The 72,089-nt window shown below is 36.1% G+C and overlaps 3 protein-coding genes across 3 annotated transcripts; 1 reads left to right on the top strand and 2 right to left on the bottom strand.

Moving 5' to 3' along the window:
* Positions 1 to 29,752: 29,752 nt before the first annotated feature.
* LOC146133670 (cdc42 homolog) lies at positions 29,753 to 33,498 on the bottom strand. The gene is made up of 4 exons (XM_083396486.1): positions 33,294 to 33,498; positions 31,457 to 31,656; positions 31,041 to 31,256; positions 29,753 to 30,098 (listed from the first exon to the last, which is right to left on the bottom strand). Exons 1-4 carry the CDS (start codon positions 33,312 to 33,314, stop codon positions 29,927 to 29,929), a joined length of 609 nt encoding a protein of 202 aa, XP_083252612.1. The 5' UTR covers positions 33,315 to 33,498; the 3' UTR covers positions 29,753 to 29,926.
* Positions 33,499 to 44,602: 11,104 nt separating this feature from the next.
* Positions 44,603 to 46,865, bottom strand: LOC146133669 (sulfotransferase 1C2-like). The gene is made up of 4 exons (XM_083397546.1): positions 46,647 to 46,865; positions 45,860 to 45,972; positions 45,160 to 45,334; positions 44,603 to 44,798 (listed from the first exon to the last, which is right to left on the bottom strand). Exons 2-4 carry the CDS (start codon positions 45,863 to 45,865, stop codon positions 44,689 to 44,691), a joined length of 291 nt encoding a protein of 96 aa, XP_083253672.1. The 5' UTR covers positions 45,866 to 45,972; positions 46,647 to 46,865; the 3' UTR covers positions 44,603 to 44,688.
* A 1,899-nt stretch (positions 46,866 to 48,764) lies between these two features.
* Positions 48,765 to 68,883, top strand: LOC146133668 (puromycin-sensitive aminopeptidase-like). Its single transcript, XM_083397564.1, has 21 exons — positions 48,765 to 48,916; positions 49,244 to 49,406; positions 49,647 to 49,716; positions 50,413 to 50,560; positions 51,241 to 51,343; positions 52,146 to 52,225; positions 52,805 to 52,953; positions 56,095 to 56,209; positions 56,733 to 56,854; positions 57,897 to 58,044; positions 58,568 to 58,678; positions 59,474 to 59,606; positions 60,363 to 60,492; positions 61,079 to 61,223; positions 62,502 to 62,724; positions 64,121 to 64,221; positions 64,676 to 64,774; positions 65,404 to 65,511; positions 66,105 to 66,260; positions 66,699 to 66,746; positions 68,259 to 68,883. The coding sequence occupies exons 1-21, from the start codon at positions 48,791 to 48,793 to the stop codon at positions 68,394 to 68,396; spliced, it is 2,616 nt and encodes an 871-aa protein (XP_083253690.1). The 5' UTR covers positions 48,765 to 48,790; the 3' UTR covers positions 68,397 to 68,883.
* The last annotated feature ends 3,206 nt before the right edge of the window (positions 68,884 to 72,089 follow it).

The following is a 72,089-nucleotide window of genomic DNA, read 5'->3' as shown; positions in this document are numbered from 1 at the left end:
GCCATTGCGCCTCTCGTAGGCCGAAAAGCTGATCAACGGAATGTCCGGGGATCTTAGAACGTGCTCCTTCTCCAAAGTCAATTCAACGTCTTCCAATTCTTCATCTTCATCGTCGTCGTCGTCCGCGATTGGAAGCATAACGCCCACGTTTGGATCAAGGCGAAACTGAGAGATGGCGTAGACGACGTCGTTGCATGCAAATGAGCTGTTGTCCAGCCTAGTGTAGTTCACCGGATAGTCCTGGGTCACGAAGCTGCCTGTTCAGAGTCAGATTCAATTTATTTTGTGGATCTTCGAAAACATTGAAAAACATATTTATTCTGAAATAAAAATAATTAACTTCAAGTGAAAATATCATCAAAATGGGCTACTTGTATTTTTAAAAAAATCGTAAAATCCTTTTGTTACAACAATTATATAGCCAAACATCAAATCAAGCTACAGACATATAAACAGCCAAAAAACGTTAAACACAGCACACAAGAAAACTGAACTCCGGGTCTAAACTTTACAACAAAATCTCACCACACATAAACCGTAACACAAGGACATAACACATGCCTGTTGTTTTGTTGCAGGGCTCGACGACAGCTAAAATTTCAAAGTCTCGCCGCCATTTTTCGTGGTACGATTCGTTTTTCGAAGTTCCTCGAAACGCAACCTCCTTGATTTCACTTTCCAGCCAATCAAAAGCCTCCGACACTATTTCCGGCCTTGCCACCAAGCTCACCCCTGTTGGCGGAAAGTCCGACTTCTCGGCGGCTAAAACCTGGTTGAGTCTGTTTATGATGGTCCTTTCCCGCCCAAAATCTACAAAACAAAACAATTACCTGTTTTTTGGAGCATAATGGTTGGAGGTTGTAGTAAGACGTAATGAGAATATCAAAGCCCATACTGACGTAGGTAGCATTTTGAACGGTTCGAATAACTCTTTATTCATTTTCAACATATTTTACCTGTTTTTTTTGTGCACCTAAAGCCATCGCATGTACTGTTTAGCCTTCCAAAGCTGATTTTTGACCAACGATTACGGCGTAAGTATTATTAGTACACCGAAAGCCATAGCAGACTTGTCGATTAATGATGCGAGCAAGGCAGGATAAACAACTAGCATCCAGTGAGGTTCGAACTCACGACCTTCGGTCATACCGGGATCGTCGCTCTACCAACTGAGCTACACAAGCTCAGGGGGGCGAGTGGAGAAATAACCATAACAGCAATACTTGCCACATTCTCATATAAAATTGGGTGCAAAAATCGCTAAAAAATTTATTGCAATGACCAACCTGCTTTATCAAATCGCGGTTTTCAAGAAATGTCACTACAAAAAGATTCGTTTTTTAGCTAGAGCAATATACTGTAAAGTAAGTTATTTTAATTATCCGTAGCAGCACAGTAAGTCACCTCTGTTCTCTGCAGGAATAGGAAAAGACAAATTTTCATTAGAAATTGTAGCATTTTGAACCGCTACACTTGGAACTGGATTGGTTTCAACTGTTGCATTGTAAATTGGATTGGTTCCTATCGGTGCAGTAGAAATTGTATTGGTTCCGATCTGTGCAGTAGAAATTGGATCGGTTTTGATCTGTGCAGTAGAAATTAGATTGGTTCCAATCTGTGCAGTAGAAATTGGATTGGTTCCGATCTGTGCAGTAGAAATTGGATTGGTTACAATCTGTGCAGTGGAAATTGGATTGGTGCTGATCTGTGCAGTAGAAATTGGATTGGTGCTGATCTGTGCAGTAGAAATTGGATTGGTTCCAATCTGTGCAGGGGAAATTGGATTGGTTCTGATCTGTGCAGTTGAAATTCGACTGGTTTCAACAGTTGCCGTTGAAATTGGATCTATTCCAATCGATGTTGTATAAACTGAATCAGTTGCAACAGACGCAGAGGAAACTGGATAAGTTCCAACTGATGAACTCAAAACTGATGAAGTTCCAACCTCTAGCAAAGAAACAGAAAGTCAAAATTCTTGAAGATCATCAAACGGCATATAATAATTTAGCAATATATACCAGTATATGCAGTTTTAAATCTATTTAATCCGAAACACCACAAATGTTAAAACTTCATGGAAAGTAATGACTATTCGAGATGAATAAGTATACAATGTAAATTTGTCCCGATTTAACCTACTTTCTATGGTAAAAAATTAGGAAAAATTTACCTGTGGTTTCTTGAACAGTGGTCGTTTCAATAGCTGTTGTTAAAACTGGCAATGTTGGTCCTGGAAACATAAAATTTGTCAAAAAGGTGTGAAGCTCGATTAGATCTTGTATACAAACAATCCATTGCGTTATAGGTGTTAAAGTTAACTAATATTTACTTAGGTCTTAGGGTAATGCGAATTTTGGTCTGGTTAAACAAAATGTGAGAAACTATCAAGTTTGGGCTCAAATCATTGGGTTCGCTTAACTTCTGTTTTTCTTCTTCAACGAAGAGAACGATAGAGGGAACTCACTAAACTTGGATATTAGATCTTGCATACAAACAACTTTGGGTTGGGTTTTATGAAGAGCAGGGTGCTGACCACCCCTGGCCTATAAATACACTGCAACGTGAACAAACAGACTAAAATACGATTTTAAAAAACTAACCTGAAGTTGCATTCAAAATTGGTGCACAAGGATTAAGGGGGTTCACTTCAATTTCCTTGCAACCCGGAGCTGAAAAGCAATGTGTGTTAAGATTGAATGCAAACAAATAAAGTACGGTAATTGAGTTATAGGGTTAGCTGATAACTGCTGATAATTAAAACAGGGTGATACAATATTGCTTGGATACTACTATTTCGGTTTTGTTAGCCAGCTACATACGATAGGGCAAAAACTCTTAGATTAGGCAGTGTTCAGTGGGCCACAAAAATGATGCCCTAGGCCGCAATTGAATTGCGTGCTAGGCTTTGGACCACTTCGATTTGTGATGAATACATTGCTACTTCCAGGCATCGTATTAATATAAATTCCTTGCCCGACAAATGTTTATATTGCATTACATTTTTTTTTTTTTTGACCTATTCAGGTATCTTGGTTAGGGCAATGAACTTGCAAAAATTTAACAGTCACTGGTGATACACGATCATGTTTACACAATGAACATTATTACGCACGACACTTTTCTGGCCCTGCCATCAGTTTTTGGCCCATAGCGGCCATGAAATATCAGCTTTCTTATCGTGTTGTCATGCTATCGGACTTTATCTTATTTTTTCGCCTCGTTTTGTCGCCGTGTTCAACTGCTTTTGGTTGTTGCATTTCTGCATATATATATATATATATATATTTTCGCTAGGTTGCAAGTTTATGCTCTGATGAAGATTACTTTATTAGGTAGTACGTTGGCACATTTTATAAAAAACTTTGTCGGACGAACAATTTGTATTCCTTCGCAAGGTTAGGGGCGTAATTGCTGGAGGTTGTAATTAGACGTAGGCCTATAGTAAGAATGTCAAAGCCCATACAGAAGAAGGTAGCATTTTGAACGTTTTAAATGATACCTACCTCTGTAAGGGATTTGATATTCTTCCCATGACTTAGCAAGTTGTTGTTTGCTAATTATTCTAGCCTATAACTTACTTAGAATTGTGCATATTTCCGGCGGCGACGGTTCTGTCTGGCAACAAGCACCCATTTTGCAGTCTGTTGGTAAATTAAAGACCAGTGTTAAAAGTAAAGCGGGAGGGAGTTTCGCTAAAAAATATGCTGCCGAAACGGCTATCCGGTCAAATATTACGCTGAACCTTTAAAAAGAACTGTTTCGAGTCGCCAATTTGTGCAGTATATCGAGCGATAACCTCGGGTTTTCCCAAGGTTACTTGTTTTAGACGTACTGTTATGACGTAAAATTGTGACTTTATTAATGACAATTTTAACGCGTTTCGGAAAGAATTTTGTTCATTGTTCCGGGAAAAAAATTCATCTATTCTCACTCCGTTAAGACCCCTATCAATGCTAAGCAATCTACTTACCAACCCGAAACCATGTTAGCTAAACTTTTAACCACTTACCCTTAGCCATGCCTAGCATCCAGCTTTTGACGTTAAGGCGCGACTTGCAATCTGAAAATAGTTGTCAGTCATATTTTTTTTAGACGATCGTTTCACAAACTGTTTGTTGCGGCCTGTACTTTTTTCGGTAAATTTTGTAAAAAAATACTCCATCAGCATCACAGGTTTTGTCATAGGCCTAAATGCAATATGCGACGATAGGATTCGCACCATAATATAATTAACGAAACTATTTTGGCATTTACCTAACGTCTTCGTATAATAAGGGTTATATTGTAGGAAGAGGCTATTCACCCGAACAGCAAAGTAGTTCAAATCAACATATAATCACTAACGGGTGCAAGCGTAAAACATCGATCCGGTCAAATAGCCAGAGGCACTTCCCGGTATATTTACCCGGCTAACAAAGTAATTTTTAATCGATTTCCGAAAAAAATTATTTAATACCCGGAAAATTAAATATAATACTACCACCATCGAAACCCAAATTAATTTATAATTACGTTGTGGTGCGAGCGTATAATAACCACTTCCTATATTGTATTGGATCGTTACGCAGTGAGATGTATTTAAAAAAAAATTCGCGATTTTTTTTAATTAACAATTCGCGTTTTTAAACGAAAGGAAAAGAAAGTTAGAACCATCAAATAGAACTTTGTCAGACACCAGTACTACAAACTGACAGCAAATTTACTTTAATAAAAATACTGTTCACTTGTTTTTACCAGCAATAAAGGATTAGTCTTATACCTGTCGAGTTAAAATCCAACGGTAGACAGACTCCCGCTATTTCAGTCCATACGCAGTTTCCGTAGAAACATTCTGTAAAAGCATTAGGTAAAATAAAATCTAAAGCATAATGGCCTGAGGTTTTAGTTGGGTGGAGACAAAGCCAACACAGAAGTAGGTATAGCCTATTTTAAATGTTAAAAAAATATCAATGTTACATTCTACCTATACTTCTGTGTGGATTTTGCTATTTGTTTTACGTCTAGAATAACATATTGACGTTATACATAATTATTAACTTTACGAGTAAAGAAAAAATCTAGCCAGACGAATTATAAAAGAAACTGCAAACTGGCAACATTTGTTTTGAAGTTTCCTAGACAAGGCATCGGTAAATTATGTTTTTGTAGAACGTAGGCGTAACTGAAGCTGATATCTTTTTAGATAGACACGTTTTATAAATGAAAAATAATATGCAGGAACGAACACTACCCTTTTTAGTTCATCACTTACACAAATGTTCAGCTAGAGACCTTATGGCAACTCTGTTCGGCTGCGAATATTCTACACAATTGTACGCGCCTGTCTGAAAACCTCGAAATAATATCAATGGTTTCGAACATTCCTTAAAAACAACTTACTTTTTTTTGAAGAGCATGTCTCCAAAATAGCCAGCATACCAATCAAACGCAAAAACACTTTCATGTTTTGATCAAATTGCAACATCTTACAAGTCGTAAGTAACGTGAATTGCAGCGAACGCTTTTCGTTTCAACGCAAACATACCTAATGCTTTAATTGGCGGATTAACTCGTAAACGAACGAAGCGCCATTGGTTGTAATGGAATCGTGAACGGAGTTTGACCCAAGTTTTGTGAAAGCCAGAGTTGTCTAATTGATTTCTCTTCACCGCTAATGGCCGCCAGTTTGTTAATGTTGTCGTTTTATATACGTTAAAGGTCACGTACACATTTATGTTGCCATAAAAAGACTGCGTCGCCAAATGATGTCAGGTCTGCGAAAGAATATTATATCCCTAATCTACAGTTTGTAAACATGTCACCTATGAAATAACTTGTGAATTAACCAAAGTCCAAGCCAACTAAGTCGATCATTTTATTTTGTGGAGTTTTACAAACCAAAAAAGTTGCCCAACTAGTTAAAGGCACATAAAACCCCAAAACGACGTCAACACGTTACTAAAAACCAGGTAACTTCATTAAAAAGGACAAGGTACGTTTTAAACTTTTTTAAAACAGTCACATTAGTTTGGCATCTAAGCAAAGGCAATACCAACTTATAGTACCGCCTCCACTAAACAGCATTATCTCATTCCTCGGAAAACGCAACGCGGCTCAAACAGTCCACCGGTCAAACAGTCCGCTGGTCAAACAGTCAACTGGTTAGTTAAACAGTCCACTGGTTTAAAAGTCCTCCAGTCAAAAAGTACGCTTGTCAAAGAGTCAACTGGTGAAACAGTCCACTGGTCAAAGAGTCCACTGGCCAGGCAGTTCACTGGTTAAACAGTCCACTGGTCAAACAGTCAACTTGTCAAACAGTCAACTGGTTAAACAGTCCATTGGGCAAACAGTCCACTGGTCAAAGAGTCCACTGGCCAGGCATTTCACTGGTTAAACAGTCCACTGGTCAAACAGTCAACTTGTCAAACAGTCAACTGGTTAAACAGTCCATTGGGCAAACAGTCCACTGGTCAAAGAGTCAACTGGCCTGGCAGTTCACTGGTTAAACAGTCCACTGGTCAAACAGTCCACTTGTCAAACAGTCCACTGGTAAAACAGTTCACTGGTTGAATAGTCCAACGGTCAAAAATTCCGCTTGTCAAAGAGTCCACTGGTTAAACAGTCCACTGGTCAAAGAGTCCACTGCTCAAAGAGTCTACTGCTCAAAGAGTCCACTGGTCAAAGAGTCCGCTGGCCAAACCGTCCGGTTGTCAAACAGTCCACTGATCAAGCAGTCCATTGGTCAAACAGTCCACTGATTGAGAAGAACCGCTATCTGGCCGTCTTGAAACACGCAAACGAGGTCGCTTCTTCGGTCGTCGTTCATGTGGTGGACCCGGAGTGAAGCGGTGTTGGTGGAGCAGAAGTCGCCGGTGGATAAATCGTACCAACTCGCTGCGAAAGTTGAGCCTTGATGCCATGTGACGCGAGCCACCCTGTCGCGATAAGAAACAAGTTAGATTTATAAAAACCTTGTTACCAGGCATAGCGTTAATCAAAACACACAGCTCCTCTGGCATTTACATTTCTTTCCTAACGTTTCGGAAATCGTCAAAGGTAGCCTTCTTAATGGCGAATTATAGTTACTATGATCGTTCGACGTCATTCAACCTAAAGATGGCGGCTTGAATAAGTCGCCGAAACGTCGGAAAAGAAATATAATTACCAGCGTATTTTGATTAAGTTAGGTCGATTTTGGGGGTATTTTACGAAGTGCAATAAACCCTCTTATACTTAGTAAGAATATCAAAGCCCAGAGCTTTGGAGCATAATGGTTGGAGGTTGTTGTAAGACGTACTGTACAGTAGTAGGAATATCGTCCACATAGAAGTAGGTATCATTTTGAACGTTTCGAATATATCTTTATTCATTTTCCACACCAAAACGTTTTACCACAACCTCCAACCATTATGCCCCAAAACTCTTATTCTGTATCGGGTTTAGTCCTAATGACCAGCTAAACATAAATGTAAGATGGATAAACAAAGCACTTAAAATGAATAGGAGAGTTGTTTGTAAAACAACTTAATTTGTTTGTAGAAAAACGGTATTTGTTTGCACACCTGAACACCTTGGTGCTTATTAACTCGCAAAATTTCTGATTTAAATGATTAACCATTATTTATCGTTTAGTTTTGTAACTTGAGTTAGTTTTAGGAGTAAAAAAACAACAATCTAAAAGTACTTCTTATTTTTACTTGTTTATTATTTTACTTGTTTATTCTGTCAAAGCAGAAGATATCTTGCGACTGATCTCCGTTGAAATCTCCCAGCAATAAAGTGCCACTGCCGAACTGACAGAAGTCAAAGTTTTCTTCGCTCCCGGCCGTGAAACCACCATCGTTGTTGTTTATCAACGTTACACTAAAACGTACACGCTGAAGCTTGTTTCTTTTTTGTCGTTAGTTGAAGATTTACAGCTTAGTTAAAGTAACAGTTTAAGAAACAGCATTAGTACAGGGTTGTCACATTTTTTCCGAAACAAATAGGCATTTTTTTGTAAGGAACGCTTCACGATTTTGCGTGTCAACGAAACAAATACACATTTTGATCGCTTTATAAAGGAAACACATAACTTAAGCTACATATAAAATAACGGAGCCAAGCATTTTGCTGCAGTCAGAGCCGGAGTCATTTTTTCAAACTGTGGGAGCTGGAGCTGTTTTAAAAATACTTGTAGAGCTAAAGCTATAAACGTTTTACCGGCATCTAAATTAATTAAATGAAAACTAATAAACAATTTAGTGTGGCAAATGTGACTTTAAATGGCTTGTGCTGCAGAAACTTAAAATAGCACGAAGGGCGTAATCTGAAGCAAGAGCCATTGTACATGTGTTTCATGGCTCCACAGCTGAAACCAATGCTTTTTACTGTGGCTCCCCAGCCCTACTTATGACCAACAGTGTGCGAGAAACAAGGCAGAAACACTCACAGCGTGTGGTGGTCCACGATGCAGATAATATCGTCGGCTCCGTCGCTGTTTACATCCAGCACACCTTGCCAACCTTGATCACACGATGGACGCGGAGGGAGATTCCAACGTTCAACAGCATCTGGCAAAATGTTTAGCATGGATCATTAGAGTATGGCTAGGGCAGGTGTTGTTAAACTTTTTGTCAACGCGAAACCCCTCAAAATTTGGTTGCTTCGCGTGGACCAGGATATGCAAAACATTTTCAAAAATGACGTCACAACCTCATAAAGTGACGTCACAACCAAGAAATATGCCAATTTTTTCTTAAACGTACGTCACAATACAAATAGACTTTCAGAAATATGCTTGAGATTTAAGTAAAATGGAGGCTAAACACATCCAGTGCTCAAACGTTTTATTTTTTTTAAACTTTTTTCTTTGGAAAATTGAAAACTTCCTGAATATACACTAATATTTCAAATGACAATCACAGACCCTCTAAAATTAGTTCACGGTTTAAGAACCCCTGGGCTAGGGAGATTGTATTTTGACTTCGCAAAAGAAATAAAAGTTTTTTGAACTTTTGCCCCCAAAAAATAAAATTTGTCAAAATCGTATACAAAATTAACAAACACTGTAGTGGGTATACGTAATAAAATTATCTGAGTACGAATTATGAAATTATGTCACGTCATACCCGTCACTATTCTATGACGTCATTAATGTCAGACGGAAAACGGGGAATTCCCTAATTTGACAATTCGTAACCCCCCTTTTTGGATTTCTGGATACGCCCCTGCACAGACCTACAAGTCACAAATTGTAAAAATGTAGATCAAGATTGTAGAAATATCGGTCATTCCTCATCAAGGTTACAAAAGACTATACGCAAAGTCACCTGGCAGAGCAAGTCTCCCCCTTTCTTGTCTTCCTTCTTTGTGGATGATTTGCCCACCGTCGGCCCAAAACTCCTCGACCGACATTTCGTATTCCGTTCCATTGTAGGTGTATGTCACAGGTGCATTGTATTCGATTTCGTCGTCAGTCCCATGGGAGTCGCAACCCTGACATATGTATAAGTGGTTATATAAGTGGTTGCAAGTAAATAATGACTATGAGTCAATGACTTAAGGTACCTTTTTCAAATGATTTGAGCATTTTCCATTATAAAATTAGGTTATTTATCTTAAGTTGGGCACATAAAACTATTTGCTTGCTAAATGTTGCGTTTTGGCATATTTTTACTTGAGTTATAGCTCATAATCGGACAAATTTACCAAGTTTAATAATTTAACAATCATTTTTGGACAAGGACTTGACTTGACTTAAGTCATTTTGACAAATGGTTTGACTGGATTTAAGTCTTTCAGACAAATGACTTGACATGACTTAAGTCTTTTCACAATTGACTTGACATAAGTATTTTGGGACAAATGACTTGGGTTGAAATGAAGTATTTTCATTAAGCATTTATTTTTATAAAATTGAGTTATTTATCTTAAGTTATACACATTAAGCGTTTAGAGTGCTTGTTCAATGTAACCATGTAGTTCGGCTTAATGATTCTTCAGTGACAAATTACCTGTCGATAACCTTCGCCTAATCGTTATTGTGTCAGTCAAGTTATTGGGGAAGCGGCTAGTGTGTAATGCTAGGTGGAAAGATCGGAAAATGCACAGAATCGGATTTGTAATTCAATTTTTAATTTATAAAATACATGTTAGCAAACTGTTTTGCAATTAATTGGTGCTTTTCCACCAAGCGGTGTCTTTTAATAAATGCCCCTACAAAACAGCAAAATACTAATACTAGGATTCCATATTCTAGATTATTCTATAATATCTTGGTATTCTACTTTGTACATCTTTAGATACGCGTGACCAATTATTTGAATTGGCCACTTAGTGAACTGACCGTAAAATTAATTTTTTTCGTTTAACATTTATTTATAATGCTGTTTTGTTGTTATTGTTTAGTTGATAATGATCGGCCGAATTTACCAATTTTAATCGTTTATTTGATATCAATGGTTTGACTTTGAGTTGACTTGCTCTAATCATGGCTTGACTGGCACCTGATTTTGACAGGTGATGGATTAAACTGGGACTTGGGTGTCAATTTTTTAAAAAGACTTGACTTGGACTTGGGCGATTTTTTTTTGGTGTACCGGTATTTCTTTTCAATTTTTTGCAAGTTTTTTTTACATAAAAAAATGTTAAAAAATGGATATCCAATATTTTGCGCGACGCACTTGGCAGCCATCCACGGCGCAACGGTAAAGAATCGCTGATCTAATTAAAAGACAGCACCAAACGTAAACAAACCGGACGTATAAGAACCATTCGAAAACTTCTTCGCAATTACGTAATAGTCACAAAAGTATTTAAAATAGACTCGTGTCTAATTTGTCAAAGAGGCGGTGGGCCGGATAAATTACATCGGTGGGCCGTAGGTTGCCGACCCCTGCACCAAAGACTACCAAAACGTTTGGGATATGAACGTTTCAGTGAGCCGATATTTGACGTCCAATCTCATGTTTTTTTTATAATAACCAGTGGTTCTCAACCGGGCTGCCGCGGCGCCCTGGTGTGCCATTTCTAATGCTCACGTGTGCCGATTTGTAAGCTTATTGATACAACTATTTGTGTACGATTAGAGACCATTATATCAAATTGCGTTTTCCTACATGTTTTAAGTTGTTGTTTGTTTGTTTGATTCCAGTTACATTATAGTGACATTTCAGTTAACTAACAAAAATTCCAGTCGGGTTGCCGAAAATCTATTTATTATTTTTAAGGGGTGCCGTATGCAATAAAAGGTTGAGAATCACTATATTAAAGCAAAAATATCGTCTGGCAAAGGTCCTTACCTCTCGTTTACAAGGACCGCTTATTGCAACCACTGCAGGTACGCATCTAAGTTTAACGGCCTTTCCCATCACCCCGTTAATGAACTCTCTGCAAAGGCGGGATCTTCCTCGCAAGGCGCAAGTACATTCTAGGGGGTTCCACGTCGACCATGGGCCGTGAGCGTAGGTAACAACTCCTTGAAGGTTAAAAGCGTTCGGCTTCAGACGGTTATAAGAGGACATTTCAATCGGAATCGGGCAACTAGATAATTCTACTACGAATATCAACGACGAACAGAAGTAGGTATCATTTTGAACGTTTCTAATAACTCTTTATTCAATTTCAACATCATGAGATATTTGAAACTTTCAAAATTATACCTATCAGGGTTGGGCTTAAGCACTCGCCCGCTCGCCAATGCGAGTACAAATCACTCCCGGCGAGTGCTGATTGAATCGCCCGACTGGCGAGTGGCTTCGGCGAGAAATGTTTAACTTGTGTTAAGCAACACTACTAAGCGAAATGTTACTTAGCGCCAGTTATTTCCTTAAACACTAAGGCGCAAATACATTCAACACTACACAAATAATAAGGTTTTAATCGAAGTCACGTTCGAAACTCGTAATAAAGACTCTTTGCCCCGTTTTAAAACAATCGGCAAACAATCAAAGACTTCATTGCTGCAGTGGTAAATAGTTGTGAGGTTGATTGTTTAACTTAAACGTTGTTAATTTTGAAATGTTTAACCCGGTCGTTGACGCCTTTGAAAAAGTTACAAACCTGCGATGTACCCAGCGATAAGAATTTTACTTTTCTGTATTTATTAAATTGTTTGTATAAGAAAATTATAAGCAATTACTGCAGTTTTTGGTAACAATAAGTTCGAATGCAAATGTCTTATATTATTTGTAAGCAGTGTTTTTTAAGATGTTTTAAGAGGCTGAAACGGCCCACTGAACACTACGGTATTTTGAAAACTTCAGATGACAATTAACAATTAGTATACGTAAGTATGTTGTTGCGATCTCCAAAGTTTATAGCGCAGCGCAGAAGCTATATGTTAGTTAACTGTGCGAATGGTTTAGTTGTAAATTTACAATTATTTTGTGATTATTTGCTGTTCAACCAGCAAAAGTACTTCGGCTAAAAAATATTGTTTCAAGCGTAAACTGCTTTATGAATCTTTAATTTGGTCATTCATGCAAGGAAATAAACGACCAGACTTTTATAAAAACCAATGTTTACGTAAAGAAACCATAAGACAGGTTAACGATAACCCAAAAAATAACCGCGCTAGGACAGAAATTTGCAGACGGCGTGCCAACAAATTTGGCGAGTGTTATTTCGGCTGGGCGAGTGCTGATTGATAGCCGCTAGTAATTTTTTTCTTAGGAACAACCCTGCCTGTACTTTGTATGGGCTTTTAATATTCTTACCAAGTGTTACTACAACTTCCAGCCAATATGCTTGTTGTAAGGCCATACTGAAGTACTTCATTTTGGTTGTTTAAAATGAAACTGAATAAAGAGTTATTTGAACCGTTCAAATTGCTACTACAACCTCCGAACATTATGCTCCAAGATAATTCTAATTCATTGCAATGTGGTACAATTTTTTAGGGACTTTTATCGGTTTTGGAAATTTTAGACAATCTGCTAAACCGCCAAATCAGGCATGTAGGAAGTATTTTTTTTTTAAATGCAACTAAACTTCCAAAACCAGCTTCTTTAAATTGGTCTGTGGCCCATCTCCAAATGTTTCCTAATCAACGAACAATAAATGGCCTATAGTACAAACTTGGTTGACACTGTGGTTTGCTGCATGACTTGGTTTCACTCGCCTCGCCAGGACACAATGTAGTCGCCACGTCTGTCGCTGACTGCTTGCATTTGCGATACCTGAGATAAAGAGCAGAAAAGTGATTTGATTACGGATGTACAGTGGCAGTAGGGTTGTTGAAATTTTAAAGATTCTAAAAGTGAAGGTTTACATAGCTATTTTTATTATATGGACAAATAAACGACGTGTGTTCAAAAAAAAAATGAAAAATGTATAATAGCACACGTTTTAGCATTTACAGAAGTAAAACTACTCATTTTAAGACTCAAAACAACTTGAATAGGCCTAAAATGTAAATTGGCAGAACTCTCATTTAAATCAAAGAGCCTTGAACCTCTGATTTGAAATCAGAGAGCCTTGAACCACGCAGCAACATATTGCAATTATAAAATTAGCTTTGGAACACTAAACACGGATCTGTTGATTATCTTCAGTAGAAAGAGAGTGGCCCAAATAATAGATAAAAGATTCATTCTTTTATTAGCAAACGTTTCGGCAAAAAAAAAAAAAAAAAAAAAATTAGCTTTACTCAGTGACGAAAATGCCTGTAAAACCTCATAAATAAGTCGGCAGAAATTAAGCAACTTCGAGGCAGCCAAGCCCTTTGAGCCAGTCGTTTAGTAAACTGTGTGCCGCGAAATTTTTTCGTATTTTTTTAACAAAACGTAAAATGGACAGGTGTACTTTTACCTCGTCACTGTTCCACTTCCGCATGTGACACTGCAGACTTCCCACGGGTCCCACGAAGTCCACAGCGCGCATCCAATCAGAAAGCACGGATTTTCTTCCCTATCGTGACCAGGGCAACCCGTCACAGGTTTTTCCCCTTTCACGCATTTCCGAATTCTAAAAAAACACGTTTTTATATCTCTTAAATTTCTTTCGATTAACAGAATCTACCTGAATCCGAATGGCGAAAAACAAACGATCCTGGTTGCACATCAATGATAAAGATTAAACTAAGTACGGAACTTAGTAAACCGAAAATCATTTTACTAAGTTATCTACTTAAGAATCACGTTTTTGAGCTTTTTTATTTAGCGAGCATGCAATAAGGCAGGGGTTCTTGAATTTATTTTTCTGTTTTTGTACCATGGTAGGTAAAAATTTTTTAAAATGACGTCACAATCAACTAGACTCAAGAAATATGCTTTTTTTCATAAATTTACGTCAAAATGCAAATAGACTGAAACAAATATGCTGTTGATTTAAGGAAAATGGAGTCTAGAAGTCTATAAATACACTCAGTGCGGGGGGGGGGCGTAAGATTTTGAAAAACTAAAAATGGGGTCACAAGAACAAATAGGTTGGGAACCACTGACCCAATAGTACCACAGTACTAAGACCAATCAGCCGTCAGAATACAACCAAACCAAAACTATATCGACTAAACTAAAGAATATCAAAAGCAGTAGTGATATACTCGCTAATGGAAACCTGAAATGTGTTTCCATATTTCATTTCTTGCTTCGCGAGGTGTTCAAAAAGTCAAATTTGGAACGTTTACTTTGCTGTGTTATAACAAGGCTTTCGTGACATAAGAAGTGATAGACAGACAAGTGTATATCAAACAACTCTTTAAAAAACACTTTTTTTAAAGAAAAAAAGCTTTTTACCTACGACAGTTTGGAAATTCTTATTATTTTCTGATAGTTTAGAAAGCATAAAATATCGCGGTACACTGCTAACAAAACGGTTTGAGGCTATTTCCTAAACTGGGATATTCTGAAAAGGTGTTAAAAATTAAAAATTCTCGCAAAAACGTTTTAGAACAACTGGCATTTAGGATCCTATGCAATATTTTTGACATTCCTAGTCTCAGATATAACTGCAAGTACCTACCTTTTAATTGTTCCACTTCCGCATGTGACGGGGCAGTTGCCCCAAGGTCCCCAAATTGACCAAAGGGCGCATTTTTTTAGGTCGCAAGGCCTTCGTTCGATTGGGTCGCCAGGGCAACCCGTAGCAGCAACTTCTCCTTGCATACATTTGCGCACTCTGTAAAGTTAAAACGGTTAACTGTTTTATTCTGAACTGCCCCCACACGAATCCTATTAAATTAACAACAGTCTATTAATCTACAATTCAATATAATTGATGGAACAATCAAGCATTATTATTTTTTTCATATTTTTCACACAAAACATTTCAAAACAATCCTTCTATGTTTTAATCACCATTAAATAGTTTTGAACGACCTATAAGGCTATATCACTAATAAATCTTAAGCAATACTTTTTTAGCGATATTTCTAGGAACGACTCAATAGTATTCACACTAAAAATTCTATTTTCTGACATCTTGGGTCAGAAATAAAAACAAGAAGCTACCTTTTAATTGAGTCGGTTCCGCATATGAGTGGACAATTCTCCCAAGGGCCCCAAGTAGTCCAAAGTGTGCAGTCTAATAAACCACATTCCTTTCGATCAATCGCCTCGCCAGGACAGCCAGTGGTCTCCACCTGTCCTTGTATGCATTTCCGTACTCTAAGAAATAAACGGATTCCAGCCATCAGACCGAAATTAAAACCACATTAACGCCGGAATAAAACACAGTTCGGAATAAGACCAATATGGGGCTGATACCTCTTAATAGCGTATAAATGGAATAAGTCCTAAATCCGTCGGAATAAGACCTAAATGGCCAGAATTAAGTAGACAACATTTTACCTAACCCCAATGCAACTCCTAAGTACAATACTAGCTCCCTAATAATTCTCAACCCTAAACTGTCTAACCTGGCTCTAACCACGACTAACGCCAAACAGGACCCAACAATTCGGTGCCAAAACAACGGCGCCCAACCGTCAACACAAAAAGCCGATGCCAGACCGACGGCCCCCGATCGTCCCAAACCCTCTCCCTACAGTTTCGGGCGTTATTCTGACCATTTAGGCCTTTTTCTGTCGAATTTAGGACTCGGCAGGTTTGTGTTTTATTCAGACGATCAAGTTCTTATTCTGTCGTGGTTATTACTGCGTATTTGGATTTATTATTTCGTTGGTTCTAACACTATAATATTTTAGATTTTTCTGCTTTAGGTATTGTTGCTTTGTAGATATTATTGTGTCTTCCCGAAACAACAGCTTTTCTTACTTTGTAGACCAAAACACTTAAATGTACAAGTGTAAAATTTACGAATATAACAGCTAAAATGTGCTTTCTGGTTAGATTTATATTCAATAACTTTTAGTTTAAAGGATGCGCCGCAAAAAATGGCTTCATTAAAAGGTAATGTAGCTTAAAACAGTTCAACAAGACCCGATCTAGTCGTACCTCTGTTTCAAATCTCTGCCGCAGGTCATACGGCAACCAACATAGTAACTCCACTGGCTCCATTCGGTCATCGCCAGCTGAGAGATTTCAACAGGTGGACTGCATTTCTGTCGAAGTACGGAAGACGGTTATCAATATAATAAGGTCGAGTTTAGGCGGCGGGTAAGTCGGGACAAAGTTAACGAAGGTTTTATGGATCAGGGGTATAACTAGATCAGGGGACCCTTTTGCAATCAAGGACCGGCGAACTACAATTTCTAAAGACCGCTCGTCGAGTGTATTTTTTTTCTTTGACGTAATTTTTGGAAAAAAATTGAAACAAAAAAAATCAACAATATACAGATTAAGCTTCAGTAAACTGCCGTTCAGTTTATAATTTGACTAAAGAGTTCGAAACTTCACAGCAGGCTATTACCAATAAGTTGCCTGCCGACTTTCTTCCCTTTGGGCCTATGCAGCTTATAGTTGGTAGAGCGATGGTCTCTAAGAATTTAAATTGGTGGGAACGACATGCGGGTGATTTTTACAGTCTGTGAAAGGCTAAAGCTATGCTAGAACATATAAAATATTCAAAGAATAGTACAAACTAAATTAATCGTAAATAAATAAATATAATTCTAGTGTAAATTCAAGTTGAAATTCAGGTTTTTCAAAATACAGTAATTTTTATTCTAGCCCAATTTGGAAAATCTGAAATGCTCCAATTTAAAAAAAAAAAAATCTAGTTGCGTGGTTATATAAAGCATTTCCGAAGGCATCTGGTTTATTGGATTTATATTTCTACATTACCTCGACCGAACAAATCCGAGTTTCCTGGTCGATTTGCGAGTTACTTTGCTTGCCGGTGCATCCGTGCACAACGTTGTAATTGGTCGCAAAGCAGCTTCGCGTTCGTGTCGTTTCGTCGCACGGGTTCTTACAAATCGCCCAGGGCGACCAAAATTCCCAACTCGGGACTATGGAGAAATACATTAAGATGTTGTAGGAGCCGATCCGAAATTGTCGGACATACCTAGTTGTTCAACGTTTTCAGCACATAAGGAATTGAACGTCAAACCAGTAAAGGCGGGCAGCTGACAAAGTTTTTTTTTAGTTTGCATGGACCACGGTCGGCATGAAATATTCAGAGATGAAGTCTTACAAAAGCTCACATATACAACTGAAAATGAAGTATAAATAGTATACATTCATTCGTACTTTGAAAGGCGCAAAAGTTTTTTTTGTAATTAATCCATTTGCTTTCAAAAATGCATTCCATTTTTAAACTCTACACCAAGATGTCAATTAGGCCTTCATGGAGCCTAGATGGCCAATAAAGAGATTCTCAATTGTGCCGCAAAACTTTTTAATTTTCTTAAATAACATTATTAGTTTAAAAATTAACATGCTGGGAAGCATGTGGCACTAAAATGCACAATGAATAAAGGGATAAAATGACAATTAAACTATTCAATAAATAAGTGAATGACAACAATTTGGTATTTATAGATATTCACTACGAAAGAAACTTTTTTAACGCAAATTTCTTTTAAAGAAAGTGCGTGCTTAAAGAAAGTGCGTGCTTAAAGTGTTTTCCTTAGTTCACCGCACGCCGAAAAAATGTTTAAAAATCACTAAATTTAGCAATGAAAACTACTGAAATAATCGATATTAATTAAAAAATACGCGTAGTTCGCCGGCTCACCGTTTTTTTTCGTGTGAGGCGGGCATTGGTCGAGCTTGCAAGCTTCCATCTTTGAATTCAGTCCCACGCATTTCCCACCTTCGGGACGACAATATCGGTATCTGTCGAGAAACCGGGTTTGCAGTAAGTAAGACAGAGTGCTGCCAAATAACAATTGTGTATAACGTATCAGGTGGTTAATCAATTTCTCCAAAACCTAGTGTCGAATCATTTTAAGGCCCTCCATACTCGTAGATATGCGTTCTATTTTTCCGAATTGGTTTGAAGTAGTGATACAGGTGTTTGGGTGTATTTGCCACGCCAACAATTTCGAGTGCAAAGATGCATTTATCCGCGCAGCTCAGTGATTCGCAGTTGCAGTTAATATTTACATTTTCGAAACATGTGGTTGTAAAAGTACCATATCTTAATGCGGGGTTGCGACGCAATCTTACGACAAAAAATCAAAGACATTTAAAGAATTTTCAAAAGAAAATTTCAAAAAAAAGGAATTTATAGCCTTTTAAAGACCTTAGGTCGGGCCCCTTGACGTTTTATGAATATATATAGTTTGAAAACAAAACAGTTAAAAGACGCCATGCTTCACACGATAAAAATAGTTAAAAAATGTTTTTAATGGCACATAACACATAACTTTCATAAAATAATTTCAAAGACTATTCTTAGACTTAAAAACATGAGGTTGCTCAAAGAACTTTTAATGTGTAAATCAATACAAAGGCTTTTCAAAAAAAATTTACAGCATTTTAAAGACCTTAATTTAGACCCCTTGAAGTTTTTTGAATAAATAGTTTGAAAACAAAACAGTAAAACTGCAATGGTCATCAAGAAAAAATAGTTAAAAAATGTTTTTAATGGCACTCATTTATAAACTTATAACTTAAATCTAAACATAAGATAAATTCAAAGACTATTTCTAAAACTTAAAAACATGGGGTTGTTGAAAGAATTTAAAATATAGGAATTCATTCGAAGAAGTTCAAAGACTGTTAAGGATTCAAAAACTTTGTGGCAGCCCTGTAAGAATAATCTCGGAACACATCTCTAGATACGCCATGTCAGTTGTTTCAATTTTGTTTGCTTTTTATTAATGGTAACGATTACAATACAATTGCAATTTATCCTTTTGCACAAGTAGATTCAAAATTAGGCTTAAATCGTAAAATAACATAGTTTCGACCAATGTAAAGAAATACTTTAAAAGTTTGGTTGAAATAAGAATAGTGGTGTAAATTGTATAGCGAAAAAGATAAACTTTAAATTTAAGTGTATTATATATGCGTTTAGTTAGGCATACTTGTATTTAACTGAATTTCCACAGGTTGATGTGCATTCTGTCCAATTCCCAAATGGAGTCCAAGTTGGAGGTGGCACTGAAAAAAAATTATCCACAAAAATCAACACACAATATCATCACTATAACGAATAATACAGGGCTTTATGGCAAAATCATGACCATTATAAGCACTTCTTAGTTCAGTGCGACTGTTCAAAAATGTTTGTATTATGTTAACGTAAAAGTTTTTTTTTTTTTTCAAATATATCTGTTTTTTCAGTAAACGGATAAACTTCAAAATTAAAAAAAGCAAAAACTAGATGCAGAAAATATTCCTAAGTAATAAAAACGAAAAAATAATGAATAGAAAAAACTTAAAAGGCTGTTCTAATTAAAAATATGTAAGACTCCGGAAGTGGGAAAACGTTCCTTCATGCGTAAGCCTGTCTACGCCTCGGTGTTTGCAAACTTTGGATGTTTAAACTAAAAGTTTTGCCAATCAACTATGTCATTACATCTCGCCAAACCTGCTAAATCATTCGGAAAAATGTTTTTTAGGGTCGCATTCTAAGTTTTATATCATCATTATAACGTCTATACAGAGCGATATATTTGAATATCGCCAAATTAGAAATAAATAACTACAAACTGCCCAAAACGCCAACTTGGCCGGAGATACTGCCACTTTCTTATCGTTTAGAATAGATCACGCAACAAGAACACATTAAAAACACATTTATTTAAAATCGCGAAATCAAATCGCAAAAATGGTATTACAAGATGGGCCGCATTAGAAGATTGTGTGGGCTGCATGAGAAGACCAAAAATTTAAGCAAATTTATTGCTCACTTAAAATATTGAATCGTTTCGAATCTTTAGATCATGCAACACACCGAAGACACATTTATTTTAAGTCGAGGAATTAAATCAAAAAAATAGTATTAGAAGGTTATGCGGGCCGCATGCGAGAAAAATTTAAGCAAAAAACTTTTATTGCACATTTAAAAGTTTTTGTATGGTTTACACATCGGAAGAACCCGAAAAAAAAATATGTCAATCAACTGACTTGAGCTGTTGCACTTGTTGGTCTGACAGCGTTCGATGTCCACGCTGCTGGGAAGTTGCCAGGGACAGTTGCGCACCTCGAACACTTTCCAGAACTTGCTGTTGCAATGGCGCGAGCGTCTTCGCCAGCCTGAGCCGCAGCTTCGCGAGCATGAGCCCCACTCCTTCCACGCAAGCCAAAAGCCGCCGCCTTTTTTTAACAGTCTAACGCTGGTTATCAGACAACTTTTAACCAACGGGCAGTGTTGTAAACAAGTCATTTTGAAATGACCTGCTTTTAACGGTAAGTCGTTAACTGAGTCTAGTTGCACCATCTTTTAAAAAAGAAGAATCCTTTTCAAAAGGGCTGCGGGTTGTTTTTTTACACATGAAAAACATATAGTTTAAAGTGCTAAACTTGACATAAATTTTAATTAAAAACACTTAATTTAATCCCAAGTTATTTGACAAAAAGACTTTAGTCAAGTCAAGTCATTTGTCCAAAAGACTCGAGTGAAGTCATTTTGGTCATACGACTTAAGTCAAGTCATTTTGGTCAAACGACTTAAGTCGAATCATAAGTGCACTTAAGTCAAGTCAATAACTTAACTCATTACAACACTGCCAAAGGGAAGCAAAGGGTTTTAATTTTGTTACAGGTTTTTTTTTAAAAAATTTTTTTTTTATTTTTTTTTAAAAAAATAAACTTTCTTTATTTTTATTTTTATTTTTTTGTTCATTAATTTCCGGACAAGTAAAGGGAAAAAGAGCCAATCTACTTAAAATGACCTACTGTTTTATTTCGATGAAATACTAATATAAGACAGATTTAGCACATCTCGTGCTGTTGTTTTTAAATATACCAAACTGTTTAGATTTACCTTTTTCACATAATGCTATATGAAAGTAGTTTTATAACAGTTTTGGAAGTTTAGTATTTATATTCGTTACCTTTTGCATGCGCACATATTCTTCATAATTTATCTTTGACGTTATAATTTGTTTTACCCGTGACGATATAAATTTTTAAATAAAAAGTGTCCACAATCTTCATAAAAAGTGTAATTTTTAACTGGGAACATTCGATACCAGAGATGACTTTGATTACTAGCTCCCTCTGTTGGTAATCAGTGATAAGATAAACAGTTACGCCTCTTTTTCAACTCACTTATATCATCCGGGCAATCTTCTTCGGTGCACTTTTCAGTTTCGTATTCAACGTCAGGCAGACAGCAACTTGTTCTGATAAAAACATTTAAAGACCCTTTAAAACCAAGCTAATTACTGCCTTAAACCAGTTCCTGTAAATATCAGGAGCCTTTCCAATAAACTTGAGAGGCGTCTTTGAAAAACCCTACTCTAATGGAGTAATTTAACTCGCGTCAAGTCAAAATTTTTACTGTTTCAAGATAAAAGTTTTTAGAAATACACTTGTAACCTTATGTTTGAAAACACACAATTTAGCCTCTTATAAATTTATATACAAAGTACATTTTCCATTCTGCAATTTACAAGGTTGTCACTGATTAAAATATATTGATCAAACAAAATACCTCAGAACCATTCAAATTCTCAACTACACTCAAAAGCCACACATATCTGAAACTTTAACCCTTAATTTGGGTTGTACTATAAGTGGTAGGTTTCAATCAGATACCAAAGTAATAAAGGAATTTCACCCTTGATTTGCAATCAAATGTAGAAGTTTATACCTTAAAAGATAAACTTATTAAAAACAGTAGGTTTAAAACTGTAACTTCCCAACTCTTGGGCAAATTATGCCTAATAACCTAAAAATAATTATTATTGAACGTTTGAAATTCAACTTTTATGCTTGCTTAGAACAGTAATGACGTCGTTCGTTATCGGATCCCAATATTTGTTTTCCAAAACATTGGCTATCGGTATTGAAATAAAATTTGTAGTATCAGACCCCCTACCACTAATTAACACAAATCCAAACCATTCACCTGTGCCGAATACCGCTGTTGCAGGTTACAGTACAAGGAGACCACTTGCCCCACGTGCCCGGTTTGCAAGCGACGTCGCTCGAACACTTCTCGGTCTCGTACTTTTCCCCGGGACAGCGCGACTTGTAAACGATCGTGTTCTCCTTGTCCAAGCATTCGCGGAAACGAGATCGCTGCCCGTCGCCACATGAGGCTGAGCAGAGCTGCCAGTCGCCCCAAGGACCCCAGTGGTCTTCTTCTTGGTTCTCTGCAAACGAATTGATGGAAAGTTCAATAAAATGCGTATTTTAATAACACGCTTTGGAAAACCCTACATTGTTGGTATTCGTCGGGCCTAAGCGGGCAATTTGATACAATATTTATAATAAGGTAATACAATAATTTTCAATTTATAACAACACGGTAAATTAAAGAAAAAAAAACAGTGGTCTTCTGATTGGTTCTCTACAAATGAATTGATTAAAAGTTTGATAAAATGCATCCTTTAACAACACGACTCAAAAAAAACCTGAGGCCTAAATATTTCGTTTTCGTCGGGGCCCACTGTGGGAAATGCAAGAAGATAAAGTATAAAAAATAAGTTAATAAAAAATGTTCATTTACAACAATATGGTAAAGAAAAAGAAAAAAACAATGGTCTTGTATTTGGTTCTCTGCAAATGAAATGATGAAAAGATAGAATGCATATTTTAACAACACGGCCAAGAAAGCCCTAAATAGTTGGTATTCGTCAGGCTCCAGCGGGCAATTTATTAAAATAAAATAATAAAAAAAATTGTATTTTGTAACAACACGATAAAGAAAAAACAGTGGTCTTCTTCCTGGTTTTCTGCAAATGAATTGATGAAAAGTTCGACATAATGCGTATTTTAACAACATCTCAAAAAACGCTAAATAATTGGTCTTTGTCAGGCCTCCCGCGGGTAATTTAATACGATAAGGTAATAAACAATGTTCATTTTAAAACAACACTGTAAAGAAGAAGAAAAATAGTGGTCTTCTGAATGTTTTTCTGCAATTGAATTGGTGAAAATATTCGACGAAATTTTCTTTTGAATAACAGAATCTGCCTGAATCCGAATGGTGAAAAACAAACGATTCTGGTTGCACATCAATGATAAAGATTAAACTAAGTACAGTACTCAGTTTAATCTTTATAAACTCATAATTACCATGAAATCCCGGGCTCAACAAGCAAATATATAAGTTGTTAATGTTGTCGATGTCTGGTTGCGTGAGCTCAAGTCTTTGTGCCCTTAAAGTCGTTCCCGCTTTGTCGACAATGGTCGGATATTGGTCCTTAGAGAATGTGAGGCCGCCAAAGTGGGTGATGGAGTTTATATCGTAAGTCGAATTGATATCTCGCACAGCGCCACTGCCCAGAGGCTTAAAGTTATATCTGTTGCCTATAAATATCAATTGTGAAAATGTGTAAATAGACTTTGGAGCATAATGGTTGGAGGTTGTAGTAAGACGTAAGAATCTCATAGCCCTTACAGATGACGAACATTTTGAACGTTTCAAGCAACTCTTTATTCATTTTTAAGATAGTCACTATGTTTGATACCTACATCTGTTGGGCTTTGATATTCTTATTACGTGTGTAAATAGAAATATAGGTAAACTAGATGCAATGGCCTAAAAAATACTAAAAATATTTGGGAAACAAATATAAAAAAGTAACAGTTGTTTAAATTAGTAACCACAAATATTCTTTATGCTTTTAGCCAGGAAAAAACACTTATTTTTCTATTTTTTTAAATATTTCAGTACCAAACAGAAAAGTAGATGCCCAATGCACAATAAAAACAATACTTGAAAATAATGTTTAATACCAAGCCACTAAACATTACCAATAAGGATTCTTAAGTAAACGGTTAATTTACCAGGAGAAACATTGTCCATGTTGACAGTGACATAGTCGTCTCTTTCAGGCCTTGAATTTTCATGCCAAAATCCCAACGTGTGCAACATAAGGTGGACGATGTTGCCCAGGTGGAAGCAGTCCTTACTCAGGTTAATCCATTGGCGGCCACTAATTCGACCAACATACGACCTACATTGAAACGTTGTGGTAAACAAATTTAGCTTTTAAAGACTTTCGAACTGCTGGTTTTATATAATTATGAACAGAATGTTTCCAACGGAGCCGTACAGTGTTGTGTAAACGAGTCATTTTGAAAAAATGAATAAATAATTATAAAATAATTATAATTATTCCAAACACATTTAAAATGATACCTATTTCTGTATGGGCTTTAATATAATTACTAATGTTAACTCAAGTTTTGAGGTTTTTTTTTTTTTTGAATAGCTCTTGTAAACACGAATACCAACAAATGTTAAAGTGTATCTGTCTGTACCTGCATCCGTTTAGCTCGGCGATAAACTCTATAAAGTCTCTTTCTTCTGTATACGGCACAAAATCAACACAGGTCAACTTGGAAAATAAAGCAATCGCTTCATTTATTGCATCTAAAGTTTTTTGTCTGCCATCTGCAAAAAATATGGATTTGTAAATAGATATATATACTGTTGCTGCCAGGTGTTGTATCCATTGCCAGAAGAACAATTTTACAGGTAATACAATGCTGAGAGCAACAGTATATCCATTGAATAGGAAGGACTGTATGGTAATGACAGTTGTCTCTATTATACAAAACTATATTCATCTTGCCAGAAAAACAATTTTATCATTGTAAAAAAAAATTCAATTAAACTTTTTTCCAGATATTTAAACACTGTTTTTTCTGTAAATATTTTAATACTTAAATAAACTAGCATGTTGTGTTGGTACAAGTTAAACCCTGTTGCTTCAAATATTGGCCTGAAAACAACTAACTTACTGAGAGAGGGAGCTATGCTGTAAGGAATCCTGACTCTTTCATTCACCACATTCCAGTCCCAGATGGTTTGGTAAATAGAAACTGCACTACTTCTAAATGAGCTGTCTTCTTCTGTTATGTAAGACTGAAAAAACAATTGTGTTACAATTGGCAAACTTGCACTGGATAAATATCCACCTGAACTTGCACACAGAATTTTTGACCTAAAATCATTGTTGCACATAATTGAAATATTGAATAAATACTCTATTTCCACAAATTTGTATTTTGTCACATTTAGTAGGGGTGTTTTTTTTTCAACTATTATGTCATAGTAGGGTTCACCCAACTTTTTTCCATAAAGGGACGGATAACTGTAAGGCCTGACCATTGCAGCCCAAATAACTGTTAAGAATTTCTGATCGCGGGCCAGATATAAAAATTGTGTCCAGTTTTACATACAAAAGAAATATAAAAAACTATGCAATACCAACTGTAATGGGCCCTAAAAATTGTTGTATATATAGTTTGAAAATTCATCAAAATTTAGTTTTAAATTGTTGTCAACAACATTTTAACTGTACTTCATGTAAGGAAATATAGTTTTTTTAATTGACCTTGAGGCCCAGAATTAATTGACGCATTGCGCCGGATCTGGTCTGCAACCAGAGTTTGGTGACCATAGCAATAACTTAAATGTACTTAAACAGGTAATTGTTATTAACCACTCACAGCCATCATTGCTTTAAGATTGACCTTTGAAAATTGAACATCCGATTCTAATAATCCCTCGGCGGCACATTCACATGATGTGAAGCAGCCAAAAGGATCTTGTTTGTACGAAAGTAGGCAACTGTCGGGGCATTCGGACACGTCAAATTCGCAATAAACCTTTGCAGTTTGTCCTGTCATACTAAACTTTATTGTCAAAAAGGTTCTGGCAGCTGAACCAAACTTGCAACTACTTTTAAAACACAATAAAGAATTATTTATGCCTGGTTTGTTTGTCGTAATGTTACATGTACATTTAAATTTTGCAATTGAGTATGTAATAATAAATCCGAGTGGTGTACAACAATTAAAAAATGAAAAAAAAATGAATATATTTTTATGTTCTTCTAACTTACTTTCGCAGTTTAGAATTTCATATTCAGTTGGGACTCCCTCGATCGAACAAAAATCAAATTCAAATGGAAGTACTAAACAATAAAAATAATTTTTTTACCCTTACCTGGTTTTCAGTTCTTTAGGGCTTAGGCACAAGCGCATCATTTGGAAACAATTTAAACATTTTGTTTAACCTAGTTAACTAATCTTAAATGATCTACTTCAATATGTTTCCATGCACAATAATAATATACCCTATTTGTAGAGAAAAACAAGTTTGTTATATACTTACGGAACCAAAGCAAAAGACCAGTAGTCAATCCCAACAGCAATAAAAGTAACAGCAGAAGAAATATCCATCTAACTTTCTTATTCTTCTTTATATCAGTGGGTATTTGTGCTGAAAAGTAGAAATGTTTGTCATCTACACATGACATGTCTTGGTTTAATTCAATTCGGCAAATCGCTTAAATTAAAATGTGGTGTTCTATTTAGAAACAATTTTTGATAAAATTGGGCTATTTCCTGTATTTTTTGTGTTAAACTGTTTGCTTGTTATTAGCAATTACTTGACTTAGACTTGAGGTATATATTTTGTAAATGATTAGACTGAAGTCATTTAAAAATGACTTTATAGCAACTTAAAAACATTGATTTCTCAAGACAATTTACAATAGGATTTTTGTTGTATTTTACTCTATTAAATGGTAGAAACACAACAATCATTGCCAAGCAAATATCAATATATTTTTTGCATCAAGAAAGCTACATTTGTAATATCCTACCTACACCAGTCCTTGCACTTTTAAACCCTCCCTTTTTCGGCGGCAGTTTTTTCTTTGTCGGTAGTGATGGTTTTTCATCATTTGGTGTCATTACATTTCAAAACCTAACTATTTGGTGAAAAGTTTGTAGAAACTAAACTTGTGTATAATATGTCGTCCAACATTTAACCTGGATTTAATAGTACCTTAGAAGAAAGAAATACAACACAAACTTAATTCCATTATAAAATTTTCTGTCTGAAACATATAAAGATAAATTACCAATTAACAATAAATATCCAGTGGACTTGTCACATATCCCAAATTGGACTCATAACTACACGCTTGATAAAGTTAATAAACAATTTATTTCACAACAAAAAACAGTAATAAACACAAACTTCAAAATCAACGCACATTATTTGGGTTAGGGTGCAGGTTAGCTTTTAGGTTAGGGTGGATCAAGTATTATTAAATAATAAATATAATATTACTTGACCCACCCACACCCAAACTTGCACCCTAACCGAAATATGTACGTTGATTTTGAATTGTGGTAGGATTCTAGACCAGCGCCAAAACTTTTATTATAGTAATTTCAACAAGCAAGATGACTATTAAAACAAAATAAAATATTTTTGATCTCATTATTTTGTTGTCAACTAGTTTAAATAGGTTATAGCAACAGTAAAGGTCTTGTGCTGTGCGTAGAGTGAAACTCTTTTTCGGTCCAGAACTGCTTAATAAACGGTTTACATAAAGTTTGTTTTGTCAATCAAGGCACACGCCAATTAGGCGCCAATCATATAGTTCCGGTATAAACGCACTAATAAATGGAAGTATTTATCATTATCTTTCGGTACAAACACGATAACAACGCAAAGAACATATTTTCTGCTAGCGCAACCATAATAATACGATAACATGACATTATTTCAAAAAAATTCACAAAAATCAGAGAAACATTTTTGGATTGTTCGTTGATTTAGTCAATTTTTTTTACACAAGCAGACAACAATCATAAAGTACTAAGATCATAAGTATTCCATGCACGATATGTTTCTTTCCTTAATTGCTGTATTTAGTCGAGTTAAAGAAAGAAGCACGTCTGAGTTACTTAGTTAAAATAGTTTAACTAAACAGGCCGTACGGATTAAAACGATGTCAAAAAGTTTGCCGAAACAATTCGTCACCAGTAGGAATTCGATCTGACATAAAAATGACCTTATTAAAAAACATTGTGTAAGATATCTATGAATGTTTGCGCCTAGAATTATCGGTTGACTGAACAAGCAGTTTGTGTTTCATCATTGAATACTAAATAATTAGTATTCTATGGTTTCATAGATGCCGTTCTAGATTATTTTAATCTAGATTTAGATGTTTTGATTTGATTCTAGATGTAGGTAAGGATTATACAATCTAGATTCTAGATGTTAGATGTTTTTTTTTGATTATTGTAAAAAAAATATTATATAATCTAAATTAGTGACAGATTCGCTATCCAGGATAAATATTTCAGTAATTTAAAAAGTTAAAATCTTTGCGAACTAAAAAATAAAAAATGAGGTATGAAATCGAAATATCAGTAACTGGTCATGTTCAGTAAAATGTTTTATAAAATAGAAAATCTTAGATCTACAGCTTCAAGCAAGACCCTTTATGCAATTTTATGCAGCATTAAGCTTTAAATGTTGATTTTTTGTCCAAATGTGTTGAATCTTTTCAAAAATCCTTTTAGATTATTTTTTAGGTTTCTTTATAAAAAATCTAGTTGTTTCTAGATTAAATTTATTGTAATTCTAGATGTTTATCGTAAGAAAAAATGGCAACTATGTTTAGTTTTTCACATTGTTTTGAGCAATTAAAAGTCGGATTTTCTGATAATATGCTCGGATTATGGCAAAGTATAGAGAACAGCGGGGATTGGTACGTTAATAACCTCTGTCAGCTATGCTTGTTGCGCTATTAAATACTGTTCATGTTTGCAATGGACTCATGAACAGAAATACGACTTTACCTGAAGCTAGAGTTAGCTAATTGGTGATCGTAAGTTACTAAATATTGCCGTTTTATATGTAGTTATGGAGTATTTTATAGGTAGTGCACGTTCAGGCAGAGCTATTGTAACCAATCTTGAGCTATATTTAAAAAACATCCGACAATTTGAGTGTATACCGTAAATGTAATGATGTGTTTTCTATAGTGTTTCATTGTCGAGCGCAGGAACATTTAGTTAAGGGAAAATAAAACGTTACGTCACAACGTTACGTTAAAACATGATGTCAAAAAAGTAACTTCAGAAACACTATTTAGTGCGGTTTTTTATAAAAGTTTTAGCTTCCGATCTAAGTATTACTTAGATTACACTACACAATTGCCTTACCTGGATTCATTTGGCCAAAATTGCTTTTTGAGAGGTCTTGGCGTTGGCCCATGTTCACAGAGAAAATTGAGGAAAAAGACTTTCGGAAGGGCGATGCATTTTAATGTTTATCGAGTTTAAAATGGCAAAAACTGTGGTATTATATTGTTTGTTATAAAGTTGTTGTTATAAAGTTATAGATTCGACAATGAACGTCGTTTTTATTATTAACATTAAGAAAAACATTTGCGAGCAGGACAAAAAATCACCTTCATATTGTTTTACTTTCCAACACTTTTATCCTGTTATCTTAGGAGTGCGATAAATTGCACGGCTTCCTGGCAAAAAATATTTCCTGAAAATGAGCTAAGGTGTTATAATGAAATCGGAAATTTCGCATAATTTCAAAAAACGTGCTAGATGAGAAAATTGGTCCACTGTCCGAAAACATAACCCAGCGCTCAACTGTACGTGTCTATTGATATAATCTATATTAGTAAAAATCAAAATTGATAAATGCAACTAAACAACGTTTGTCACAATATTTGGCAGTTTTTCTTTTTTGTCTTCTTTTTCGCCCTGAGATGTTCCAAGGCGATTTTTCCTATTTGTTCGAAGGCTTCTTGTACGCCCTCTCCCGTTAGTGACGAGCATTCCACGTATTTCGCCGCACCGATCTCTTCCGCCATCTGCCGGCCTTCTTCAGAACTAAAAAATAAATATTTGGTTAGACTGTCACAAAACGAATATAATATCTTACAAGCTATACGTACAATTAAATACATGTTGTACCATGTGTTGTACACTCCAGTCAGTCTGGTAATAAAGCTGTTTATTTATTACGATAGCTAATCGTAGGTTTATTATAATGCTGTCCTGTATCTTGTTCACCCGAGTACACCCCATCAATGTGGTACGCCCTTTAACAATTCTGGTACACCCTGGGGTGTACAATACACCCGGTTGAAAAGCACTGAATTAGACCGTTAATCCTAATCCCATAAAACGACAGAAAATTTAGGAAAGGGATTTCTTTCTATTTACTTCCACCATTATATAAGAAATCGCAGTATGTCACAAACAAACAAAAGATTTAGGTAAAATCGTGCTAATCCAAATGCAATAAAATTCGTTAAACCGGATAATTATTAAGAGTGGAGCGAAAATGATTACCACTTATACCATGGTTGTAAGACACAATGGCCGAATATTTGCGCACAACAATGTTTCAATTTTACGCTTTAAAGTTCTCCAACATTCTTTGTTTTTTATTGATATAAAATTTGGGGTGGCAGTTTATATTGGTTAAGACTTGTTGAATGCTGGTTAATTTGTCTTAAGTTATACAGGGGCTTAACTTACCTCATTCAAATAGAGAACATTAACTTCTCGTTTATTACTCGTTACACACAATTTTACGTTTACTGAAGAACTTGTACACCTCAGTCCACGCAATGCGCTAAACTTATAGAAGCATACACCTTGTTGTACTGCAAAAAGCTAATTACCGTTTTTTATTGATATAAAATTTGGGGTAGGCCTTGTTGGATGTCGGTTAATTTGTCTTGAGTTTTACAGGGGCCTTTACCTCATTTAAATAAAGAACATTAACTGGTCGTTTATTACACAATATATTTGGAACTAGCTCACGTGATAGGTTTTATGCCCTTCTTTTCCAACTCATCGATTGTGGCTTGGTCGGTTCTTAGGTCGATTTTGTTGGCGACCAGCACGATGGGCACTAGTGGGCAGTGGTGCTCTAGTTCGGGTTTCCAGTAAGTCTTAACGTTGCTGAAGAGGTCGCGGTTTTCGACGGAGAAGCACAGAATAAAAGCGTCGGTTTGCGGATACGAAAGCGGCCTCAATCTATAGTGTGTTGAAGAAGATAACCTTTTTCGATTTTGAAAACAACAACAAAATGTACGTCCAAGTCAAGTCATTAGAAAAACATAGTTTGTTATAACAGTGACCTAAGTGCATTCAAGCAAGTGATTAACTGGTAAATTGGGGTGGACAAGGGAATGCTTATTTTAAAAGGCGGTTATGGGTTCGAAAAATAAACCTACCTGTGATAGTCCTCACCGCCACCAGTATCGAATAGACCGTGTTTCAGTACGTACTCGTCCTTTTCAACTCCGTAGTCGTAATTGTCGAAAACAGTGGGCACATACTCGTGTGGATATTTCCCGGTCGTGTACCGAATAAGGAGACATGTCTTGCCCACAGCGCCATCACCAACCGTAACCAGTTTAATGCTGTACACAGGCTAAAAATAAACGGTTCATTTTACCGGGTATCGGCCAAACACAGAATGCAATATTTCAGGAAGTTATAGGCCCAGTTGGTGTGGCTTAGAATTTTTATATTGTCTCAGCGTGGTTCCGGCCCGCATGCCAAATGCGGTCCTGGAAGTGCCTGTCAAACTATATTTAAACGAAAGATTTTTTGCGCTTGGCGCGTATATTCTTCGTTTTATAGTATGTTATGGCACGGCAGTGTTTTCCCATTTTCTTTGTGTTAACAGCCTAGCGTTGTGTGAACTTAGACTCCCTGCAAAATCCATTTCTACCAAAATATGTCTAAATTTTCTATTCACATTTGTAATATGGCTATTGTATCATGAGTAACATTTATCAAAATTTCAAAACAAGCACCGTGTGCCATCACCAACCGTTACCAATGTGCTGTACACAGGCTAAAAATAAACGGTTTATTTTACCGGGTAGGCTATAGACCCGACACAGAATGCAATAGTTCAGGAAGTTATGTCCTTATTTAGATTACGTTTTACACAATCTTTGTATTTGCATACACTATTAAGCACTCAAACATTTTTTAACAGGGAAAACTTTATAAGCGTAGAACAGGGTTTCTTATACCTTTCAAGCCGCGGCAATCCGGTGCCAAAACAGCGGCGCACTATAACCGCCATGCAGACTATAGGGCCAACCTAAAACGGCCGATGCCTGACCTACGGTCCCGATCGTCCCATACCCTTTACCTACCGTTTTAATCGTTATTTAGGCCTTATTCCGATGATTTTAGGTGGTATTCCGACAGGTTATAGCCTTATAGGTCTTATTCAGGTGATTTAGATCTTATTCTGTCGTGGGCATTATTTAGTATTTTCCTTTGTTATGTTTGTCTTAATACTATGGCATTATAGATTATTTTGCTTTAGATATTGGTGCTTTGTAGGTCTTATTGTGTGTTCCTGTTACAATGTACTGTAAAACTTTTAAGGTTTACTAACAACCAAATTGTTTTTTACACTGCTACTTTCTGTCCTTCTCAGTGCATATACTTCTGGTTTTGTTTAATAGCAGGCGGCATCTTTAATACTTATTTGTGGTTGGCCTTGTATAGTACACCACCAATTCTGTATCTTAAGTTCGCACATAAACTAGACTGGCGAAAAGTAATCAAAAGCTTGGTTTGAAAGCCAACTCTTTCACTTACTGATGTTTTCATGTGACTAGCACATATTCGCTTTCTGTGCAGGCTACAGCTTAACATCGCTTTATTTAAGCAGGATTTCTATCCTTTTTGTTTGCAAAATCGGTATAGGACTTCGATTCTTTCTATTTAGAGCTTCCATAATATATGATCTTACAGAGTTGTATCTCTCACTAGTGATAACACAACTAGTTGTACACAATCATATAAACAGTTAGCTTACTACGAAAGATACAAACACATGTGTGTTTACCAACTGTGGTCTAGGGCTAGGCCTTCTGAAGCTGCTTCTTGAAAACGATTAGGGGGCTTACTGCGATGGTTTTCTATGTACACTTAGCTTACACTACGAATTTTGCAAACAACAAGAAAAGGGCATTATAACTTGGAAATACCACATTAAATGACCAATCGAAAAAATATTCTAAGTGAATTGCCCATAGTTACCTTTTTAGTTGTTTGATCCATTATCACAGAACTACTTTATGTATTTCAAAGTTCTTATGTCTATTGCTGCCACAAACATTTCAAGTATAATCGTCGGTTTGAATTCAAGAACAGTGTTAAACCCAGCGAGAAATCTAAGTACAAACCGAAAGCTTGACAAATGTTCTACCTAGCTGTACTTCTACAGCACAGTAGTTGCTGTCTACGGCCTGCGCTGTAGGGAAGTTGTTTACCCAGCAACCAGCGTGCCTTCAAAATGACGTCATATAGACTCGACGTAGCCCAAGTCAAAATACGACAGGCAGTACCATTGTGCTGCCGCATTTGTAACGTTAGGTGTGTGATTGATGTCCATGATGTACTTCTCTTAAACGTTGTTGGGTTGCTGTTTTACGGCCGTTACTTAGCAATGCTAAAAAGCGACATGGCCGATTTTTAACCAAAATGTGCCTATACTTAATTGTATGCTAGTAAAACAGTACTAACAGTTTACACAGATAGGTTTTTGTGCATTCTTCAAATAATGGTCCCCAGGAGTCGGCTAAAATTCCACGGAAAAAACATTAAAATCTCGCATGTTTTTCTTTTAAGAAGAAGATATGTTTACCAAACAAAAGTAGCGTGTTAATTTTCCGTTACGACCCACAAAAACCTCCCGGCCAATTTTTACGAAGACTTTTTCAGGGCTTACAGTACTAAACGATCATTACAAAAAAATGTAATTAATTTGAAATGCTAAGTAGATGGATCTTTGCTACGAAAAAATTGGCTTACGTCATATCATTTGAACACAGCTAAATTGTTTGTTGGATCAGGCCAGAGGTTCAAGCAGTTGTTTGTTGCAAAGTTTCATAGTCTGGTAAATACCATAATATTAAACCTCGGTAACGCCGGGTATTTTTTAGTGAATCAAATATGCCTAAAAACTAAAATGTTTAAAACATAAAAGCTTGCGGTTGTAATTAGACGTAATATGACTTTTAAAACCCATACAGAAGAAGGTAGGGCTTTATGAACGCTTTAAATAAATCGGTATTCAATTTAAATCTTTAGCAAGATTCAAATTGTTTAATCAAAGTACATTTCTAAACTAAATTGTTGTCTATCATTTGAAGCGTTGCACTAGAATAAATGTATATCAAACGAAACGGTATGCTTTTTATTTTATTGAAAACTCCAAATAAGTCACAAAGTGCACGCTATTGTGTAACATACGTGTTGTCACAATAGACCAAATGTGCAATAAAATATAAATACCTAGACATGTTTATAGTCGCCCATTATAAGGCGACTGTTTGGCTCTCTTGCACACCTTAGGTTTCTTAGTTTCAAGTCTTTCAGTGTTTTTCCAAGGTACAACATGCGGGTTGATCGTTATGCTTGGTTGCCCATCCATTTTTTATTTCATTTTTTGTTTTTTAACGCAAACAATTAATTTTTTTCAAACCAAAAACCTATGCGACCAAACCATTTGATGTATTGTATTCTAACGTTCGAGTCTTAATACACAGGCGTCGCATAAAGATTAAACACTGAAAATGTGATTAACTTTGCCGAAGATAGTTCCAATGTCCACCGCTAGACTGCAGCACATGTACGCCCATTGGTTAAATAAGACCAAGCGTTTGTCACAACATTCCACAGTTTTTCCTTTTTGTCGGCTTTTTCGTCCTGAGATGTTCCAAGGCGATTTTTCCTATTTGTTCGAAGGCTTCTTGTACGCCCTCTCCCGTTAGTGACGAGCATTCAACGTATTTCGCCGCACCGATTTCTTCCGCTATCTGACGGCCTTTTGCGGTTCTAATTTAAAGACAAAAAACGTATTTTAAAAGATCGATTGTTTGCCGGTTTGATAGCAATAACGGCATATCTACGTCTTTAGTTCAAAGCGTTTACTTCAAGAAAACAGATTTTCAGAAATAAGGACACAAAGTTGTGTCAAAGCGTACTGTCATGAGACAGTGATTTCCCATTTTGTCTCGATACGATCTGATAGCATCCGGCAACTTGCCAACTTTTAACCTTGCGCGATATTAAACAAATTGCGAGTTTTTTTAATATAAAAAAAATTGCGAGCGTGGCGGTTAAACTTTCTTAGATCGATTTTGTTGGCGACCACCACGATGGGCACTAGGGGGCAGTTGTGCTCCAGTTCCGGCTTGTAGTAGCTCTTCACTTTGCTGAAGAAGTCGCTGTTTTCGACGGAGAAACACAGAATGAAAGCGTTGGTTTGCGGATAAATGAGTGGTCTTAACCTGAGAGCCAATTTTTGAGATTAAACAGACAACCCGGCTAGAGCTTACCCGATATATGTGAAATAAGGTTTGGTTTTCCTGGACCATTAGGCTTGACGATGTTTTGAGCGTGGTAATTGCAGTTTAGCGATATTTATTGATCAGAGTTGTTTGGTTTTGATAAAGTGTTGTTTTTGGTTTTGTTTTGGTAAACGTAACAAATGTGTTGGCAAAATGCACGTCGTTTTTACAGGTGGTTATTAGACTTAATTAATCAGGGGAATCGGTTAGATTGGAATTATAAATCAGTTTAAAAGGATAGGCCAACTAGAAGTGTGGTACGGTTTTCAAAAAGCTTATTTCAATATTATTTTTCTGCGGTCATTCACGTCCAGTCATCACGACGACCTCAAACTTTGTATTGAAAACGGCGTGCCAAAATGACAGCATAAAGGTTTTTTTTTAAACGACGCCTGTTTTTGAAGCCTATACGCCCCTTATGTAAAATGAAAGCTTACTTTTCATAATCTTCTCCACCCCCTGTATCGAAGAGGCCATGTTGAAGTATGTACTCTTCAGTTTGAATTTCGTGGTCGTAATTCATTACGGTGGGCACATACATATCTGGAAACTCTCCGGTCACATAGCGAATGAAGAGGCTGGTCTTACCTACCATCATGTCTCCAATCACGACCAGTTTGATGCTGTACACTGACTGAAAACATATAAACGCACCTTCTTCTATGTTTTGACCGGAGCGCGCACGTTTATAGCGAACATCCAGAAAACTAGGACGCTATTCCAATTGCAAAACTATTTTGACGTAAAAGATACCATTTTCATGAAAATTTTTTTAAGTCAATTGAAAACAAACGAATTCATTTTTTTACTGTGGTACTGTGCTCTTTTGCCTCTTAGATTTCGTTTAAAACAGGGGTGGCGAAACGTTTACTAGTCGCGGGGCAACGCCAAACCAGAAAAGGTATTCGCGGGCCGTTTAATTTTAACTGACAATTATGTTGTTAAATGTGTAGTTTGGATTAGCCTCAAAAGTATTCCTTAATACGCATATTAGATGCAGGACACAGAGACACACGATATTTGCGCATAGTCGAAATATTTTTTTATGTAATCGAAAATAGCCAAATAATTGGAGGAATGGCCTCATACTCGGTTTGTAAAAGAGGTTGCAGGTCCGGCGATGGGCCGTAGATTCCCACCCCTGGTTTAGAAACAAATAAAACGAGCAGGTACTTTTATTTTGCCTATTTTTAGACCAGTTAAAAAAACGCTGGTGTACTCCATAATGGGAGGAAATGCAAATTCACAAAGCTTATGGACCTGATCGTGTTTCACTGTGTAACGTTTATCATTTCCGTCAAATCTTACTAAGACCTTTAAAAACACGTTACCGATTTTATCCATACGTACAATATATTAGTGGCGTGACCTACCAGCGTTCTAAATCCTTGGCAAAAAACAATACTATATGAGAACAAGGACAGCTTTGTTTTGCTTTTAAAACAACATATATAATCTCAATCACAACCCGCATCGTGATCTTTAATAAAACTAATCAAAATTAACTAACTTACAGCCTACCTTTTTAGTTGACTTGCCCATATCAACAGGAAACTACGTGTGGTAGGCCTATAGATGCGTTAGAATCCTATTGCAGCCTGAAAGCTTTGAAACGCAACCGAGGTTATTGATCAGCACAACAATAATTTAATGGTTGCAATTCAAAAGCCTAGTTATCTCTAAAACAACCTCATTTTGTCTGGAGACTTGACCACAAGATCTGGTTTGTAAACTGCAACTGGCCAACATTTCCAAGCGCCAGTGCTGCCACAGTAACCACAGAAGTTTCGCAAACAACATATTTAGTTCGCGTGTTGACCCAATGACGTTAATTCAACGCAGCTGAAGTCGAAATACCGACGGAAATAAAACTGAAAATGACTTTACGGATAAATAATATATTTTTATAGGTGTGTACTTACGTGAATGTTTGACGTCCTTGTACGTCTTCTGTAAAAACATCTTTGCGACCAAAGCGTAAAACTATCATAACTAATAGTAACCTAAATGTTTTGTCGTGACCACTTATGTTGGTTTGCATATCGTTTAAATAAATGAGTCTTTATGGTGTCTTAGGACAATTGATAAGTATAGCCCAAATTTTAAAATTCATACAAAATAAGACTATATTTTTCTTGGAAGAATACGACATATTCTCCTAATGAGTATCGTGTTCTAATCTATATACTCACATGTTGTGATGGTCCACATTTTCGAACATTTTTACATAAATGTTTGTTTGTCATGTTTCTAAATTAATTTTTGCTTATGCAGCTGAAAATGATATATACTTACCAATTTTCAGACATTTTTGCTGTTTTTTTAATTAACAAAATATTTTGCTTCTGCAAAAAAAACGTTTTACATACTTACATATCTCTCGATGCGGTTTCGTTCCATCCTGTCTCTTCAATTTTTATTTCTCCCTTTAGCGACCGCTATACTTCTTGACTTAAATGCGCACGCCATACAGCGAAGTCTTCATTCATACCCATTCACACTCATTCACCACACAACAAGTCAATCCCGTTCGAAACCTACAGCTTACCGGTGGTAGTGTTATTATCTTACCGAATCAAAAATTGCCGAGAGTCCAGTTTCTCCAAATCGAAGCTCGTTAGTCTCATCAACGGCCGAAGCTAAAAACAAAATGCATTAAAATGGATTATATTGTTTTACTTTTACTCCAAAGGCTTTCGCGGTATTCTGAAATTCACTCATTTTATCGCGTCTTCGAAAATAGGATAATACTTGATGTTTACTCTTTGAACAAGCCCTCGTTATGGTCATCTTGCTAGTAAGTAACAAAAAATACCTGACTTGGCTAGGTCTCAGTTGTTCAGCAAAGTCCAAGTCAAGTCATTTTTATCGAAAACAACAAAATAATTAAAATAAAAACATACCAATGACTTGAGTTCAAGTCAATTAATTTATCTAAAAGACTTAAGTCAATTCATTTCAAATCAGTGACTTAACGGCACTTAACTTCAAATTTACAACACTACAAGAACTTGAGTAGTTTTCAAAATGATATTGTTTGGTTTTCTTCATTTTTCTTCTCGACATATGCCCTAGATCCGACATTGCATTTCAAACTTCGCCGCTTCTAAGTTCACAACGTTTCGTACCCTCAAGAGAACTTGCACTAATCGCAGTGAAAATGCTGCCCACGATTGAGTCGAGTCTGTCAAAGTCCAACAACTGGTAAACCCTTTCATTGCTGCCAACCACGCCGTTTGACACAATCTGAAAGAGATAAAAAGCATTGGTCACGTGGAACCTTTCAGATAACTCAAAAATACAGTTCGCTAAGTAAATGTGTAAAAACAACAAACTTAGTTAAAAAAAAACAAAAAAACACACGATCTGAAAAGGGATAAAAACGTTGGTCACTTGTAGGGGTGTCCAATATAATCGGATATTACCCGATGCCAAGTGGTAGTATCGGTACTCGTCCGATATTAGAGTGGTATCGGTGCAAATCCGATACCAAATTAATTTCCAATTTTTGCCAGGATTTGTGATCCAACCGATTTCTATACTTCGAAATGTAAACTTATTTGAAAAAACTTAACTTGAACATTCAATTTCAGCTAATTTCTTTGTTTGAGTATACTAATGACGTCATTTAGGTATTAGATCGGAACGCGATACTTTTGTCCACAATATGGGGCATCGATATCGGAAAGAATGTAAAGTATCGGATATCTCTAGTCACTTGAAACCTTTTACATCAACCAAAAAAAATACAGTTTTCTAACTACATGCTTAAAACTAACAAACGTAGTGAGGCGGACCGTAAACAGTTTTACACACTTGTTTCACGTCCGTATGTCAGATTACCAAATCGTATCAAAAAGATTTGTTAGTTTTTCATGGTAAACATCGTTTGTAATACGAAAATGCGTTACAGTATTATTTTTGACACTGTACTTCTATTTTACTCAAACTTGCAAGAATACTTTCCTTTTACCTGTAGTTCATTCAGTCTGGCTGCTTTGACGCCGACTGCGAATATCGTGATGTTCTGATTTCGAACGTATATTGAGCTTGCGTTTAAATCCACAAAGTCGTTTGATCTGCCACAAACCAAAAGAAAAACTAAAGTTGTAAGCCAACTATTTTAAAAGTGCTTTAGATTAGGTAACGATTTTTTTACTTTATCCTATTAGCTCCAAGATACAGTAAAAAAGTAAAAACTATTGATGTCTATTCGCAGTGCAATTCGTTTTTTCAAAAATAGGTTTAAAATAGGTTTTTCTTATCACCAGAAATTTATCTTAAACAAACCTTAGTTTGATTTTTACAACTTTTACCTGAAATTTGCTTAAAAAACAACAACTAAAAACATTTGGAGGCGACACTTAATGGTAAACAATGTTTTCCAATTTTAATCTCAAAATAAACTTTGTAAAGGTAGAAACGCGAAGCCAAGTAAAAAAGAGGCGATATACGCAGTGATAAATTCTAGTGTTTTGCCAAAAAAGCCTTATTGAAGAAGCCTTTAGTTCGTGCTTAATTTATTTAAAGTCCTCACTGTGTTTTTTCTCTAGAAAGCATTTTGTGTTGTACTTACCGCCCATCAGTAAGTAAAACGAGAACCTTCTTAGTATCACTTTTGTTGAAATTGACCGACTTTGCGAATTCCTCCGAAGCCACTCTCAAGGCTGCCGCAGTGTACGTCGTTTTACCCTGGAGTGTGATTGCGTCCATCGCAGTCTATGCGGTCATAGAAATGTATAGGTTTATGATCTCTATGTTACGACTGCACTGGCGTTAGAATTGATGATGACGACGTTCAAAACGGTAATAACTAATAAGTCGGACAGACTGTTACAAATGTTAAAAAATAAAGAAGAGCATTTTTGCGTACAACATAAACACGACACCTTACACTGGTAAAGCAAGACTTTTTTTTAAACATTTATTTCTATAAATAAATATAAATCGCTCTTCTGGTTTAAACGAAGTATAAACCGACGTCTAAGATTTTTGTTTTTAGGGAGGCATGACTTTTTTTAGAGATAACATCACAAAGTTACGTCATTACGTCAAAATATGACGTCATAAAGTTATATCTAAACGTTGAAAATGTACCTTATAAACCATGCAGTACGTTTATTTTCTTATAGTTGTAGATTGGACAGGTGTTACCTTCAATACAAAACCTACAACAATGTTATTGATTTGGAAAGCTACACCGGCTAATGAAAGAATAGGATGTTTTTAATTGGATTTCGCTCAAGTTACATCACATTTGTTGATAAACCTGTGAACGCATTTCTGAAATAACCTGCAAATTATGTCCTTTGTCACACCTACCGAAAATGAAGCGAAGTCCTTATACTGGCCGATCTCGATTTCCGTTACAATGTAACTGAGACCACTAAAATCAACAAAAATATACATACAAAATTTCCGATTGTAACAACAGTAAAGTACAATAATAATAATATTTTATTGGCGTTGTTTATCTCATCGAGATTGCCACAAAACTTTATTTGCGCTTCAACAAACCATTACGACTCCCGATTAAACGCTTACAATTAAAAATCACATGTTCACCTCAGACAGCTATGGTCAAGCATTTTAGCGAGATTTACTTTACTAAAAATTGCCATTTTTAGGTGCTGAAAAGCATTTGGTTGGTGCACCAAATATTAAAAAATCCGTTATATACACCAGTTATTGCGCAATTTCGGTCGACTTAAAAGCTATAGTTGCCTGTTATTTTAACAGAATAACGGGTTCTTTGCGGGAACATAGGTGGCACTATATAAAAAGGTATACTGTAACTTCATAAAGCACGGTTGTGCGAAAGCTTGTCGAGATTTTAATACAATTTGTTTTTATATAGTGCCACCTGATTACTTTATAGACAAATAGGCCGTTTACAAGATTTGCGGGAACACTTAAAGCTTAAAGTTCTCACTGTTGAGGCAGCCAGGTTGAATACTGGACCACGCCGACCGACGCCGAACCCCCAGGGGCGATGTCGAACTTCTGGGTGACGTTCTTCACCCACTGCTTTACCGTGTCGAAGTTGGTAGGGTCGGCCTGGTTGATGGACGACGATCCGTCCAGAAGAAACACGATGTCCACGTGGCTCTCCGGACACACTGCGCGTTTACGAAGAAGCGGACTTGAGTTTTTGTCAATGTTGTAGCCTTCCTACATTTTATCTAACATAACTTGACTTACAAATCACAAACACCTCCTCTAATAAATTTAAAATTACCAGAGGGGCTGTTTTAATTTATATTACTATGCCTGGCAACAATTATATATCTTACATTAGTGTTTTGTGTACGAAGTGGCTTTGCCTTAATTCTATTTGACAAATGACTTAAATGAAAGTGCTTTAATTGAATACAAGTATCATTATATTTGGCTATTTACTTCACTTTTTGGCAACATTTGCTTCCTAACTGTTTTGTATTGTTCTGTTGGATGCAACGTGGAATCATGCTAGGCATTTAATGGGTTCATCAATATTTGTGGACAACATCATTCAATTTTGATGCTCATTACTTAATTTGGAATTGATTGGACTTGGACAACATTGTGTTTTTGCGGGTTTAGGTTTGCAATATTTGAGTGAAAAGTATAGCCTTAAAAGTACAGTTTATTACGTCTATCACAGTCGGTTTAAACAGAAAAATGATATAGTGAATTATTATTTAAGTACTTACTTTGGCCTTTTTGTCGTCCCTAACATACGCCAAAAATGTTTCTAAAATATCGGAACTAAACACAAAATTAGCATGCATTTAGAAGGTTTTTAATTTGCCTTAATATTGTTTTTATATATAATTCATTTATTTGTATAGTGAAATTTGATTAGCTCACAAGGAAATCAGTGAAAATACAAAATCACACATTTGTAACCGAACTTTGCTAACCAAAGGAATCAGCTAAAGAGCAAAAATTGCGTTTTTTAACATACCTGAACAAAAAATTAACAAGTAAACAAAAATCTCGAACGCCTTCGAAACCATCTATCGCCCATTTGGCTCGCTGTCAATTGCAAATCATTAAGTTATAAATAAAAACGTTATCATTTTACCGAAGGGAGGTGTAAAAGAGGAAAGGTTCCAAAAAGCGCCGTAGTCGGTTCCTTCGAAACAAGCTCCAAGTTGCTGGACTGTTGCGCTGCATAATGAAGCCGTAAGGACAGCGCATGTCTGCAAAGCAGGCAAAAGCATGTAAATTATGTGCCAAGTGTTAAATGATACTTGTATTGGCAGGTTTAGTTAAATATTACACCCCTGTGTTGTTTGCTAAGATCAGTAAAGGCTTGTTTTAATTTATCGTTCATTTTAACTGGATGTAAAATTCGTTTCACTTTAGTTTCAATTTAGACAGAAGTTACAGCTGGTACGTATTTTCTGTTTAAACGTACACTGAGAATCTGTATGTTTACTTAAATTAAGTTATTTTAGCGTAGCTTAACGTAGGACTAAATAATGTAGCACCAGAAAAATTGTCCGCAGCTGACCTTCGAAATATTAGCAATGTGTGAAGGTAATTTTAACAATACTTAAAATAACGCTGGAAACGGGCATTTTTTAGTCAGCTGAAATATTTATCTAACTTACGATAATAGTCCGGCTGTAGAAGGTAGTTGTCAAACCGAAGCCGTCGCCAGAAGTGAGAGAATACATAGTAGGCGTGACGTCAATGCATGACGTAGCCACCGACGTAAAGTTGAGGTCGCAACGCAGCAGACGATCTGATTGGCTGGAATTGCAACCGGGGCACGAGAGCAATATCCTGTTAAAAAAAATCCTTATTTTTATGATTTAAGAAGATTATCGGTGGCGGCATCCAAAACAATTTTAAGCTGTTTCTAAAAAAAACAAAGACCCTTAACTTGAAATCCACTGCGTTTAAACTGCATTTATAATTAGTTTTTTAGCATCTAAATGTGTCGAAAAAAAATATTTTAAAGTATGTCAGAAAATGAATAAAGCGTTCCTTTTTAAAAATTAAAGCGAGTTGAGAGTTTTGGAGTTCAAGTCTTTCCTATTTATTCAATTAGTCAATTTTTTAGCGTTATGTGCAAAAACAATTTTTGTTATACCGCACGATGCATTTGAAAAAAGATAATACCATTCGATCTTTGAATATTCCCCTAATTGTTATTTATATTAATAATATTATCCCTAATTAAATTATTCGTTTTTTCTTTCGGTCATATGAATAGTATGTAGCTCTGTAGTGTTGTCCACATAACCACACTTATTCTTGTAAGGTTGTGATTGCCCCTTGACATGCTAGCCTATAAGGGGCTACATACAATTACTAAATATCTTTACATTGGAAGACATAAACTAGGTTAACATTATAAGTATATGGGGTAATAAAATCTTCTACCGAAGAAACTAATCTTTGGACAACCTGCTTAAGTTTAGACTCAACTGTATTTTACGCGTTCAATCAAATACATTTGTGTACCTCTGTTGATCGTTTTCTATTTCAAACTGGTAGCTGCAAAAGCAGGCATCCTCGTTCGTTAAAATTGAGACGTTTTGATATATGACCTCTTCGATATTAAACGCATAAGAACAGAGATACAAGTTAACCATGAAGCATAGCAGAAAAATCTTCATTTTGCAGTTATAGCTCTTTTGTCAACTAAAGCTGCTGTTGTAATGATTTTAAGCCTCTCACAAAGAATACACACAAAAGAGTATCACGTATCGCCCTGTATAGATATGAATCATTGAGGCCATGTTTTGCAATGAGAATGTGTCAAACTGAAAATCGGGCCTACGTCTGAATAAAAACATTTCCGTTTGTAACAGTTCGTGGCTCGTCGACGGGAATTTGTTATTTTCCCATCTTTTTTTAAACAGATTAGCTTAAACTCTTAAAACTCTCTCAATGTATACCTTCATAGCAAGCAATGTCTTTAGGTAAAATCTTCGTTGCAAAAAGTGAAAAATGTTCAATAATTCGTAAGACACAAATAGGTTTATTTATTTCAAATTATGTTTTAATACTGATACACAATTGAACACACTCATATATTTGCAATCTATTCACAAAGGTATTCGAGTTGTTTAAAGTGCAAATCGCTATTCGTATTCAAAGGTGATTCCTGTACCCTTGAGTTTGACTTGAAATATTTCGTCCATCTTTTTAATTTGTTCCGCTGTGAAATAGTTTTTCCAGTCGCCAATCTCACCTAAAACAGAAGTTACGTTATGTAGTGGTCGTCCATACTAATCCATTGGTGCCGATACCGGGTATCAGACAGTAGCGTCAGTTGCAGCCTATCATAGAATATAGGCCTACCATTTATTTCTGTCACTTTTTGCGTAATTTTGGTAATTAGTCATAAAAAATAATCAATTACTTTTTTAAGAAGGTAAAATGATATATAAGGAAAAATAAAACAGTTTTTAAGGAATTGGTCGTGCTAGGGGGACTTTTGCATCTTTTAATCTTATGAAATTTCTTCTTGCTGTAGAATCTCGTAGCTGAGAGTAACACAAATGCCGCAAAGCGTGGAAACAAGCGAAAGGCTCCAATAGGAATTAGATTACCTTTTCTGAACATTTGCACCTCCGCGAGAAGTTTGCTGTCGGCGAACTGACCGCTCTCTATCGCCCCCTTCATGCTTTTGAACGAAGTGCGTTGGGCAACTTTTACCGCGTCATCCTCACTCAGCTCACATCCAATAAAACTGGCAATCTTTTTCACATTGGCGACCGGATCCTTAATGTAATTTTTAGGGTTTACTGCTATTTAAGAAAAAATCCTCTACAAAAAAAAGACACATGATTGTATGAAAATAATAAATTAAGTAAACTAATATTTGTTGTTAAAATGTTATATCAAGTATGTTAGGAAAAAAGTATAGGAAAAGACGTTATAATCAGAATTTTTATTCGAATAACAGAATCTCATTTAATTTCGAATAGTAAAAAACAAACGATTCTGGTTCCACACCAATGATAAGAGTGCATAATTTAGTGAACTGAATTTCAAACTTATAAGAGCATTAGAAGTACCAAGAAACTACTTAATTAGCAACAAGAATTGTTTGGTTGATTGATCTTCTCTTTCAGGAAGATTTTTTTATTCAAACGAAATTTTACACTTACAAACTTTTAGAAAATAATAAAACCCAAAGTTTAAAAACCCGAGTAAAACAAGGTTCGGACATTTTTCAAAGGTATATATATTCCGCAAAAATCCTGGCATCATCGTTTTAGAAATAAATAGTGCGACTTGCTTTAACTTCTTCATTTCCTCGTAGCGTAGGAAGAGGACCTTGGGGTGGTTTCTGTAGGGAAGCCAGGACAGAATGTGGTAAGGGTAGAATTCGCCTTCCAATACTTGCGTGGGGATACGACCTCAACGAAAAATAACTCAATTAAAACTTATTATTTTTGCTTGGCGGCAAAATACAACGAGAGGTCCGACTTCCGAATCAGACTTCGGGTCCTGATTCTGGCTTTGAGACAGCCTGTATTAATCCATTTAACTAACTAATATAAGGTGGATATTCAGCAATCCACTCATAGGGATGTCATATAACTCACCCACCCACAATAACTGGTTGGCAAATATTCTAGCACATGCTATTCTATCTCTACAATTTACTTTTTTTGCCTTAACAATTTTAAAAGTTGGTAATGCGAATGCTCACGTCGGACTCGGGACTCTGGTAGTTAACATAGTCTTATTCGAGTCCCAAATCCCAGTCCGACTCAAGAAAAATAAACCGACTCCGTCGAGTCCTGAGTCCGACTCTAGTAATATAAACGGACTTCGTCGAGTCCCGAGTCCCACTACGTAGCCCTGAATTAAAGCGGTTCAACACTGTCTAGTCATTCGACTAAAATACGTCGAAACAAAAAACAAAACTTGTTCTAAGCAAGAATTTAAGCGCACTGAATTTTTGCTAAAGCAGCTGCCTCAAATAGGCCTACTTGGGGCAAAGCTACCTTTACTATGTGAAGTAATGCTTACATTGGAATGAATTTATCAGTTGTTTTACTTTCATTTGTTGATACCATTGAATTACCTTGGACTTGGCTTGCTTTGGCAATGCCTTGGGCTATGATTTAACCTCGTGACTTGCTGTTTCTTTAATTTGTATTTTACTTTGCAAACAACTTAATTAAGTGCTACCTTGTTTTTTTCTGTTTCAGAAAACATTAACTTTAATAACAAAAAATATTTTTTATAATGATAAGCTAACTTTACTCCGTTCTAGAGTTTAAATCTGGTCGTTCTTTTATCAATACAATTCTAACCACCCTACTGACAGTTCAATCGAATACACCAGGCTAAACACGAGCTACACACGACCAGCAGACGCATCAAAATGAATTGTCTTCTAGCGGTGAGAGTAGAATTAGCCTAACGATGAAACGAAATACGATCCGAGTACGAGAGTCGCTCCTAAACACTCCACCTTAAGTTAGACAAAGCCTTTACGGTGTCTTGGTCTAGTTAAGAGAGAGATTCTAGTGAAGTCTTGCTCTAGTGACGACTGACGAGAGAGATTTCAGTGAAGTCTATTTGTGGCGTCTTGGTCTAGTGACGAGAGGCACGAGACCATGACCACCTCAATAAGTGTAGTTGGCTGATTTTTACCTCCTAAATCCAAACATTTAACATGCATAGGCCTACGTTGCACTATTTAATTATATGATTGCCCAATTCGAGTCAATCCTTTTTAAAGGCGCTATGTAGCATTTTCACTATTTCATTGAATGGCACTTCTGACAAACTGTGACAAACATCTATAGTTTATGCAGGTGTTTGCTGTTTGCGCAAGTTCGCAATATAGTCACGGTGCAGTAAATAGCACATCCAACCTTTTTTACTTACGCTCTCGCGCTTTATGTGAACGTGATTTCGGTCCAGCCATTTCAGCCGTTGGTCCTATTTTTTATGTGCCTGATGCATCAAGAGTCATAAGGTAGATTTTGCGAACTGAAAAGCAAATATAATTTACCTTCAGTGGACTAATTGGACACCCGTTTGTTCGAGAACAGTGCTCTTCTTAAGACTACTTGATTTCTTACGGTCGTAACAAGTAATATGTGAACAAAAATAGTTTGTCGTAAATGTAAAACTCGGTTTTCTCAATCTCACAAGCGCTAATTAACCATGTAGCCTAAATGTAGCCAGTCTATAGGACGCGCTTAACTGTCAGACGCTATTTGTATTTTGTGCTTGTTTTAACTATATAAATGCACAAATATTTCGCGCTTTGGGCGAATCAATAATATGCTTTCAATATTTCTTTTAGTAGGCCTATAGCTCATTTCGCTTAAATCAGTTTGGCCCGAAGGCGCCGTGTGTAACATCGCACGCTCCAAAATTTGAGTTTGTGCAACTCAAACTAATACACAAAGCTTTTTTTTAACGCTCCAGAGTTTTTAAGAGAGTATTTAAGTCACCTTTTTTATTATTATCACGGGCTGGATTAATGACGAATCGGGGCCGGATATAACATTATTTGTTGAATTTTAGTAACTTGGTTATAATTAAACGAAGAAAATATAAATGACATCTGCAACAAAACTGTAGTGATGCTGTACTATATTGCGGTAAATTCAAAATTTCCCCAAAATTTAGGTCGAAATTGCATTCCACAACATTTCAAATAGCCTATACTTTTTCTTAATTGATGAAATACGCCGCGGTCAGTTATTTGTTATACAAACAAAAGCAATTCGAAAATATACCCGAATCCGTAACTGACAGAGGAATATTTTATTAGAACATTATTTTGGCTTTTTTATTTCACGTTTTTTCCTCTTGGGGAAAATTTATTTCATTTCTGCTAGTTTTGCTAAAAACTGGAATTTGCCAACAGTGACAGCGTTCACAACAAATAAAGTTCCTGATTTAAATCTTTTTGGTTCACGACCCCTAAATATTCAAAAAAGGCCGCCTGGGAAATTCCCGATTTGAAAAAATGCTTTAAAAGCCACGCAGCTTTCGTTTAATTTTGAAAGGGTTTCGAAAGGTGTTGCAACATTTAGTTTCGCTTTTTCTGTATCTTTACACAAGTGCTTTAGCCCGGAACTTAGTTTTTCGGGAATGCGAGTATTTTGTTCAGTCGTTCAAGTCGCCCACCGTGCTTATTTTTGCCTTCCAGTATCGAGTAATTCTCTTTTTTCAACTTGTAAAATTTTGAGTTCTTCTATCAGCATGGCCCCGCAAAAGAAGCCGTTTTCGCGACTGCCAACCGACGTTGTGCCGGTGAACTATGATTTGTGGCTCAAACCATGCCTCAAAGAATTCGTGTTCGATGGAAAGCAATCCGTTGAAGTCAAGGTTGACTTGTTTTTATTTGTATTGTATGTTTATACAGCATCTTTGTTTCCTTAATTATGTTTAGGAGGAGGCTATTCACCCGGTATTTTGTTCCTCAGGCAAAAACAGTTTAAACTTATATATGATCACCAAATGATGAACTGGGCAAATAGCCCATCGGCACTTTTTTGGAATATTTAACCGTTAACAAACTAATATTTAACTGAAATAAAAAATTGATTCTAATCTAAACCCAAATCATTGTATAAAATCCATTTGGGAATACTGGAGCTATGTGGGCCAAAAGCGTCTTCTGTTTAAATAATTGTGCTTTATTTTGTTGTGCAGGTAAACAATGCAACTGAAAAGATTGTTCTCAATTGCGTTGACATCTCAATTTCAGCTGCAACTTTTGTCGGAGGAGATGGACAAGAAATGGCATCAAGTGATATTAATTTTGAAGTTGCTGATGAAAAAGTCGTTCTTTCCTTTCCAAATAAACTTCCATCTGGTGAGTTGTCTAGACCTTTTTGTCAAAAAATTAAATTGCAAAGCCCAAAAGTCGAGTAGATCTATAGCATCTTGATTTACATATTTTAATACAAGCTTGTATCATCTTCAGTTAATATGATGATGTCAATCTACTTCCCGTTTTGGCTTTGCAGTTCACTATCACGCTACATTACACATCCGAGCGTAGTGTACCTTAGTAATTTTCAATTCATAAATATGTGCAAACATACTTTCCCAGGACCTGGTACACTCAACATGACTTTCAAAGGAGAGTTGAATGACAAAATGAAAGGATTTTACAGAAGCAAGTTAGTAATAAAAGTTATGATATGTTTGTGGTCGTCAAGTTTTGAGTGGTTGACTTTTACCTTTGATATTTGATATTATTTATTCTTCAAAAATGTTCATATTTGTTTAGTGTTGCTTTACTCTCATGTGTTATATGGTAATTATGGATGTAAATTTTCTAAAGAACTCAACTTTGTAGTAAATGTAAAATACGAATACTGATAAGTTGGTAAGACAAGATAATATAATGAAGTGATAGGTGTGCTCAGGGTTTTTTTTAAGGTTTGGTTTGGGTGACCGCTAAGTATGTTTTAAGAGACCGCAAGTGTTTCATTTAAATACCAAAAACTTGCAAGTCCAAACTTTGGGAAACCGCTGGAGAAATTTGGGGGGCCGTTTCGGTCCCCCAAAACACCTTAAAAAAACACTGGGTGATCAATAATTTTAAATTATGAAGAATAATTCTACAATATACTTCATAATAGGGTTAGCCCCGCTTGCTGTGTAACATTCAAACTACCAAGAAATAATATAATCAAGTATTTTATGTCCTTTTAGTTGTTGATAAAATAAATACCCTTTCTGCAAAGTATTCCATTTATTCAATGTACTAGATGTTAAATCTTATGTACATTTTTCACTCAAAAATATCATTACCTTGTCAGTAAGATTTTCTTCTAATAGTGATGCCAAATGTCTGTATTTATATCCATTAGAACCGGGGAAAACAAGTACGCTGCTGTCACCCAGTTCGAGGCCACTGATGCTCGACGCTGCTTTCCCTGCTGGGACGAGCCAGCGATCAAAGCAACCTTCGATACAACCCTTGTCGTGCCTAAAGAGCTTGTGGCATTGTCCAACATGGTAAAATCCTGATTAGATATTCAAGTTATAACATCAGATCCTTGAGTTCGATTTTAAATCTTATTCAAATCCAATTCGGAGTGTATATCGGGTAATTAAAACTAAAATACTTTATTCCTTTTATTGCGATAGTTGCCTCCAAGTGCGTATTCGCGAGCGACACGTTTTGGATTAAACTTTGTGGCGGTGAGGAACAACTATTATGCTTGCTTCAAATGTTCTCATGTAGTGCAGCGAATTTTCGGCAACCAATTACTTTGCAATACCCTTTGCCTTATTATTAAGTGTCAATCAAATGTTAATTGGCGAGCAGCTAACATGTAAATGCCATGTTTTTTTCAAAGATCTTCAAATTTATTTTATGCCCAAGTTATGTGTTTCTGAAGTTCCATTATAAAGCTAATTAAAAACCGTTTTTCTATTTTGCGTTGATCCTGACATTTAAACTTTTCTGTTTTTTTTTTAATTATATAAAAAAACATTGAGCGGTACAATGTTAGTATTTAAAATCCTACAATTTTTTTGAATAATCTTTAAATGTTTTTGTTTACTAAAGTTGCATTACAAACCTGATTTTTCCATTAATGGGAACTGACTCATGCTAAACACTGTGTGTTGAGTCCACTTTGAACAGATCCTGGTGTAATAAGTGAACATGGGTCTCTATTTGCCATTCACAGAACGTAACTGATGAAAGCGAATGTGCTGACGACACTAGTCGCAAAGTGGTGAAATATGCGCGGACACCGATAATGTCAACATATTTGCTGGCATTTGTTGTTGGTAAGAGTTTGCTGAATAGTTGTTAAATTGATTATATCGATCTCACTAAATGCTTTATATTTGCATTCAGTTAAAAATATATATGTCAGGGGGAGGTGTGCTATTTGACAGTAAACAAACTCAGTACAAACAAGGAGCAAGAACAACCGCTAATTTAACAATTGTGAAAATTGTATTTATTTCAGTGAATGAGTCGTGTTTCAGACATCACCATTCAAGTTGAATTTAATCAATGGCATAGCTTCAGTCTAATAGTTTTGTTTCATATAAATAGGAACTGTTATATACGATTAAGTACTTGTTGTATGACACTTGAAAACTCCTGTTTTCTCACTCAACCAATTCAGGGAAAAGCGAGATAATACAAGTTTCTTCAAACTTACCATTCAAGTTGTCATTTTTCCATTATTACTTAACAAGTACAATATTAATTTTCTACTTAATTTAAACACATTCTGTCTAGAAATGTGAACATTCTGCCAGATGGTATAGTTTATGTGTGATACACAAAAAAGGGGGGGTCGCACAGGTTATCGAAAACTGAAAGGGGGTCGCGAAAACAAAAAGGTTGAGAACCACTGCCATACAGGGTTATGTACCAGATGTTTAAAAAGAGTATGGAGTTATTCCAAATGTTTATAGTGCTACACTGCTACTGTAGGAGCTTTGATATTCATTCTATGTCTAATTTTTTTTATTTAATTCCCTGTTAAGTCCAATCGGATGTTGAAATGTAGCAGGTCTTTTGTAGTTTTGTATAACATCACATTGTTAAGTTTGCAATAAAAAAATTTTCTTGAAGGTGAGTTTGACTTCATTGAAGATAGCACTCCGACTGGGGTTAAAGTAAGAGTGTACGCACCAACAGGAAAATCGTCACAGGTATGTTAGTTTTGTTCAATGCGTTTATTTATGAACTAAACTGATTCTTTCGAAAATATTAAAGTGGTAAATTCACCCATTTAACCTAGGCAACGCCCAAATAAATCTAGCTAAAAATTGGTAATTAAAATAGTAATAAATAGGTTACATATATCAGTCATACTAGTTAAGGGATCATATCACTAATTTGTAGCTGACGTGTTTTATTTAAAGTTCGACTTTGCTGACCGCAAGTTTTATGTTAAACCAGTCAGCCTTTAAAATAAAAGCAAATAACAATTTCAAAAGTTCCATAACTGGGAAATTTGTTTATTTTACAGTAAACACTAATATCCGTCATAATTTACTGATACCGATATATCGCTAGAAGTGCGATACCGGCCGTTACTATTATTAATCCGACATATCGGTCTATCTCTAATTGAAAAAAAATTACGAGACTATTTTGAAACCTAAAAATATCAAAAAAACACTGCTCAATAGTATCATAAAAGGCACAAATTTAATGGTTTAAATCGTCATCTGTGCCTAAAAACGCAAGACTTTCCATACAACCGTTAAATCCACCTTTTTGTGCAGGGCAAATTTGCATTGGAGGTTGCAACAAAGGCTCTGCCATTTTATGAAGATTACTTTGGCATCAAATACCCCCTCGCAAAGATGGACCTCATTGCTATTGCGGACTTCTGTGCTGGGGCCATGGAAAACTGGGGTTTGGTTACCTACAGGTGACTCAAAAATAATATGTTTTGTTAATTTTATGTAGCTGCAGGTGAACTGTTCGTTATTTATCTTCTTGTTTACTTTGGTTGTTTAAAATTACAAACTTTGCATGATGTTACAGAATGAAATTAGTTAATTACAATTAAAACTAGACGGGGGTGCGGTTGTTGTATATTTTGTCAGGGGATATATTTTCAGGGCTTAGTGTTTATTTTCAATTTTTACTTTATATTAATTTTTTTTTTTTTTAATTTTTTTTTTAATATTTTGTATTGTGTACTTTATATTATATATTTTGTTTTTCATTTTCCTTAACTTGTTTCTGCAAGCAAAAACAGATATGGGCCGAAAACTTCCCCACTTAAAATATGCCTTTGATGCGAAAGGGGTTCAAATATGGCGTAGAATTTGGGGAATGATCGAAACATATATTTGATAAATAGAATTTACTTAGATAATGCATATGGCCATTTTATTAAATTTTGACCAGCTTACGTGTTTGAAAATCAAATATTATCATTCTCTTAAAGACTAAAAATGGTTTAACGCCTATGGTTTGCTATACTTTTGCAAACTTTCACTAGGTAATTTTTTACCATAGCTTGGTCCGAGCAATCACTGTTAAAACAGGCTTTAAATCTGTCGTTTCAAACAATATGAAAAACACTATTACGTGCCTAATACGCAAACTATTAAATCGAAAGTTTTGCTAGATAAGTTTAGGCCTGATGTTGGTATGCTGGTTGGAGCAAGATGCACAACAGGTGCTAACAGAGAGGCGTAGACTGCCTTAAGATTTCGCATTTAAACTTGCGGCGGTAAATACACCCTATTGACACTTAATTATTAGGCGAAGCTTATCGCGAAGTAATTGGTCGCCCCAAAAAATGCTGACGCCGCATTTAAAGCAAGCATTATAAATGTGTCGCCGATATTCTGCCTCGAACATCCCTACTCGAAATGCTTCCCTCCGTTAATTGTACGGTGGGTGAAACTTTATTCACGGCCTTACCTCTTTGTGTATTACCGCGACAATACGATGAAATACGATTTGGAGAATATTGGAAACATCGTATTTGGAGAATATTTGCTATTTGCACCTGTTCTGTATGTTACTCCAATCCAACATATCTACACACAATTATAAGTTGTGTATAATAATATAATAACTTATGGCTTTGAAGCGAAGGGGGTTCAAATATGGCGTAGATTTTGGCAAATGATCGAAACATACATTTGATCAATAAAAATTTACGTAGATAATGCTTACGGCCATGTTATTACATTTTGGTCAGCTAGCATGTTTAAAAAGTCAATATTTTCATTCTCTCTAAATGATTTAACGTCTATGGTTTGCTATACTTTTTCCAACTTTTACTGTGTAAATTTTTACCATGCCTTGGTCTGAGCAATCACTGTTGAAACAGAGTTTAAATCTGTAGTTTTGAGCAATATGCAAACACGTTTATGTGCCTAATAAGCCACGTTTTATATTGAAAGTTTTGCCAATTTAAATCCAATAAACGCAAGATTTATTTATTTATTTATGACGCCATGTTATGACGTAGCTTTGTAACGTCGTCGTTAAGAATGCGTTAAACTTAAGCTTTTTGTTGTTGCGGCCCTTGTATAATTATATTTGCTTAGACCTGGTGTTGATATGTTTGAATGGTGCAACAATTACAACATGTGCTAACAGAGATGTGTACACTGCCTGTAGGATTCGCATTTAAATTTGCGGTGGTAAAATATTTTGTGTTGTAAGAGCAATAGGTTTTTTTACTTAGAGAGGCCTCTTTATGAAAGGCAAGTCGCATGTGCATAGTTTTACTAGGCAAGCCACTTCCAACACAAATGTTGCACGCGCGGGACAATAGGGCGCAGCAGGGATGCCAGCAGCCGCCTCGTCGCGACGCGAGCTGGACAAAGCAAGCGAATATGAACGAATTCTGTATGAAAGTTTTTCTGCTGCTAGATGGCTGTCGTTAGCTACAAAGTGCTAAAACGCAATATTTCAGGTTTTTACCCCCCAAGCAAAGGCCCCTGGGAGTGCAGCCTCATAAACTTTTACAAAGCACCTACATACCACTCTACGCCATGTCTGGAAATTTGAAGGTTCTACGATGTCTACTTTTTCTATAAAGCTTCGGACAAAACTCGGTCTGAAACATACCATAGGAAACCAAAAAAGAATAGCGGCAAAAACAAGATATGTCCCGAAAATAAATTTTCGGCCCATATAATTACTGCCAGTAATTACATTCTTCCTGAGAATGACTTATTAAAATTACAATTACTCTGTTCTTAGAACAACAAATTACAATTAGAATTATTTTTAGTATGTTTCTTAATACAACAAATTAGAATAACAAACAGAATTTTAAACGTGTTGAATAACTCTTTATTCATTTAAGAATCAAAATGAAAGCATATGTCCATATGATGTTTGTCACTCTTGCGCACGTTGGGTCAACCATTCATAAACACTGTTTTACACAACCACACTACACAATAAATCGATATTTTTAAAATGTATGCTGTAACTATGCTGATATTAATTGACAGAAACATAATTAAATTTTTACTATCAGAAAAATTATTAACTAATTCTCTTCAGCTGTAGACATATTTGCAAATGTTGACCTATTTTGGTACTTCCAAACAACAAAAAATGAGGTTAAACTGTATTTATAAAGCAGGTTACAATGTTAAAAAAATTATAGTGTAAAATCAGAAATTGTTGTGTTTCAAATAGACTGCAGTTTCTAAATAAGGCAAACACATGCTACTAATTCAAAGATTACCAATACTTTTGTAATGTTTTTCAACATTATTATGTAAATACAGCGATAAAAGTAGCTGGTACACAAAATTAAACGGTTGTATGTTTCACTTAACACTGGTGCCTTACTCTATTACAGTGAGACGGCTTTGTTAAAGCTTTGTTTGTTAGTCCAAAATAAAGTTAGCTTGTTATGGGTCTGTAGAGTAAGTTGGCATAATAGACAGTGCCATGTAGAAATTGCTTATGGTTCCATATTTTACTAAACACTGGTGCCTTACTGTATTATAATAGACAGTGGCATGTATAAATATCTTGGCGCAAGTTAGTCTTATTGTTGTTAAAAGGCATTACTGTAATACAGGGAGACGGCTTTGTTGATTGACGACACCAGTTCATCGGCCCATAGTCGTCAGTGGGTGGCGCTAGTGGTATCCCACGAATTGGCTCATCAGTGGTTCGGAAATCTTGTCACAATGGTACGTGTTTTCACCTAAAAAGTTTTTATTTTATAAAGGGCATTTTGTGCCTTACTATGTATAAGCATTATATATGTTCATTTTAAAAACATTTAGCTCTTTTTACTTTACTACTAGCAGTAAATTTTTAACTGACATGGTGTTACTTTGTGTACAACTGCTTGTAAATACTGACTTAGCAATTATGGGATTATTTTTGGAATCATTTTGATCTACACTTTAAAGCTGTTTCTTTTCGCCGTTTTTCAATAAAAAAAATTAAAATTTAATGATACAAGTTAAAAACACAAGGTAAATCAAAAGCAAAGTTTAAATGGCAATAATAAAAAATGTTAAATGACAAAAAATATGTTGAAAGGAAAATTTCTGACTGACAAATTTGAGTTTGTATTAAAAATGTGTAATTTTCAACCATAAACATATGCTTTATTGGAAACCTAAGATGAGCAAATTATACATATTAGGTAAGATATGCAAGTTCTGTATTACACAACATGTGAATAACATGAACCTCTACTTTCAGGAATGGTGGACTCACCTTTGGTTAAACGAGGGCTTTGCATCATTCATGGAATACCTTGCAACTGATCATTGCCACCCGAAGTTCGACATTTGGACTCAGTTCATTACCCACGACTTGGTCAGGTGGGTGGGCCATACATTGTTTGTCGATCAACATTTGTTACTTTAGTAATCATTTTTATTATAGTTCGGTTAATCAGAAATACAAATGATTTTCATGCAAAATACTTTTTTTAGTCTTCCGAAAATAAGTAAGTTTTTTATCCTTGTAAGAATTGCAGAATTGGACTTGACATTAAACATGTAGCCTATACAAGTAAATGGTATCAAAAGGAACTAGTTTTTAAAACCTTTCAAATAAATTTTGCCACAAAAGAACAGCGAATTATTTCCATTACAAGTATTTAAACACCCAATTGTGTTAAATAGATTCTATTTATGTGGCTCAATTATTTCGTACCAATGTTAACATTTTTTGTTTTATCAAACATAGATTTAGTTTAGCTGACATTAATAGTATGCCCAGCATTTGGAGAAAATTCCGCTTCGGACAAAAACAAGAAAGTATACTTGAAAGGCCATAGCAGTTGTACTCTTGTGAGCATGTAGATAGCTAGATGCATTTATTCAGAACATCAAACGCAAAATTAAACAATAATACAACACACTGCTACGAAAATAAGGGTTCTGAGTTCCCAGGGGGCACCGAAAGACCATAGGTATATCGAGTCAGCTGCCCCCTGGTGGTGGTTCTATTCGCATTAAAAATGTTAAAAGGAATGAATCGAATATAAACTACATACGAAGGATGGCAAGACTCAAATACATAATACCTTAGTTTACAGGATGTTTTTTTGTATTATAAATTTAAGCTTCCAGTAAAAAGTAAAATTTGGATAAAAATAGACAAGTTTAGGAATCTTACAAAATTATTTGCCACAAATCACACTCGATTTATTCAAGTGATTTAGTGGTTAATTGGGATAAATCCATGTTGTTTATGTGGTTAAGTTTTTTTCCCCATAAATGTTAACATTTATTTGTTTATCAAACATGGATTTAGTTTAGCTGACATCCATAGTAAGTCCAGCAATGGGAGAAAACATCTGTCTGCACACAAAAAAATATCCTTGAATAATGATAAAACTTGAACTCTCGTGATTAGAGCGATGGACTTGGACGCCCTTGACAACAGCCATCCAATTGAGATCCCAGTCGGACACCCAGATGAGGTGGATGAGATCTTTGACATCATCTCTTACAGCAAGGGAGCATCGGTGATCAGGATGCTGCATAACTGGATCGGAGATGAAGTAATTAAACGTATTTATTTAAATGAAATGGTTAGAAGCCTAAACATTGTACTATTAACCATTTTTTGCCAAAAAAACAACAAGTAAAAGCAGGATCAGAAAATGTCTGTCAGACGATCCTGGTTTTACTCTGGTTTTTAAACGTTAGTTTTATTGTTTATATATACATATACGCATCAGCGAAACAGTGAGCGACAAGCAGAAACCTGCTGCCAATGGTTTTGGATTCCATAAAGATAAACCCTTTTATAGTATTACGTTCAATTATGGCCAATAATGTTTAGAATTTTGTAATTGGTTATAAAAAATGTGATCCTAATGTTACTAAGGTAAAATGAAATGCAGCTTAATCAACCGGCCCATGAGCATGACACATGCCAGAAATAATGGCCTATCATTAAAAGTTAAAATGAAAATGAAAAAAAAGGATAAAAAAGTTTTGTTTAGTACCTTAGTATGGTTTAATCAATCCCTTTAATATACCTCAATAGTGTTTAGCATGCTTATTTTTTCTGTTTTTTAGAGCTTCCGCAAGGGCATGAACATTTACCTGACCAAGCACGCTTACAAGAACGCCTTCACCGAAGATCTCTGGGAATCTTTGGGCAACGCAAGTGGCAAGCCAGTCGAAAAGGTAGCAGTGTACATTTTTGTAAACTGAAACACTTCGCACTGGTGTTGGTAAATTGCAATGTTATTCGCAAAACCAGACTAAAATCCCTTAAAATCACTGGTTAAGTTAGACCGGAAAGCCATCGCAGACTAACCAAATCTGCCGATCAATGCAAGCAAGACATGCTAGAAAAACAACTAGCCTGTAGGTTCGAACTCACGACCTCTGGTCGGTACCGTCCCTTTCCAAAGGAGCTACACAGGCTCGGTGGGGAGCGATCGAGAAACATCCGTCAAAATGCTTGCTACATTCTGTTAGTACAAGCAACTTCATATATAAGCTATAAGCAACTTCATATTGAAGGGGATCTACAGTACCATATCATTCAATGAAAAATACACATATAAGTGCTCGACAATTGTGATCTAGCCCTTCTGAAGCTGCTTTTTGACCAACGATTACGTATCATTAGTACACCGAAAACCATCGCAGACTCACCTAATCTGTCGATCAATTATGCCAGTGGACAGGCTATAAAAGCAACTAACCCGCAGTGAGGTTCGAACTCACGACCTTCGGCCATACAAGGACCGCCGCTCTACCAACTGAGCAACACGGGCTCAGAGAGAAGCGAGTCGACAAACAACCATACGCCTTGCTACATTCTGTTAGTACAAGCAACTTCACATTGAAGGGAATATACAGTACCAAATCATTCAATGAAGTATTCACCCACATGTGTGTTTGACAACTGTGGTCTAGCCCTTCGCTTTTTGACCAACGATAACGGCTTGTAAAGTTAATTTATATTGCCAGGTGATGAGTACTTGGACCAAACAGATGGGTTACCCTGTGCTCGACGTGAAATGCAAGGAACGAACCGACAACAGCATCACCCTGCAAATATCACAAAGCAAGTTCAGAGCCAACAGCCTTAAAACCACCACAGGTAAATATTTGAGCTCTGTTCAAAAATTAAAAAAAGCATTGCCGTTTTAACTAGCCAAAAAAGTACACATGAATTGGAAAATTTTTCTTCCTGCAATATATATATATATTTATTATTATTATTGCCGGAAGAACAATTGATACAATGCCTGGCACTTAGGCAGCAACAGTATATTCAACAAACGATACAGATTCGAATTTATATAGTACACCGAAAGCCATTGCAGACTCTTCAACGAATCTGTCGATCAATGATGCAAGCAGGGCAGGCTAGAAAAACAACTAGCCTGCAGTGAGGTTCGAACTCACGACCTCCGGTCAAGCCGGGACCGTCGTTCTACCAACTGAGCTATGCAGGCTCAGAGAGGAGCGAGTCGAGAAACAACCATACCCCAATGCTTGCTCAATCTGTTAGTACAGGCAACTTCAATTAAAGGGTTTTCACAGTACCATATCATTATCCAGATTCGAGTTTACTAGAAATATGAAATATGTCTTCCTTGTCAACAAATTCAAGTCTTGCTTTTCGATTATTAAAACAATGTAATTTCGTGAATCTGTTTTTGTCGCATGTCAAGTGTAAGATTTAATCTTTGAAGAAATTCTATACATACGCATAAACCCAGTTACTTGACTAGTAGTTTTTTTTGTTTTTGAAGCTGAACAACAAAATAGAAATACGGACGAGAAAAAAAAAATAGCACCTATCAAGAAGCGATACTTGACTAGTTGAACAAAACGCAAAATTTACTTGCAGACGACAGCGCCCCCAAGTGGTGTATTCCCGTATCTTTTTCCACCTCGGCGGCACCACACGATGTCGCTAAAACCATTTTGCTGGAGGACGTTTCTACCGAGGTTACGATCGACAACGTGTCACGAGATAGGTGAGATCGGTAAAACTATTTCCCCTTGTTGAAATGGTATCGTTTTTTTTTGGTAACCATCAGATACTAGTTTTCGTTCATTTTTTATTAAAAAAACAAGTTTTTGTTTTCCAAACAGGGCCATAGCGACTCCTTATATGCTGCTTAAATGTGCAACTGTACTTTTGCTTTTTTAATCAATGTTGTGAAAATTAGGAAAAACTTAGAATTTTATTGTTTACACCGCGTGCCTATGCCTGAGTACCAGCCTTTTGACAATATCACATTTAATTTGTAAGAAACATTCTAGTTAGATGGTGTAAATTTTAAAGAAATAAAAAAGTCAACCCCATGTCTTCATTAGTGAACGTTCGACAAATGCAGAATGATGCGTTATTATTAGGTACAGAAAAAGTCGTTAAAGTCCTATTTTTTAATGATAAAGAAAGGTTTGAAACTGATAACAATGAAAGAACTGCGTTGTTATAAATAAGTCCTATGTTTCAAAATATAAAGTCATATTTTTCGATTTTTCGGCAGTAAAAAATAATCCCTAGCTATTATTATTGTTTACCACTTTTTTTAACCGAAATCGTTCTTATTCCAGCTGGGTGAAGGTGAACCCGGGTCTTCACGGCTTCTACAGAGTCCGCTACAGCCAGGAACTTCTCAGCACACTCATCGCTGCAGTTAAAGATCAATCGATGCCGGCTCGAGACCGACTCGGTCTACAGAGCGACCTATTTGCCTTGGTGAGTTGGTGTAGGTCAGTGGTCGGCAAACGTTTTTTGTCGCGGCCCAAAGTACTCTATTAAGAGCTATTGAAGGCCCACTACGTAAAACAGTGGCGGGTTGAGGATATTTGTTTTTGAGGTGAACCAGTACACGGCGCCTTGACGGCCAAATCACTGCCACACCATAGTGTAAAACATACTATAAATTATGAAACTCATAATATACGCGCGAAGCGCGAAACATTTTGCGTTCACATATTGTTGAGGTTGGCCAAAAATTTGGTATAAATATAGGTATATTTAGAACCACATTTAGCACGTGGGTCTGAACCACGCCGAGACAATATAAAAATTTTAAGCCAATGTATATTTGTAACTTCATTAAAACCTATTCTATAGTGTTTAGCGTCGCTTAACCCCCTTGACTTTTTATGTGTCAAAATGCTTTTAAAAGCAATGTTTTGTATTAGGTATTGAGTTTTCATGACCAGCTTCGAGCGATCCAATTTTAGGACTTTTAAAAGCTATTTTTCTAAAAAGTGTTATAATGTCTGCATTATTTTAGTAAAAGTGTGTGGAATCCTTGCTATAACGCAGGCAACATGTTATTATCAAGTCATTTACCTCAATCATGGTCGCCGCAAGGTCTTTTGTCTTTAAATGGATTTACGTATTAAAAGGTTGAATCCAAGTGTTTTGTATTTTTCTCGGAGTCATTGAATTAATCCAGCTAAAGCCGTAAGTTAAGTTATGTGTTTGAAAGTGCAATTAAAGCGAGAGATTTTTTCAAATATTTTCTATTGTGTTAACTAAGGTATTTACACTGATTTCTTTTAAAAGATATTCCAAAAAATCTAATTTTAGGCCTTTGAAACGCTATAAATTTTCTATGAAAAGTATTTTAATGTCTTTGAATGTTTTTCTAATGGCTTAAATAAATTACCCCCGAAGATTAAATGAATAACTTCAAAACAGTGATTTGAGATACATATATTATAGATATATTGATTGATATGCGGATTCCCAGATAGCAGCGAAATACCTTCAAAGGTCATTAAAGTCGGCTGCATCTGATATTCAACCTACGAATTTAATTTTTGATAGCGACCAAGATAGTTAAAAATTTCTATAAATCTCCTTCTACAAAAGCAACCTCAACTTGCAGCAACTTACCCCCGACTCTTTCATAAGGCCTCCCTCTTTTAGTCACAACTTTAGCAATTAACTGGATCCCCGTCTCTTATATAAAGGCTCCCTCAACTTACAATTAACCTAACTAACTCCTCTTATATAAAGGCAACCTCCGGAGTTGCGCCAACCACCGATTTCCTCCAAGCGCTGGCCGCTTACGAGAACGAGACCAACTACACCGTGTGGAATGACGTCAGCGCCAAGATAGGCAGCCTCAACACTCTGCTTTGGAACGACGAACAGGCTCACGCCAACTTTAAGGTCTTCACCAAGAGTCTCTTCAAGAGGATCGCCGACGATCTGGGTTGGGACGCAAAGGAGGGTGAAGGTGGGTGGGGTCGGGTTTGACTTTCGTGGGGTATTTGTAGCGAGTTTGGTTCTTTATATGGAATTTGTAGCTATTTTGTCCTTCATATGAAATTTTTAGCTATTTTGTCCTTCATACGGAATTCCTGGCCATTTTGTTCTTCATAGTAAATTTGCTTTGTATGTGTATTAACAGAATGTGTATTTAACAGAACTGAACTGATGATGCCATTTATAGGCGAAATGCATATTTGTATTAAAGTTTTAGACCTTGCTTACTGATTTTTGTTCGGAGCGGTGCGCTTCTCAAGCTTTTATCATAGTAAATTTGTAATATTTTGGCCTTCATATGGAATTTGTAGACTTGTCCTCGTTAAGCGTTTTAACCTCGCATATATCAGGGTTGCCACAACGTCTTTGGGTTGATTTAAGTATTCGAAACTCCTTTAAAAATTGTTTTTTGTTGTTGTTTTTTTAAGTCTTCGAATTAATTTTATTTCTAGCTTCTTTTCGTTGGGTATTCGTAGCCCTTTTTTTCTTTCGTAGGGAATTTGTAGTCATTTGTCCTCGTTAGAGTTTTAACCTCGCCATATGCCAGGATCTGCAGTCGCCACACAGTCTTTGAATTGATTTACGTATTGAAATGTCCTTGAACAAACCCTCTTTCTTTTTTTTTCTTCGAAATTAACTTTACTTCTAGCTAAGTTATGTGAATTTATTTTATTTTCCAGCTTAAGTTAAAACGTTTTTTTTTTCGAATGATCTTTGAATTTATTTTTATCTAGCTTAAGTTTGTGTTGGGGTTGTCGGGGGTTTGTGACCGTTTGTTTTCAACCTCGCTAATTTCAAATTTGCCACAAAATCTTTAAATTGATTAGCGTATTGAAATGTTCTTAAAAAATCTTCTGTTTTGTCTTTGAATTTATTTTATGTCTAGCTTAAGTTATGTGTTTCGAAAGTGCTTTGTCTTTTCGTTGGGTATTTGTCGCCATTTTTTTTCTTTCGTAGGGATTTTGTAGCCATTTGTTCTCGTTAAAAGTTTTACCTCCGCCATATATTGAGATTTTTGGCAAATTTGGCCTGATCCGAACTCGAGTTATTTTTTCGGGCCGAGTCGGACTCGGGATTTTTTTTACCCTACTTCGCAATCCTGGTTGGACTTCTATTATTATTTATTCTTCTATTCATCCTAGCATCCACAGGGTTGTTTTTCAAGTCTTCTTTGAATTTATTTTATGTCTAGCTTAGGTTTATGTGCAAGAGTATCGTTAAAAAAAACAAGTAAAAAAATAAAACAAGGTTAGAACCACAGTGTGTAAATACGAACCTCTGCTATACAATGAACCAGGCTGGTTATTTTGAACCGACTACGGAATCGTGGTTTAACTTTATTATTATTTATTCTCCTATTCATCCAGGCCACCTGGACAGCATGCTCCGGAGCTTGGTGATCGGGAAGATGGGAGGATGTGGATGCGAGAAGACTCTTCAGGAAGCAAATAAGAGACTCTGCTCCCACGTGAGTCAAAACCTCTTCCGCTTGTTCCGCGTTTCTCTGTAATTTTTCGGCAATTTCAGCTTTAAATGTTGTTTATGTTTTTGCTGATTCTTTTGATGAACATTACTTTTCTTGCAATTGCTCAACCTGCTACTGTTTGATTTACTTTTCTTCAAAACAAAAAACATTGTGCACATAAATATACGTTTTTTTTTTAATTAATGGCTAAGGAAACATCTAAAACAAATGACTAACGATACAAAGTCACTAATCCAGTACATCATACATCAGTGCATTTGTTTAAAAAGCGTTTTCGTAGTATGTTAAAAAAAAAAAGAAAAAAAGTTTTTTGTTAAATTTTAATTTTTCAGGCAAATTTTTTTCGTTTTTTCGATAAAAAAATCGCGTCGTTCAACCTCTTTCTTGTCGACTTTCTAGGCTGCCATTTTTTTAATGTACTTTCTATATTTTCCAGGCGGACAAGTCGTGCTGCTTGAACGCCGATCTCCGGGCGCCAGTGTACGGCACAGTTTTGTCGCACGGAGGAAAGCAGGACCTCGAAACCATGCTGAAGGTAAGCGCCCTTAAGTTTGTCGTGTTTTTTGCGAGTTAATTTAAAAAAGACGCTATTATTCCATGCCAGTTGCTGGTTGGGTCTCAAATCTCTCTGGTTGAGTCTCAAATCCAGGCTGAAATTCTTATGTTAATTTGCCATCGGATCAGCACCGATACCACCCTAGTATCGGACGAATACCGATGCTAACACTTGCAATCGGGTATCGGCTCCGATCCGATATTATCGGACATCCTTATTTATAATATACTATACGGCAGTGGTGACCCAATGTGTGGTCGCCTAAACCTATTCATCACTCATCAATTCCTGCAGTTTAGGTGATTTCTTTGCGACCGTGGTTCAAACGAGAGCAACGAGCATATACAAAATGTTAAAACAAATAAAACAGAATCTGGATTTGTATATAGTTTAAGGATGGTCAATTACTTGTGTTTTTTTTAGTTCAAGCATTGGTTATCTGAAATCAAACTGGGGTCGAATGTGAATGTTGATTTCAGTTTAATTAAATTGGGGTCGGGTAATAAAAATGTCGGAGACAACTGCCTTAAGGCAAACAAGCCAAAAAGAAGAACCGTTAAAAAATGTAACAACCCTTAAACAGCGTAGCACATGTTTGTTCTTTCTAGTTGCACGAGACGGCCGATATGCATGAGGAGAAGAACCGCATTGAACGAAGCTTGGGCTACGTCAAAGACCCTCAGCTGCTTGGCGAAGTGCTCGACTTCGCAATGTCGGTAAGTCCATCTTGCCTTAAATACCTTTGGCTTGGAGTCGAAATGTTTGGGCTTTTTGTCGATTTTTCTGTACATTTGAACCTGCTGGTCACTTTGGATCTTACAAAGTCTTTGAAACATCCTATGTTTTAAGTCTCCGAACTGTCTTTTATTTTATGTGCAGTTTAGAAGGTGCTATCGTTAAACGATTTTTTCAACTATTTGTGGTTGTGCTGACCATAGCATTTAAACTGTTTTTTTTTTTCAGAATTGTTATCAAAAAACGTTAAGCAATCCAATTTTAGGTCTTTGAAAAGCAGTGTTGTTCACTCCCTCGTTGCTAGTACAACCATCCGGAAGAACTTAAAAAAATAAATTACCAAGATTTTCTGCCGCAGTCTGCCAAATTAAACAGGATGGTTTTACCTGGAATTTTGTAAAAAATAGGAAAACTAAACCAAAAGAATAAACCTTAGCTTTGCCATAACAATCCCTTTGCTTTTCTTCATTATCATTGATTATTGCTGCTTCAGCTTGTTTGTATTAAATGAGTAATGCAGTTTACCAGCATTCACTATTTTTATGATTAAATTGATTAAAATACTTCTTCCCAGGACCGTGTCCGATCTAACGACCGCGTGTTTGTGATTGGATCTGCTGCGATGTGCAACAAGGTCGGTCGTGACCTTACCTGGGGATTCGTCAAGTCCAACTGGGACAAGCTGCACGAGATGTACAAGGGAATGTTCCTCATCTCGCGACTAGTCAAGGTTGGAGAGCGGTCGAGAAATTAGAATAATTTTTTTATGTGTTTTACAATTTTTTTTTTGTCTTAGCTATATCACAGTTTTGAAACAAGTTTTCGAATTTTTTTTTTCTGTAAATTTACTGTTTTTAATTGCCAAGCATAACGTTGCAAACTGTTTTTTGTTTAATTCCCGTTCTAAAACCAAGGAAGTTGTTCCAGACCAATAAAAAAATGATAATAAATATTTATTCCACGTTGGCAATAAAACAAGTTATTTTCTATTAAACAGTCGCAGTCTAAGTAATAAATCTCGACGATTTAAGCAAACATTTCAATGAAGACAGTTATTCGAGTGCCTTAACAATAGAATAAACCTAAAAAACCTCATAACATGGCCTAGGTATCCGTATCTCATTTATGTACCACCTAGATAATTTTAAATGAAATTTTATTTTCTCAGCAAACCACCGAGAACTTCGGATCGGAAGAGATGGCTGACGAAGTTGAGGTATGTGCTTAACGCGATATTCATTACTCATGCTCAGGGTTTTTTTTAAGGTTTAGTTTGCGTGACCGCTAAGCAGTTTTAAGAGACCGCAAGTGTTTCATTTAAATACCAAAAAGTTGCAAGTCCAAAATTTGGGAAACCGCTGGAGAAATTCGGGGAACCGTTTCGGTCCCCCAAAACACCTTAAAAAAAACACTGCTCATGTTTTTTTTTTGTGCTAAAGTGGTGACAAGAACCACTGCAGGATATGTATTTGTAAATTGAGCTATATGTAGCTAGGGATACTTGACATTATTCCGACGCCAATACCCGATATACTTGTCCAGTGTGGAAATCTTTAAATATCGCGATTCGATCCGATGCATTATGACGTAATATAAAAGCTCAAACAAGCAGAAATAAATAAACTAAAGCAAGAGATTTTTTTTCGAGTAATTAGGTCAAAATTTCCATTAGGTTTAACCTAGTAATAAATCGTAAGTGTGTAAAATGTCGCCAAGATGTTGTTTTCGTCGTCGCTAGAAAGCAACCGACCGATGTTGCCCTCATCTTTCAACAACAATGAACCACCGTCGGACTCCTCTGTCCGGGGGGGTTCTACCAACCCGGGGTTACCCCTCAACCTGTTAAGGATTTACGATCGCGGGCTGAATAAAAAAGAACTGTCTAAATTTTGTAACTTAATAATTGTTAATGAAGGAAATATCACCAAACGCGTTTTTGCTTAGGTTCAACCTAACCTACTATATTTAGTGATAAATTTTCCTTTCAAGGTTGAGTCGCAAATAAATGCCGAAAATCCTATATTTATTTGGTATCGAATCGGCACCGTTACCAGCCGAGTATCGGACTAGTTCAGTGGTTCCCAACCTTTTTTCTTTCGTGGCCCCATTTCGTTGCTGAAAAATTTTGTGGCCCAATAAATGTTTATGAAAATTGAAAACTATGAAATAGGTTTAGAACAAAAAACAGTAGAACATGTTTCAAAACAGATTATTTCTTTAACCGTTCATTAGTGAGGTACTAGCTGCTGAACAATAAATTTACATTTCTTTTAAATTCCTAGCCATTATTTCTGTAAAATTAAGTGTAGTGATACAAATAAAACTTAATTCCTCATTAAATCTAGCTTTATAAAATTGGTCTGTTGCCCACTTAAAATGTTCCCATGGCCCACTGGTTGAGAACCGCTGGACTAGACGGATATTACCACTTGACATCGGGTATCAGCTACTATCCGATATTATTAGACATTCTAGTAGGAAAGGATTGTGATTAACTGATTATTCGTAAAAATGTTTGATGATTTTCGAACTTTTTTTCCTGGGGAAGCAAAGTAAAGTTAGACCCAACTTTTTACCCGTTTCTTATTTATAAACAATAAAAAATAAAGGCAGAGCTGTCCCATTTTTGTAATTCAGGCTTACTGGGCCTATTATTTTGCTTTTTATTCAATAGTTAAATTTCTCTAGATAAAATATTTATAAACTTAACACTGACAACTCGCGGCAGGACTTTTTCAAAAAGAATCCGGCGGAGGCGGCAGAGCGCACGGTGCAACAGTCGATCGAACAGATTCGTCTCAAGAGCGATTGGTGGAAACGTGACGGCGCCAAGATCGCTGATTGGCTGAAACAGCAGACCGCTTAATCACGTGACAGGGATGGCTCCAGATTATTGTGTGCCAAAGGACTTTGTTTTTTGAGAGTTAAAGAAAAAGAAAAAAATACCTGTTGTATATGCCACTGCAAATATAACTTACTGTTTAATCTCGTTCATCATAATATTTAGAAAATTACTTCTGTTCAAATTATGTTTCGTCATCACATATTAACGGTGCGTTAATTTCTTGTGAAAAATATCGTTAATCTTTCATGATATATTCAGTGTGGACTTCTGCAGGTACATTCCCAGTCATATTCTACGGTACTGAAAAACGTGCCCAGTCGTTCACATTATCTCACTTGCTGACCAAATTCCTGCAAAGTTCAGAAATTTAATCCCAAAAGTTCTCCATGTTTTGATTTGTAGAGCGTTTCTATTGTGCGCCGCTTATAATACAAACCCTGGCATCGCATTTGTTTTTTTGAATTATATACAGTCGTCGTTTTGCTGATATACTTCGGTGGTTGTCTGACTGGCTTCTTATTCAATTCTATTGAAATAACGATTTTATTCTTCAAATGGAGATTGACGTGCATTTGCGAATGGAAAACTACGTATTCATTGAAGGCAGCGTTGTCTTAAAGTGGAGAAAAGTATGGCTTACATTTTACTTAATTAATAATCCACCAAATTAGTACAGTACAATGTTACTTTTCCAATATTATACTTTGCAGACGTTAAAATGTATTACCATAACATCTGTTTTCATGAAACTTTTTTGCACAAATATGCAAATAAAAATAAAGTCTTAAATTTATTTTAGCCACAGGTTTTTAAACTAGGGTACGTGGAATAGTTCTAGGGGTTTCATGAAGGCTTATTTGAAATTTAAATGGTTGAAATAAAAAATGAAACGAAATTAGTAAAATAAAAAAGTTCAATTGAAAAAGCTTTGGCGCCTTCTCTTTGAATGTAGTTATACTCAGTTTCAATTTCACACTTTTTTTGAACCGAAAACAGACGGTATCTGAAATTTACTTTCCATATGACGTCATCTCGAAAGGTTTCAATGCCGACTATAGTCCACGTGAATCGAAATATTTCCCTGATTTACGGCATGGTGACAATGCGTCGCGGGGATTACAATCATTTTGCGAAATTTTAACAACGACGGCATGTTTTGAGTAAATAAAAAGATTCGCGCGAAACTCAAATTGATGGTATTTTTTACAGGTTTTGGCAAACAAGATACAGTTACAGCAGCACAGAAACTACCTTAAAGTTCGTGCGAAGGACAAAAGAGCAAACTTTGCCTTTATCTTGTCTTTTTTCTAAAATGGCTAAAATAAAGTGTTTTGGAACATGTGGTTTGTGGTAATGTAAATTAATGTTCAATTGAAATTCATGTAGATGTCAGGAGAATCTAACATTAAACTTAAACATGTATCATGAGAATTTAAGAAAAAACAACTGACATAAGGCAAACAGATTTAAACAAATGTCTTTCATAATCTCTTTGCCAATTACATTTTTAACAATATACCATTAAAAGAATACTTAGGGTAATGAAAACCAAGTTAAGAAACACGAACTAATTTGTGTAAGTTCATTCGGCAACCTCCCCATCTTAATTGTTTAACAAAACCAGTCACCGACTGCAAAGGCAGGTTACCAGCAATTATAAAGCGCGACTAAAAAAACAGCGCTGATTGCAAACTGGAATGCGCAAGCAAAGTGTTAAAAACACGTGCTCGAGAGTTGCGTGGTCTTTTGGATGAAAGATTTGGAGGAAGCAACGTTGTACTTTTTGTTTGGAAGATCTCGTTTTTACGCTACTGGGGCGTACAACTATCACGAGGTGCCGTATACAACTAGTGGCTGTCACGCGCGTCAATCTCGACTGTGGAGTTCATATAGGCCTTAGTATTAACCTTTTTAATGCAGGGAAACCGCTTGGATCAAAGCCAAGGTTCGGGCAGGGAACCTTGCTTGATCTTGGCGGTGCAACGTAGTTCCGGTGCCATGTGAAAGTTAAGGTGCGTTGTAGCTGTCCCATAGAAGAGGCCGTGGCACCATATTCCATAAATAGGTTGCACATTAGCTTCGCATTTTAAATAGTGGGTTTAAAGCTGTCACTAAGCTTCGTAGGAATCGTTTTTATGTGGCAGTTACAACTAAGACTTTGCGTTTTAGATTTCGACGGTTGCGTTCACGGGCTTGTCTTGTGTCCGTGTAACGCAAGTCAATACAAACCGGTATTGGCACCAAACTTCGCGTAGGGCATAGGATCCCCCACCCCCTGGCTTTAGCTTCTAAAATGCAGTTTTAAAGTCCATTTGAATGTTTTTTGGGTAAACTGATAGGGCTGACGGAAGAACGGTGTCCTGTGTGGTATCTTTGTAGGGTTGCGTGCGAATACACCGTTCTTTAAACGCGTTGACTTACAAAAAATAACAAGGTTTAGTTCTCCCACCCTTTTTCTTTTCTATTGGAGCTGTGACTGGTCCCCGTAGGAACTGGTTTTCAAGATAGTTGACGGGTGTAGCCCGATATAATTACGAATAAGTATGCAGAGCAAGGCCTTGTCCGGCAATTTTATTCCCATATATTCCTTCCTTTCTTCCCCGTGACTTTAGGTAGCAATAAAAATGCCGGGCAAAGCAACCGCTTGGAAACCAGTTACAATCTGAACGGAATAAACTTTTTGAAAACTGTTAAAAGCGCTCATATATTGGTAAATCTAAAATTTTGCATCTAGAAATGTCCTAATAAACGAGATGCCTTTCTGTCAAAAGCTCTCGTCCAGTCATAGAAGCTCCTTTTGTTTTGTTCAGTGAAATCTTGCAGGCAGGGCTATACTTAAAAACAACTCCACAGTTGACGTTGGCGTTCGAAATTGCGAAATTTCAACTAAATAATTAAAAAAATGTTAATAAAGTTTGTTATGCCATTCGCAATTCAGAAAATTGCGTGACAGCCACGCCTTCTATTGTAGATGTTTTGCACTTTTGTCTTTCTCAAAGGAGAACATTCAGGCTTGGTTCGGGTGCTTTTTCACTTAAAAACTGCACTTTTATTTAATCCACTACTGCACAGCCCCGAACCATAAGAATCGGCATTCACGTGTGCTTTTTGTAATTGCATGTAATTTATAAGTTTCTATAAAAGCTAAAGTGGACTATAACCAAAATCGAACTCGCTCTAATAAACGGAAATAGCCTTTGGGCAGAAAATAAAACTTTCTAAAACAGCAGGTTTTATTTCTACCTAAAAGTTATTTTTGCAATAGAGCAAATCTAATAATAACCATGATGCGATGAGACGATGGAATACATCCCCGACGAAAGAACTGCGTGTTGTGTGACTTGTGTTTAGCATGTGCACTTAGTAAGTCTGCAACACAACAAATACACCAAAAATAACAACACTCTATAAATGAAAACACATTTGAGGCAGTGTGCACGGTTTTATATTTTGTTGCCGATTTGGGGGCGAGGACAGAATAAGGCAGAAACTGCAAGCTGGGGTTGGAAATGTGGTTTCTGTATGGCGTACTGCAATACCTTGATGCAACTTTTATCCCTTCATTACTAGCCCCTTTTTTTCAGGTTCTAACCTATTTTTTTTTTCAGGTTCTAACCAATATTATTTGCAGGTATTAAATCGCTAATCAACACTTAGCTGATAGGGTTAGGGTTGCTTCTCCCCAAGGGGTTAGGGATGTAGGGATAAGGCCAT

The sequence above is a fragment of the Ascidiella aspersa genome, chromosome 9 (genome assembly GCF_963924565.1).
Source record: "Ascidiella aspersa chromosome 9, kaAscAspe10.2, whole genome shotgun sequence".
Lineage (NCBI taxonomy): Eukaryota > Metazoa > Chordata > Ascidiacea > Phlebobranchia > Ascidiidae > Ascidiella > Ascidiella aspersa.
This window is presented reverse-complemented; position numbering and strand designations above follow the sequence as displayed.

Bases quoted from the DNA above. Each gene is read 5' to 3' on its own strand.
- LOC146133670 (XM_083396486.1), bottom strand. From the start codon at position 33,314: ATGGATCAAACAACTAAAAAG. The intron at 31,657-33,293 runs GTAACTATGGGC...GTTTATTTTTAG, and splicing joins TGGATCAAACAACTAAAAAG to CCTGTGTACAGCATTAAACT. The intron at 30,099-31,040 runs GTGAGCTAGTTC...TTTATTTTTTAG, and splicing joins AAGGGCATAAAACCTATCAC to TTCTGAAGAAGGCCGGCAGA.
- LOC146133668 (XM_083397564.1), top strand. From the start codon at position 48,791: ATGGCCCCGCAAAAGAAGCCGTTTTCGCGACTGCCAACCGACGTTGTG. The intron at 61,224-62,501 runs GTGAGTTGGTGT...TCTTATATAAAG, and splicing joins AGAGCGACCTATTTGCCTTG to GCAACCTCCGGAGTTGCGCC. The intron at 66,261-66,698 runs GTTGGAGAGCGG...TTATTTTCTCAG, and splicing joins TCATCTCGCGACTAGTCAAG to CAAACCACCGAGAACTTCGG.
- LOC146133669 (XM_083397546.1), bottom strand. The intron at 44,799-45,159 runs GTAATCTAATTC...CTTCTGTTTTAG, and splicing joins GGTGCAAATGTTCAGAAAAG to GTGAGATTGGCGACTGGAAA.